This window comes from Curcuma longa, chromosome 13, assembly GCF_044706935.1.
Source record: "Curcuma longa cultivar G26 ecotype Majalengka, Jawa Barat chromosome 13, ITB_CL_G26_1.1, whole genome shotgun sequence".
In the NCBI taxonomy this organism is placed as follows: Eukaryota; Viridiplantae; Streptophyta; class Magnoliopsida; order Zingiberales; family Zingiberaceae; genus Curcuma; species Curcuma longa.
Genome location: NC_133873.1, coordinates 3,569,564 through 3,639,962, shown reverse-complemented (window position 1 = coordinate 3,639,962; position 70,399 = coordinate 3,569,564). Strand labels below are relative to the sequence as shown.

Genomic DNA, 70,399 nt, shown 5'->3' with positions numbered 1-70,399 from the left:
TATTTCCTCCTACGGTTGAGCATAACTCCCAATCACCTCAAGGACAAGCACCACTAAGAATATCCATTAAAGAACAAAGATCTACGATGTCACATGACTATGTTTATCTCCAAAAGCATGAGTTTGACAGTAGGTGGAAGATGATCCCTCATCTTTGAAGAAGTCAAATAATGCTCTCATCTGAAAAAATTGATCGAAGCCATGAGAGAAGATATGAAGTCTATGACAGATAATGATGTTTGCGAACTTATCGAATTGCCTAAGTGGTAAAACCTATTGGTTGTAAATAGATATTTAAAATCAAATGTGATTCACATGACAATGTCGAACAGTACGTACAAGACTCATCTTGTCGCCAAGGGATTCACTCAGAAGGAGAATATTGATTGCAGGGAGACTTTTTAGTTGATTTTGATGAAAGATTTCCATAAGGTAATCATGACATTTGTAGTTCATTATGACTTAAGCTTCATTAAATGGGTATTAAGACTACATTTCTCAATGAAAATATTGAGAAAATTATATTCATGGTGCAGCCGGAGAACTTTGAACCATAAGATTTAAAGCATCTATTATGTAGATTAAGAAAGTTCATTTATGGGTTAAAGCAGTCATCTCATCGGTGGTACCAGAAGTTTAATTAAGTGGTTTCTTTATACTGTTTCAAAGAAAATCCAATTGATAAATGCTTGTATATCAAGTTCAGTGGGAGCAAGTTTATTATACTTGTTCTGTATATGGACGATATATAATTGAAAGCAATAATAAGGGTCTGCTACTATAAATAAGTCATTTCTATCATGTGAATTTAAAATAAAGGATCTTGGTGATGCATCCTTTGTCTTAAGCATACAAATTGTTCATGATCGTTCAAAGTGCACACTTAGACTTTCATAAAAGGCTTATATAAAAAAGGTACTCATTCAGTATGACATGAAGAATTGTGCTCCTAGAGACACCACTATGTTAAAGGGTGACAGATTTAGCTTGCAACAATGTTCACACCATAAACTTAAGATTAAGGAAATGCAATAATTCTCCTATGCATCAGCAGTACGACGTTTAATATATGCTCAGGTATGTATGCATCCATATCTTGCGTACATTGTGGGGATATTAAGCAGATATTTCAATAACCCTAGACAAGAGCATTGGAAAGTTGTAAAGAGAGTTATGCAGTATTTGCAAAGAACGAATAATTACATACTCATATATCAAAGATCAGATCATTTGGAGATTATTGGATATTCATACTCTGATTTTGTTGAATGCTTAGATAGAGGAGGTTTACCTTAGGTTATGTCTTCATGTTGGCGGAAGGGGATATATCATGAAAAAGAGTCGAATAGATGCTAATAGACACTTCCACTATGGAGGAAGAATTTATAGTTTGCTATACAGCTTCCAACTATGAGATATGAATGTAGAATCTTATCACAGAGTTACAGATCATTACAGGGATTAACAGACCATTGAGGATCAACTGTGATAATAAAGTTACAAAATTATATTCCAAGAATAACTGCAGTTCGTCAAAATCTAAACACATCGACATATAGTTTCTGGTGGTTAAAGAAATAATTCAAAGTGGTCCAATTATGACAGAGCATATAAGGACAGATTCTATATTAGCAGATCCGCTCATCAACAGCTTGTCACCTAAGGTGTTTCATTGGCATGTGTTGAATATGAGGGCCCTTTATTTTGACAAAGTACCCATTTGGTAGAAATTTGTATTTGGTGTGATGTCGTATATTAATGAACATATGTATTTTTAGTTTATTATGCGTACTAAAGTTTTTTACATGTGTATATAGTTTTGACTCTCTTAAATAATGACATCATGATTTACTATTGTGGTTTTGCATATAATTTTGTAAATATAATGTGGGACTCTTTTGAGTCATAAGGTTGAATCATAGTTTACTACTACGATTTTGCATAAGGTTTAAGTAAACATAATTCTGGCCTAATTTGGATCATAAGGAAGACTCTTGAAAATGGGCACGTATAGATTATATTTTATGTCATTTTCATACTACACATTCACATTTGATTTATGTCATTAATTAAATTAGAACTGTGATTACTGTTGGGTCTTGTTACAATTATGATAACTTTAATTTCTTTAGTCATGTACTAATTAAATTAATGGATCAGATTATTTAAGATGTTGTGTGGTGTTGTGTGGTGTATACGGTATAAGTATAGCCCAAGTGGGTGATTGAAAGGATTAAGTTTTCATTAGATGGACTTATACTTGAATTAAGTACACCAACAACAATTGTTATTAAGAAATTAAATATCAATTAAGTGATCTAATACTTGTAGCATTAAGGGGGGTTTAGATATTGGATATGGATTCAATGTGTAAATCTGTCAACCTTGGTTCGTTAACATTAATGAACTGTTAATGGGTATGAACTTTATGTGGATGGTCCCTACATGATGAGCTTTAAGTATATAAAGAAGAAGCTCAATTTGGGCATGATGTGGTGATCTTGTGATCTTGATCAAGAGCTTCTTCTTCCTTCTCTCTTCCCCATTGAGAAGGACTTTGGTTGTCACCCACTTCTATAAAAGACTTCTGCTGCATTGTAAGAATCTTCGACAACAAATAAGGATACAATGGCTATTGCTTTGGACTCAGGTCAACATTCGATTTATTGTTGTATCAATTCAATTTTTGTATTGCTTTATAAATAGATGATAACTAGATTCTTGTATTGATGTATTATTGATTAAGTTTGATGTATCCTTAAGTGCTTTCAAGTAGAGTCATCAATTTAGGTTGGGCCCGTCGGGTTGGTCCGCTCTGCCCCGCCAAACAATTTAGGCAGATTAAGTTGAAATTTTATCAATCCATTTTAAGGTGGGTTCAGGTGGGCTCAACCTGCCTAGGCCTGTGACCTGCATGGATTGGCCTGTGGCAGTCTTGGATTGACCTGGAGATTGAGAAAACTTTTTTTTTCTATAAAATTTAAGATTAAAGTAGAAAATTCAATGGACTAATGGGCGTTACCCATCTAAACCTCAATCCAAGTTTAAAAATTTCAACTTGACTCATTTAAATTGTTAATTCAAATTTAAATTTTTTAATATTTTTAATATTTTTTATTTTTTGATAGGCCCGTAGGTTGTTCCGCCTAACCTATAACTTTTATTAGGTTGGAGATTTTTCAATCTGCAAATTGATGGGTTGGCTCATTCCATCTTGCTTTACCATATGATGGATTTTTGATGAGTTAATCTATTCCATCATAATTTGATCAATTTGACAGCTCTACTTAAAAGATGGGTCATGCATGAAATGATTGATTAAAATATGTATATTGACTTTGTAGGATTGCTATTATTATTCATGGCGGAAATTTAGTTCTTCTCTCAAAAAATTGTCTTCTATAATAATCTTAAAATATAATTATTTTTTTAAAAAAATTGATACTGAGATTCTTTTAGAAAATATCCTTAAAATTTTACAAATTTAATAATCATCATATCGAACTAGCATAAATAATACGTATATATTGTTATTTATTATATGGTAATTTATAAACACCATAAACAATATTTATCAAAATTAAGTTTACAGAATTAATATGATATTTTTATAAAACTATCATATTAGAATGTTTAAAAATTAAAACAGATATCGTTTAGATTAAAATCCGGTTCTCAAAATATTGATTAATTTATCTTTCATTTCAAAGGCAAAAAAAAAAAAAAGGTTTCTTCTTTCTCTGTTAATTTGATAGTGCAGACGGCAAAAGTGTATTAAAATAACTGATGGATCCACTTTTCCTGCGGGAAGAGCGTGGGTGTCGAGAATCTATCGAGGAAGAAGAAGAACTAGTTGACTTCTGATCGCCTATAAATCTGGATTACGAAGCAGACTTCGCTCGCCGAGCGGATAATTAATGTCGATCTCTCCTCGCATGCTTTTTCTTGATTCTTACAGCATTCACATGCAGATCAACAGAAACGAAAGCCTATCAGATCAATGCTGCTGGTTGTGTGTGTTTAATTAGTTCATAAACTACTCGCATGTCTTAATTAGCCAAAAAGTAATTAATGATAAACTAAAGTGAAGTTTCTCTTTATCAAATTTGATAGTCAAACTAGAGCTTGGTGTCTGTTCATTCTAACTATCCCAAAAGCAGTGATAATTAAGCACTTAGAGTTGAGCCTTTCTTTCTAAAGTTTGAAAGTTAGACTAGTGCTTGGCGTGCAGATCCCAACTAGCTTAAAGGTCATGATAATTACGTTAGGTTGGACTCTTTTTCTCCTAAAGTTTGAAATTCAGACTAGAGTTTGGTGTTTGCATTTAACGAGCTATAAAGTTGTAATGAGTTAGAGTAGAGCTAGGGCTAGCCTTTCTTTTTCAAGTTTAAATGTCAAACTGGAGTTTGGTGTGCCTTCTAACTAGTCAAAAAGAAATGACGAGTAGAGTAGAGCTTTTTCTTTCTCAAGTTTGAATGTCAAACTAAAACTTGGGTTGGGATTTGATGCAGCGAAAACGATTGATTTCGTTGATTCAAATACTAATGTTGAAAATAATCTCCTAAAAACATATTGATTCTGAAGAATACCAAGAACTAGACATCCAAAACTCATAATTTTGAGAAAGGAATATCGGCCAAAATATTATTGATTAAAAACTAATCCTAAATCAACTAAATAAATATTTTAAATATTTTTAAAATCCTAACTGTGTAGAAGATGAAATTAACTTCAATTATAAAGTACGAGCATCTGAAAAAATTTTAAATGATATTTTTTTAATATAAAATTTTGTCATTACAGGTTACACTCGGTAATATAGATCTCTAAACGAGTTTCAATTGGATATTGTTAAATATTGATGACCCGAATACCGTACGATTTGATCTATGGTGAAAATCAAATTATGACAGATCTAAGGCCGATATGGATCAAATCAAATTATGACAGATCTACGACTGATATGGATTGTTCCTTATTATAAAAGCTTATTATTGTTAGGGTTTCCAAAGAGAGAATTGTAAAACACAAATATTGTGTGCCGTCATTGTATTCCACCTTTTGATAGTGAATTTTCTCTCCTCTGCCCATGGTTTTTTACCCGTCAAGGGTTTTCCACATAAATATGTGTGTGCTCTTTATTTTCTTGTTGTCTATTTTGTCGTAATCTCATAACAAGTGGTATCAGAGCGAAGTTCGTTTTGATTTTGTGTTTTTCAATCGGGATTAATGGCAACGGCAACCATGAAGTATGATATTCCGCTTTTGGATCGCAACACCAGTTTTACGCTGTGGCAGGTTAAGATGCGAGCGGTGCTGGCGCATCTGGACTTGGATGATGCGCTGTTAGGATTTGACAAGATGCCTTCGACATGGACAAAGGAGGAAAAGGAACGTAAGGATCGAAAAGCCCTATCTCAGATTTACCTTCATCTATCGAATGAGATTTTGCAGGATGTTTTGAAGGAGAAATCCGCTGCTACGTTGTGGTTGAAACTGGAGCAGTTGTGCATGACAAAAAGTCTTACGAGCAAACTGGGTCTGAAACAACGTTTGTATTCTCATCGCATGGCAGAAGGTACGTCGTTAAGAGATCACTTGATTGTGTTTAAAGAAATCGTCTCTGATGTTATAATCGGTAAAAAAAAATAATAATAATAAATAAATAAAAAAAATAAATAAAAATAAAAGGGGGCGCGAGACACGATCTCGCGACTTCCTTGGAGAGAAAATCGCGACGGCGCGATTTAAAGGTTGAGCGAAGCCCAAACCCTAGCCACTTCTCCCACAACGACGCCGCCTCCTCTCCTTCCTTTCTTCTTCTCCTCCCTGTTTCCCACGCCGCGTGCCGCCTTCGCCTCGGCTGCTAACTGTGCCGCCGTTGTCGACGCCGCGACGCCGCTGCCCACACTCGGACGCTGCCGCCCCTGCGTCGCGACGCCATTGCCGGCGCCACCTTCCTTGGACGATCGGAGCTCGCCGTGAGCTGCTGATCGCGTGTGGCGATTCCTTCGTCGAGGCTGTGCGATTGAGAGTCCGGGTTATTAGCAGCACCGACTTTCTTCTTCCCTGTTTTTCTCCTTCCAACAGTGGTAAACTCAAAACCCTTTCCTTGCCTTGTCTTCTTTCCTGGTTGTCGCAGCTAGATATAGTTCAACAGGAAATTATCGTGGATTCCCTTGTTCGTCGTTCCAATTGGAGGAAGTTGTAAATCATTTCTTTTCTCATTAGAACCAAGATGTCCGAACCAAGTTGTTCCTCAAGGGACCTTTTAGATACTGGACGAATTGGTTGTCACACTTGTTGATTAACATTTGCAATTAAATTGTTAAGCCTTGGGTTTCGTGACAATATATTTGGTTGTGACCAAGTCGGTCATACTCTGGTCCTAGGAAGTTTATTGGTCTTGGGAATATAGGGTCTTCAATTGTTCTCTTAACATAAGAAATTTTATATACATGCATCAGTGCATAATTTATAACTTTAGAAGGACCAATACATTCGGTGTTAGGGATTTTAGAGATTAAGATGGCATGAGTATGGAATTTTAATTCCGATGGTTCCCTTAATAAGATATGTTTAGAATTTGGAGTATTATTGCTATTATTATTTTTAGAATAATATTCTGAGTATTAAATTTATTTTAATAATATGTGTAGATACTGGTTCGAGTGGAGCACGTTGATTCGCTAACACTCGGAGTTTGGCAGATACGCAAGTGGGTACCTTCTGTCCTTTGACTCTATATACCTTTGTGCATGAATAAATAGAATAAAATGGATTATGCATAACTGTACACCTATTTTCAAAAAGGGAAATAAAGTGATAATTAAAATACTGAAACAGGGTTAAATAAATTAAATCATAAAAGGGTAAAAATAATGGATTTACTTTCTGTTCACACATGGGTTTCATCCGGGGGGGGTAATTAAAATGGGAAAGGGTGTTTTCAAATTTTAATAGATACTCTGACTTACTCTGTCTGTTGATAACTATCATTTACATTGCTTGATCTATTTTAGTTCTTGCCGTTAATACCTTATTTCTGTTGATACTTAGCTTTTATCTGTTGATGTTCACCTTTACCTGTAAACATGATTGTGATACCTAACGGAACGAACAACAGATAATTTGATTTGAGTGGTCGTTTAGACCAAATGATGAATACACCTACTGAGAATATAATACTGATGATAATCGATGAAAAAGAGATATAACAAGAAATGAGATAAGAGAAAATAATAAAGATTAAAAGGTGTTAATTAAGAGCCTAGCTTATACCAGAGTTTTACCAGAGTACTGGACCGTACACCTGAGGAGTGGTGGCGTGATGTAGCCCTCGGTCCAGAGCACTGACCGATCACATATTATTGTGGTAGAGCAGAGGCCACGGTCAGTGTTTACTTTGTCTTCCACCGGTGAGGGCTAGAGAGAAAGCCCGTACGTTTGATAACGTATGCGACAGTATATTCTGAGGAGGCTATTAGCCTACACATATTTGAGTTACTGCTATACTCTGATGTTATCGGCTCGTGCTATGCACTTTTAATTAAATATAACTGTTTATACTGTCCATGATAATTGAGCATATTGATATTAATGGTGATGATAAATAATAATAATATTACCTGACTTTTATATGATAATAAATGAAGAGAATGATGAATAGAGGTATATATATATATATATGTATACAGATATTATATTATGCACCAATGGAGAAATGTACAAGAACTGAATGTGACAAAATGAATTCATGATCCACTCTAATTCCTTTGCTTCTTAATTAAGATTATATTCATGCACATCTATTCTAATTACCCACTTAGCCTTTGGCTAACTTCTACATTATTTGGCTTCCAGATTCGCAGGCACAGATTTAATACTACCTGGGTCCAGTTTGTGTTAGAGTTGCTCAGAGACTTTGACGTACTACGTTTGGTTTGTTTTATTTTAGTTGATGGTTTATGTCAGTTTCCTTCATTTATGAGTACAGATAGTTGTCCCTAGTTTTAAATAAATGGTTGTATGAACTCGGTCTCATTTCAGTTTATCTAATAACATTATGGATGGTTCTTTCTTTCTATTACATATCTTGGTTATGGTAATGGTTCATTTATTATCTCGTCACCGAGTGAGGTACCTCCCGAAGGCGGGAACGACACCTCCGGGTCGTGACATCTGATCTAGAGGCTTTGGAGGTAAAATATGACAATGAAGATTTAGCATTAATCTTGTTGTGTTCGTTACCCTCGTCATATACAACTTTCAGAGATACAATTTTATATAGTCGTGATACTCTTACTTTGGATGAAGTTTATGATTCATTATTTTCTAAAGAGAAGATGAAACAGCTTGTTGGAGGATCTGAGGCTCAGGGTGAGTGTCTTATTATTCGAAGTAGGACCCAAGAGAGAAGTTCTGGTGGTAATATGAGGAGTAGATCAAAATCCAGAAATAGAGATAAAATTTGTAATTACTGCAAGAAGAAGGGTCACATCAAATCAGAATGTTACAAGCTGCAGAATAAAAATAAAAGAGCTGATGAAAATCCGAAGGGAAAACAACTAGAGAAGTCTGGTGAAGCTGATGTTGCTGAAAATTACAGTGATGGTGAACTCCTTGTTGCATCTGATGTTGATTCAAAGCAAAGTGAAGAGTGGATTCTTGATTCTGGTTGCACGTTTCATATGTGTCCCAATCGGGACTGGTTTTCATCATATGAAACGGTTTCGAGAGGTTCTGTGTTGATGGGCAATAATGCATCTTGTAGAATTGCTGGTATTGGTATGGTCTGAATTAAGATGTTTGATGGCGTTATTCGGACACTTGGTGATGTGAGGCACGTCCCTGACATGAAGAGAAATCTGATCTCTTTGAGTACTCTTGATTCTAAAGGGTACAAGTACACTGGTGAAGGTGGAGTTGTGAAGGTCAGTAAAGGGTCTCTCGTTGTGATGAAGGGGCTAAGGAAAACCGCCAGTTTATATGTTTTGCAGGGATCCACAGTTATTGGTGATGTTGCCGTCGCTAGTTCGTCTATGTCTGATTCTGATGTTACTAGACTTTGGCATATGCGTTTGGGTCATATGAGTGAGAATGGCATGGTCGAATTGAGCAAGAGAGGACTTCTTGATGGTCAAAGTATTACGAAGCTGAAGTTCTGCGAGCACTGTGTTTTTGGCAAGCAAAAAAGAGTTAAGTTCTCAACTGACATTCATAACACAAAGGGTACGCTAGACTACATTCACTCTGATTTGTGGGGGCCTTCTAGAGTACCATCTAAAGGTGGTGCGCTTTACATGTTGACTATTATTGATGATTTCTCCAGGAAGGTTTGGACATTTTTTTTGAAACAAAAGAGTGATGTTTTTTCTACCTTCAAGGAGTGGAAGGTCATGATTGAGAAGCAGACAGGGAGACAAGTGAAGCATCTCCGAACTGATAATGGTTTGGAGTTTTGTTCTGATGAGTTTAATGTCTTATGCAGATCTGAAGGTATTGTGAGGCATCATACAGTTCGGCATAATCCTCAACAAAATGGTGTAGCAGAAAGGATGAATAGGACTTTGATGGAGAAGGTGCGTTGTATGCTCCTTAATGCTGAGTTACCAAAGTCTTTTTGGGCCGAAGCCGCTGCATATGCCTGTTATCTTGTCAATCGCTCTCCATCGACTGCTATTGAAAAGAAAACTCCACAAGAAATATGGTCTGGTACTCCTTCTAGTTATTCTGATTTGAGAATTTTTGGATGTCCTGCGTATGCTCATGTTGATAATGGGAAGTTGGAGCCTCGTTCGGTGAAGTGCATATTTATAGGCTTTAGACAAGGAGTGAAGGGATACAAACTTTGGTGTCCAGAGACTGGAAAAGTCGTCATCAGTAGAGATGTTATTTTTGATGAAACTAGTATGCTTCAGGGGTCTCCATCTAAAACTCCTTCTGAGGGAGATAAGCAGAAGACAAGCACACAGGTGGAGATTGAGATTGAGCCGAGATCTATAGAGACTACTCCGGAGCCTATTTCAGATTCTGTGGATGGTGCTGACTCATCACAAGCACCTTTACAATATTCCATTGCAAAAGATAGGCCTCGAAGAGAGATTAGACGCCCTCAGAGATATGCAGAGGCTGATTTGGTCGCTTATGCCTTAAACGTGGCTGAGGAGATTGATTCCGGTGAAGAACCTGAGACATATTCAGAGGCAATTAGCTGCGATAATTCTGGTAAGTGGATGATTGCTATGCAAGAGGAGATGGAGTCACTTGGTAAGAACAACACATGGGACTTGGTGAAATTACCTAAGGGTAAGAAAGTTGTTCGCTGCAAGTGGGTATTTAAAAGAAAAGAAGGAATACCGGGAGTTGAAGAAGCCAGATACAAGGCAAGACTAGTTGCTAAAGGCTTTAGTCAGGTTCCAGGAGTAGACTTCACAGATGTGTTTTCCCCAGTTGTAAAGCATAGTTCGATTCGAGCCTTGCTTGGTATTGTGGCGATGCATGACTTTGAGTTGGAGCAGTTGGATGTGAAGACAACATTCCTACATGGGGAACTTGAGGAAGATATCTATATGCAACAACCAGAAGGTTTTGCAGTCTCAGGAAAAGAGGACTATGTATGCTTGCTGAAAAAGTCCCTTTATGGTCTGAAGCAGTCACCTAGACAATGGTACAAAAGGTTTGATTCATTTATGACCACTCATGATTTCAGAAGAAGCAGCTATGACAGTTGTGTCTACATTAAGAAGACTGATGATGGGTCGTTGGTTTATCTGCTCTTATATGTTGATGATATGTTAATTGCGGCCAATAATAAGGGAGAGATAAGAAAGGTCAAAGCCCAACTAAGTAAAGATTTCGAGATGAAAGATTTGGGAGCTGCAAAGAAGATACTTGGGATGGAGATTCTGAGAGACAGAAAGGCAGGTAAATTATATCTAAGTCAAAAAGGGTATATTGAGAAAGTGCTTAATCGGTTTAACATGCATACTGCCAAGCCTGTTAGTACTCCGTTAGCTGCTCATTTTAAACTTTTAGTTGATTTATGTCCGCAGTCAGATGATGAGGTTGATTATATGTCACGAGTTCCATATTCTAGTGCAGTGGGATCTCTCATGTATGCTATGGTTTGCTCACACCGAGATTTATCACATGCAGTGACTGCAGTTAGTAGATACATGGCAAATCCTGGTAAAGAGCATTGGAGGCAGTTTAGTGGATTTTCAGATATTTACGAGGAACTTCTGATGTTTGTTTGCATTTTGGGAGAAATAGAGATGGAGTTATTTGATATGTTGATTCTGACTTTGCAGGTGACCTTGATAAAAGAAGATCACTTACGGGGTACGTGTTCACTGTTGATGGTTGTGCTATTAGTTGGAAAGCTACTTTACATAATACAGTTGCGTTGTCCACTACAGAGGCTGAATATATGGCTATTACAGAAGCTTGTAAGGAAGTTATTTGGTTGAAGGGGCTGTTCAGTGAGCTTAGTGAAGATTTACAGATTACTACAGTTTTTTGTGATAGTCAGAGTGCTATTTTTCTCACGAAGGATCAGATGTTTCATGAAAGGACAAAGCACATCGATGTGAGGTATTACTTTGTACGTGATGTTATTGCTCGTGGTGATATTGTTGTGAGCAAAATTATCACTCATGATAATCCTGCCGATATGATGACTAAGTTACTCCCTATAGCCAAGTTTAAGCATTGCTTGGACTTGGTTGGTGTTCGTTGCTGAGCTTTGCCCGTGAGGACTTTTGTGGAATGGAGAAGTTGCTACATCATCTGGTAATATAAGTATTGATAATGAAACTGCAAACGATTGTGATTTTGAAGACGATGATTTTGAAGACATGTTTACTGATTTAAGAAATGCACAAAATATCAACATCAGCGGACCTCAATTCGATGATATCCCTGCAAATATGAATCCAAATGATATGAGAGGAAGTTATACTTCAATGTTTGAAGCAGCAAAAAAAGAGTTGTACCACAATTGCACAAATTTTTCTATATTCAATTTTTTGGTGAAGTTAATGCATGTGAAGGTGTTAAATGGCTGGAGCAACAAATCTTTTGATATGCTACTTCAGTTATTGCAAGAGGCATTTCCCAAACCAAATGCAATTCCAAACTCTCATTATGAAGCAAAAAAATTGTTAAAAGAGTTGGGATTGACTTATGAGAAGATACATGTATGTAAGAATGATTGTATATTATTTTGGGGTGAGCACGAGAATAAGGATATCTGTCCAGTATGCAAGGAGTCTAGATACAAGTATGATGGGATGAATAAGAAAAAGAATGCTCAAAAAATTCTCCGATATTTTCCTATAAAGCCCAGATTGAAACGGTTGTTTATTTCAGAACATACAGCAAAAGATATGAGATGGCATAAAGAAAAGCGGGTTGAAACAGATGGTGTATTACGACATCCAGCTGATAGTGAATCATGGAAAGAATTTGACATGTCGCATGAAATATTTGCAAGTGATCCACGAAATATTCGGTTAGGGTTGGCTACTGATGGTTTTAATCCATTTGGAAACATGTCAAATGCTTATAGTATGTGGCCGGTTATACTTGTGAATTATAATTTACCACCATGGAAAATGATGAAGCCATCATACTTTATCATGTCTCTTTTAATTCCTGGACCTAAATCACCTGGAAAAGAGATAGATGTATACTTGCGACCTTTGATCAATGACCTGAAAGAGCTATGGGATGATGGGGTGGAAGCATATGATGCATCGACTGAACAAGTATTTCAATTACATGCTGCTGTGATGTGGACTATTCATGACTTTCCAGCATATGGAACAATATCCGGATGGAGCACAAAGGGTTATAAAGCATGTCCAGTATGTCTGCATGAAACTAAATCTCAAAGATTACGGAGTAAAATATGCTACACATGTCACCGTCGATTCTTGAATGTGCATCATCCATGGCGTAAAAATAAGTATTTCAATGGAAAGGTTGAACAAGAAAGACCACCACAACAATTTAGTGGTTATGATATTTTAGCACAATTGGATGCATTACCTCAGGTGACATTCAGTAAGCATCCTACATTAAGTAAAAAAAGGCAGAGATCTTCTGATGATACAAATTGGGTAAAGAAGTCTATATTTTTTGAGTTAGAGTATTGGCCAGATTTAAAGTTGAGACACAATCTAGATGTGATGCATATTGAAAAAAACATCTGTGATGCTTTGATTGGTACATTATTAAATATAGATGGAAAGTCGAAAGACACATTGAAAGCAAGATTAGACTTGCAGGATATGGGGATTAGAAGTGAATTGCATTTGAAGAAAGTAGGAGACAAGTTTAGTAAACCATATGCAAGTTACACATTGACATTGGAAGAAAGACGTGAATTTTGTCAATTTTTAAAGTCTGTGAAGTTTCCTGATGGATATGCTGCTAATATATCTAAAAATGTGAATGCAAATGATGGAAAGTTATATGGACTCAAATCCCATGACTGTCATGTCTTGTTGCAAAGAATACTTCCAGTGGCTATACGTAAATTCTTCCCAAAAGACATATGCGGCACACTGATTGAGTTATGTGAGTTTTTCAAAAAGATAACAGCAAGATCTTTACACATAGCGGACTTAAGTAAAATGGAGGAGGAAATAGTTCTCATATTATGTAAGATGGAACGAATATTTCCCCCAGCTTTTTTTGACATTATGGTTCATTTGGCAGTTCATTTACCTCGTGAAGCTATGTTAGCTGGACCTGTTTCCTCACGATGGATGTATCCCTTTGAACGATATTTGGGCAGACTTAAAAAATATGTTCGTAATAAAGCAAGACCTGAAGGATCTATTGCAGAGGGGTATATTGTAAATGAGGCATTGACTTTTAGTTCTTTATATATGAGTCAAATTGAGACAAGATTTACCAGACCAGAACGAAATAAAGATGTTCAACCAGTAATATGCAATTTAAGTGTTTTCTCACAACAAGCAAGAGTCTTTGGCAACCAGCATAATCAAAAATTGCCTGCAACTTTGCATAAGAAAGCACATTGGTATATTCTCAACAATTGTAAAGAAGTTGATCGATATCGGAAGTAAGTTTTTACATTCTATTATTATTTTTTTTCTAAATCGTCACTAAATTGTAATTTAACCATTTATGCAGCGAGCATCTTCAACTTCTATCACATAAAGTTCCTTCAAATCAACTTCTACAATACCATGAGAGAGATTTTCCACAGTGGTTTAGAGATAGAATGATAACTTTAAAGAATTCAACAAATTCAGAGATCACACATGAGTTGTACTATTTAGCTTTGGGACCTGATGTTGAAGTTCAACTATATGATGCTTGCATTGTAAATGGTATTCGATACCATACAAGGTCACGTGATTCTCGCAGAACTACTCAGAATAGTGGGGTTAGCGTACCATCATCTGATGATGGTGACAATTTGGATTTTTTTGGAGTGTTGAAGGATGTTGTTCAACTATTTTACTCTTTCAAGTATAAAGTACAATTATTCTGGTGTGACTGGTTCCAATGTAATCCTAAAAAAAAATCAATGGTTGAAGAGTTTGGCTTCTTATGTATTGACACTTCTAAAACATGGTACACTGATGACCCATTTATTTTAGCCAACCAAGCAAGACAAGTTTATTATTTAAATGATATAAAGCGTGGAGGCCATTGGAAGGTAGTGCAAAAGGTTCAACATCGAGAAATATACGAGGTAACTGAAGTTGATGAAGCATTTGAAGAAATTGAAAATAATTTAGATACTGATGTTAACCAAGATATTTCATCTAATGAGGCAAGTTCAAGTTCAATTGTTGGTGAAGACTTAGAGATATCCCATCTTTGTAGATTAGATGTTGAGCATCAACATTTAGATATGTCAAATGCACAAGTGGAATTATGTATGGATGCTCAAAGTATTCTTAACGATGAGGATATTGATACTGAAGTTGATAGTGATGCAGATGATCATTTATCTTCTACAGATGATGATAGTGATTAATATTTATTTACATGGTATATATATATATTTGATCTTTTTTTATTTCATTTCCATAAGATATTGTTTCATTACTTGTTCATTTATATATGATGCATATGTTACAGTCATGCCACCTAAGAGGATTGAGCATCTACCGGTCGTGCCTACACCAGATGATGATAGTTCTCCTTCTGGTTAGTTTTTGTTGTATTTAAATTACAAAAGGTTTATTTACTTTGTTATTTGTTAAAGTAATTCATTTGTTAATTCTTAATTCTTTTGCACCTACAGGCCGACCGTTACGTAGGGAGACACGTGGTACACATTCTGATCGGCTGCGACGCCAGATCGAGGAGCGGGGTAGATTACCCATTACTTTCCGTAAGAGCGATGGCCATCCGATTGGCCCCAATGCAGCTGCATTTATGACTGAGTTGGGTGTTTCAATAAAGAAGTTTGCTCCGTTACAAATTAAGAGTTGGAAGCATATCCCCGCTGATAGGAAGAATATGATATATGATCGATTATCAGTAAGTACTAATAATTTATAATTACATTTTTATTATTAATCACATGCCAAATTTATATTATTTATTTTTTCAGGCTGCTTTTGATATTAGTTTTGAGGAGGGTCCATCGTCTGTTAGAAAGGAGACGGACAGATTAATGAGCGCAAGATATAGAGATAATCGAAGTAAAATGCATACCCATTATAAAAAGCTATTGCACCTTCCTCCTATCGAGCGGCGGCAACATATGCCAACTGAGTTTTGTGAGATAGAAGCTGATTGGCACTATATGTGTGATTTGTTTGAGTCAGAGGCATTTCAGGTAACTTATTCTAATGTACCTGTTTTGTTGTCTTTGCATTATATTATTCATATGAATTTTTGTATGATAGGCACGATCTGCAAAAAATGTTGAAAATCGGGCAAAACTTCCATTTAATCATCGGGGAGGCTCTAAATCATTTATTCAATACAGTTATGACGGTGTAAGTATAAATTGTATAACTATCGTATATATAATGTATGAATTACAATATTAACACATTAATTTTTTCAGATCGATCAGTCACAGCGAAAAGATCGGATTACCGTCTTTAATGAAACTCATTACAGCACGTCAAAAGGGTGGGTTGGGGAGAGGGCCGCAACTGCATACGTAAGTTATTTATAATTTACTAAATTTGTTATTAATCATGTAGAATTAATTTTATATATATTTTAACATATTTGTTATTCTTAGGATGATATGGTCAGACTGCGTGATGAATATGTTCAGACACAAGAATCTTCAGGAAATGACATCGATGCAGTACAAATTGCGGATACAGTTTGTGATCGAGTCCTCGGTACACGCTCGGGCTATATTAGAGGACTTGGAAGTGGGCCAAAGCCAGTTAGGTCCACTTCTTCAGATGCCACCTCCTCATCTAGAACCACTAATACAGCACTGCGTGAAAGGCTCGAAGGCACTGAAGCAGAGTTAGCGACCACCCGACTTCAATTAGCAACCACTCAGGATCAGTTAGCAAGCACCCAAGATCAGTTGCAAGCAATGAGATCCAGACAAGATATATTTGAACAAATTCTTAATCGGTTGGCACCTGGAGCGCTACAATCTTTAATCCATGATTCTTCTTCAGCTCCACCTCCCCCTGCACCTTAGGTTGTGATGGTAAGTTAAATCTTAACCATCTCTGCTTTTGTTTTAATTAAAGGGCACAGTTATTGTTTTTGAACCACAGTTTTTATTCGCTCTAAGTTGTAATGTTCTTTAGTGAGAATTCCAAATATTTTATGAAGATTTTGTTAAAAGTATTAGAGGATAATTAATGCAAATCCAAATGAGCCTAATTGATTCATTATGGTACAATGTAACGGTGATATTTCCAAGTTCAATTCAATGCAAAATATAGATAAAGTTGCTTATGCAACAATTTACCAAATTTCCACCGTGCTTGAGCGAGTGCAATATCAGGATTGTGCATGAGGAAAGGAACAGATCTTAATAGGAAATCAGTTGGGGGCTCATGACCTTTTCTATGCCACTTTCCACATTCTTCTTGCACTAATTCCTGAATATACATTGAATTGTTCATCTTAGTATGATTTCAGCTGTGCCGTGAAAGAGTAACTGAATTGCATGTTCCTAGTTCCATAGAAGCACTCAATTACTAAAACCAATTAATGAATTTTATTATTGGTTGAAAGGGTCACTTCACCAAACAGCAGGAACCCACATGCTGCTACTCATGTTTTCAAGTGGAACTTAACATATGATCCTTAATTTGCAATTATATATAGTTTAGCACTGTCATACAAGTAAAAAATAAAATCTTAGCATGCAACTTTTAGACAGAAGTGATTCTTATTTGCAAATATCTTTGTAAGCTGTACAAGTAATACAAAAAAATCTTCAAAGGCAACTCCTAGGAGTAAGTCAATGATAAGAGGAAAACTTACCCTAATTGTCATGTCTGTCGAATCATCAAGCACTTGTATTATGCATCCTTACACGTGTACATTTAAATCTTTTAACAGAAAAGAATTTAGAAGATAATTTATAAGACTTAGTTTCAGTTTATGTTAGCATTTAGTGTATCCACAATATAATGCATCCTTACACGTGTACATTTAAATCTTTTAACAGAAAAGAATTTAGAAGATAATTTATAAGACTTAGTTTCAGTTTATGTTAATTAAAGATCTACTTCTCTGTATCATATTTCTGCCATTTGCCATTTCAGAGTTTCACTGCAGAGACATGTATGCTATGTGTGGGAAGCAAGTCTTGGATACAAAGCTCAATGTTTATGATGACTAGACTGCATTGTAATTGATGAGATGTAATATCTAACAACTTCTGACTTATGTTTTGACTTTTATATATTCTGTATCAAACTTCTGTAGTTTCATATATTCTGGATGTTGGATGTGAATGTTATTGGATTTGTGAATGTGAATGTGAAATCTGTGTCTGTTTGTGAATGTGAATTTTGTGTTGTTCTGTTGTTTTGTGTTGGTCTGTTGTGCAGGTTATTTGTGTTGTTGTTGTTGTTCTGTTGTACAGCTTAATCGTTGTCCAGGTTATTGGAGGGGTGGGAAAGGGGGGGATTCACGTAGGTTAGCGACGAAATCATGAAAAATTCGTCGCTAACCTATAGGTTAGCGACGAATTTCCATAAATTCGTCGCTAACCGTTGGGTTTTTTCACCAACCAGCATTAGCGACGAATTTATAAAAACTCATCGCGAAGTCTTAGCGACGAAAATACAAAACTCGTCGCTAATATTAGCGACGAATTTAACTTAAATTCGTCGCTAAGTTTCGATATGTTTAGGGATTTTAGTCTAAATTTTAGCGACGATAATTTAAAACCTCGTTGCTAATCATATAAATTTTAGCGACGAAACATAGATAATTCGTCGCTAAATTTAGCGACGATTATATGAGAGTTAGCGACGATTATTATTTCGTTGCTAATGTTAGCGACGAAATTTTGAAAATTCGTCGCTAACATTAATTTGCGACAAGCTTATAGCGACGAATTTAGCGACGAAATATTTTCGTCGCTAAGATGTTTTAGCGACGAAATTAAAAGGTTAGCGACGAAAATATATCGTCGCTAAATACCTGAATTCTTGTAGTGAAAGTTTTTAAAATTTTAAAAGTGGAGAGCACATTTTGGTATGATCACCCTACCATAGTTGAATAGTTGGCAGTGCCTATTTTGTTTTTCTGTCTTATTACACAATAAAAAAATTATCCACAACCAACAGCTTGTCCGATTCCCCCGGCGCTGTCTGCAAAATTATGATTATTAATCATAATTACCGCTATTAAACATCTTGTTAATAATATTTAATAGAATAGCAGTTTGAAGTTTCTTCTATTCAACTGCCATTTTTTTCAACGAATGCGAGCTCGAGAAGAAGGTTGGCCAGGTTGACCATTCTTCTTCCTCCTCCTTCCCTTTCTGCAACTGCAAACTACTCCATGAAAACATTGATCGATTGAATCCAAGGTCAAAGAGGCTCAGGCGAAGGATCGTTGCCTTAGGATCTCATGAATAGCTCTTGGAGCAGGTGGAATGGCAAGCCTTCTACTTCCGGTGCTAAGCCTTCCGGCAAGCGGATGAGACCGAGAAATGGGTTGCTCCGCCCGGCCATTGGCTTTGCCCTGTGCATTCTGGTCATGTGTTTGACTGTCAAGGCTCTCAAGCTCCAGCCGGAGCAGGAGCACTCGAGGCTGAGCTTCGTGGAGAGGAGCGGCACCCGGTTCATGGTGGACGGAAGGGTCGTCTACGTCAACGGGTGGAACTCCTTCTGGCTGATGGATCAGGCAGTGGAGGAGGGCAGCAGAGGCAGAGTCACGGAGATCTTCCGAGCCGCTGCAGGCCTGGGGCTCACCGTGTGCAGAACCTACGCCTTCAATGACGGCGATCGCCATGCCCTCCAAGTCTCCCTCGGCATCTTCGACGAGAAAGTCTTCGAGGTATCAGATCTCTCTCATTCCCTCTCTCAACGACATGGAAAACAGCGAAATGTAAGCGATCGTTGCAGGCGTTGGATTGGGTGATCGTGGAAGCGCAGAGACATGGGATCAGGCTGCTGCTCAGCCTGGTCAACAACTGGCAGCGCCACGGCGGGAAGACGCAGTACGTGAAGTGGGCGTGGGAGGAGGGGTTCGGATTGAGCGCCTCGAATGATTCGTTCTTCTTCGATCCCTCCATCCGAAGCTACTTCAAGATCTACCTCAAGGTACGCAGAGCTCTTGCAGTTGAATCTTGAAGCAAGCTTACGATCGAACTCGCCGCCTCCTTGACAGACAATATTAACGAGGAAGAATCACCTGAGCGGAATCGAGTACAGAGAGGACCCAACGATCTTTGCGTGGGAGTTGATGAACGAGCCTCGGTGTGCCTCGGATGTTTCCGGCGACACACTTCAAGTATGTTCTCGCAGTTTGCATCAATTTGGATCGATTAGTCTGTTCGAGTTGATGTTTTTGGATTGGAAGAAGCGCAGGAATGGATTGAGGAGATGGCAGAGCATGTGAAAGCGATCGACAAGAAGCATCTGCTGACGGTAGGGCTGGAGGGGTTTTATGGGCCGACGAGCTCGCCGGAGAAGAAAGGCGTGAACCCGGAGAAATGGTACGCCGACGTGGGGTCGGATTTCCTGCGCAATTCCAAGACTCCGGCCATCGATTTCGCCTCCGTGCATATCTATCCTGATAAATGGTAATCATCCGTCGACTAATTGCGTATGAATCTCTGTTGCCAATTTGAGATGAACATTTTTAGCCCGAAAGATCTTTGCGATCTATCTTTTGCAGGTTGCCGCACGCAAATCTTAGTGAGAAAACAAGCTACGCCTTCAAATGGATAGTATCCCACATCGAAGATGGCGAGAAAGAGCTGGCCAAACCCATCTTGTTCTCCGAATTCGGCCTATCCGACAAGAACAAGGATTCTTACAAGTCCATTCTCGACACCATCTACTACTCCGCAGCCATGGACGGTGCCGCCGCCGGCGCACTCATCTGGCAGTTGCTGCCCGGCGAAATGGAGAACTACAACGACGACTTCAGTATTGTTCCTGGGGAATCGCAGGCAATCGACAGGCTTTTGAAGGAGCAGTCGTGCCGGCTGATGGCGCTAAGGCATGGCAAGAACTTGGCACGAGCAGCATCTGCAATTTGCTGAACGAGTTGCTGGTTTGAACAAATTCATCAGCTTGGACTTTTGTCTCAATTCTCTCTGAATTTTGGTTCATTTTTCAATTTCAAAAGAAAAAGAACATCTATGAGAAGGCTAAAAGTAAATTCTTTGCCAAAAAAAATTGACAAATTAAGATCATTTGAGGTTCTGAAAACTAAGTTTCTGATAACCAACTAAAGAAGCAAGGTTTTCTAGACTGAGCTCGCTTGTGCAAATTTGAAACTGATAAGAAACTGGTAGGTTTCTTATGAGTTTGTGAAATCAATCAATATTGCTTTCGAAACTAGTGAGTTTTCAGAAATCATTATCATAAAAACTAAAAGCATTAGTAAAACAACTGTTGAATTCACTGATATCTGAAACCCATTTTAACAGAACTGTAACCAGAACTGACTTGTTTTAACAGAACTGTAACCGATCTTACAAACTGAAATCAATCATTTGCAACTATATCAGAAAGTTGTTCAGCAGATGATCTTTCAGCAAACAGCAAGAATGATGCAAAACATCATCTCAAATTCGTATTCAAGCTCACTAAGTCACATATAAAAAACCTTGTAAAGCTCTTGGCTATGTATGAAAGCTCAAACAGCCAGAGTTCATCATGAAGTTTGAGCTCTCAGTTCAAGATCAAAGTTGGCAAACTTTCACTTTCTGACCTAATATATAGAAATTGTCCGTAAGATCAAAAACTATAACTAAACGATGTAAAATCCATCAAAAAAACATAAACACAATGCTTGAACAAATTACCCAAACATCACAGATAGTATAAACTAGCAAAATCGATGTGTTAATACATAAATCAAAATCACCAAATCATAATAATGCAGCGAAAATCGAAGAGTCAAACCACCCAAGAACTAATAACCTCATCTAAAGGAAAAACTATTGAAAATTATATTAATTCAAAAATAATTAAATGCAAACTCTATACTTCATTTATAGAATGGACTCGACAATAAATATAAAAATAAATATTCTAAATAAAGAAATAAGTTAATCTTAGTAGGATTTATAGTTATTCTCTATTTATTATGAAAATAAAAAAATACTAATTATCAAGTGATAAAAATTAAATCTCTAATTTATCACAAATGTACTAATCTTGAACATTTTCTAATTTCTTTCCTTTTATTGCTATTGCTGATACGTCAACCAAAAATTTATCTCCAACTTATTTTCTTCAAAATTATTTTGTTGTCTTGATTATTCATTTCATTGTCTGCACAACTCCTAACAAGTTGTTGGCTTCTCTTCTTAGGTCATCATTTGCAAGCATGAGGAACAATTGCTTATCGTTACTATGTCTTTTTTAGTTTCACTCTTCCTGTATTAATGTGCGTATTTATCATAGTCTCACATCGAATTCTAACCGTTGATTTGTAAAATTTTAGAGATATCTTTGTAACACCCCCCCTCTTTCTTATACTAATAGGGAGACATTACGTACTTAAACTTTCCTTAACTTTTACTTATTAAATAAAATAACTCAAATAAACTTTTCTTTTTCTGTTTAACATGCGGAAGCAAAAGAAATAAATATAAATTCTTGGACATAAAATAAACATTTATATAATTCTTGATCTTATTCCGCGGTTCCGTCAACACCACACATCAAACACTTTTCCAGCTGCCTCCTCTTTCCTAAAACTTTTCCTTTTATTTATCTGCAGTATAAGGAAATGCAAACTATAAGCAATGCTTAGTAAGTACATCATCTAACTCACAAAACCATAGAAAACTTCGTAATGCAAACATGAATGTTCGTATCTAAACATGTGAGGGGGTTTTCCAAACATACTATTTCATATAAGTGAAAATACTAAACATCCATCCTTTGGGCCCAGACAAGGTACCAATGCGCGCATCCCTAACCGGTTCGGCGTACCTTGTGCCTTGAATTCATTTTCTTATGGGCGAACCTTGTGCCCACCGAAGCCGATTATGGGCGAACCTTGTGCCCTCGCGGCCTTGTGGGCGAACCTTGGAGCCCATCCCTTGTCTTGCACCTCACGGTCCGGTACTTGTCAACATCAAAATAAAAGTAAAATACTTTTCTTATACTTCTTATATCATGCAATTTTGAAAGAAACAATTTACACATGCTTTAACTTAAAATGATGTCATGGCAGGAATACTTTATGCATGCTCTATCAAATCACATCATGGAAACAATAACGAAAGTAACGGAACAACTCATACTGCAGGTGAGAGATGTACTTACCTTGTCCGCTCACTAGGGTTTTAACGCTAAGGTTTGTGAAATCGGAGCTCTTCCTCCGAGGTGCTCTTAGTGCTTTTTCCTCGTGACCTAGCAACAATCATAACTATAACTTAACCATAATGATACAATTATCCTAGCCTCATCACTCAACCGGGTGAAGAGTTAATCCTATCTCAATCTAACTAATCATTTTCAATTTATCTAATTAACTGATGAAGCCTCAATATTAACTTGATTAACCCTAATTAACTAACTACTATCCATTATCTAACTTACCATATACTTGCTATTTAAACCAATTAATTAAGAAATTCATAAAACTACTTATTTCTAATTAATTACTAATCAACCTATTAATTACTACTTAATATGTAATTAAACAGATCAATCATCATTAAACTGAGTTATCAACTATCCATTATAAAATCAAACCGTAATTGATAAGCTAATCAATTGATCATCTAATAATCTTAATTAATCAAACTTATCCAATTAACTCAATTAATCATCTGATTAACATCAATTAATTAATTAATTAAACTAATTAATTCTCTAATTACTAATTGCTTGCTAAACTTACTAAGATAATTAGTTACTAACTATTAATTATTTAACTAATTATTAACCTAAAGAACATAGATTAATAATCTAATTAACCTAGATTAATCAAGCTCTTAATTAATTAAATCTTACATTAATTAACTAATCTAATTAATTGATTAATCTAATTAATTGATTAATCGAACCTCTGCTACTCGTCTTCTCCGTCTTCTCCACGCGAACAGGGCAGCAGCGGGGGCGTCTTCACGCGGCGGACGGCAACAGGTGTCGGCCGGAGGGAATATCACCGGCGGCCGAGGAGGGAGAGTGCAGGTAGCGGCGGCTTCGTGCGGCAGAGAACGGCTGGTGGCGGTGCTGAGCAGGGCGCGACGACTTCGAGCAGAGCAGCTGCGGCGGCAGTGAGGCGGCGAGGAGAAACAGGGAAGGGCGGCGCCTCCGCTTCTCCCCGCAGCGCCGGTGATGACGCTGGTCCTCTCCACACGAGCAGGCGACGGCGGTACCCGACGAGCTCGGTGGCGGCGGCGTAGACGCGGAAGGGAGGAGAAGTGGAAGAAAAGAGGCGGCTAGGGTTTCCTTCGGCCTCTTCCGCCGAACTCGCCGGACGCGGTCGCGGGCGCGGCGGATGCAGTCCGCGCGGGCGGACGCGGCTGCAGGGAGGAGGCGGCGAGCGATTTAAAAAGGAGTGCACAGTACTCCTAACTTCGATTAATTATCTAAACTACCGGCTAAATCCCATTATAACTTAAACCGAACCCGGTTAAATTTTTGGTTCGTTTGGTTCGACTAACCAAACGACCTCCGATTTGATCCAAACAAGTTTTGTTGGATTCGTCTTGCAAAGACGAATCTTTTCATCTATTTTATTTTATCAAACTCCCTTCTATCATTTAACTAAAGATCCTTTATTGGAATTTTAAATCTAATTAAAAATCCTAAAAATAGAGGAAAATAATCCGGGTGTTACATATAAAGAACTGCGTCCTGTTTGTATTCTATGTAAAACATCCTTCATCCTTTTAAAAAACAATCACAGATACTTAAAGCCCTCAGTTATAAGTAATTTCTCATCTCTTAGGCTACGTTTGGTACGACGTAATGTAATCACGCTTGTAATGTAATCAAGTTTGTAATGTAATGTAATGTAATCTTGATTACATTACTATGTTTGGTTGAAGGAATGCATGTAATCTTTGATTACAAGAAGGATACATGTGTTTGGTGTACATTATTTTCAGTAAGGAATCTAATTTTTATTATTATAAAATACCAATAATACCCTCCTAATTTTTAAAATAAAATAAAAATAAATGTAATAATAAAGATTATTTTTATTATCTTTAAAATAAATTATTTTATTAATAATTATTAATTTTTATTATTAATAAAATTAATAAGTTTTATTAATACAATTAATAATTATTTAATAATTTTATTGATTATAAAAAATAAAAATTATTAAAATATTTATTAATTACTAAGTAAAATTAATTAATAATTTTTAATAATTAATAATTTATTATTAACTATTAATTTTTAAAATTAATTATTAATAATTAATTAATTATTTTTATTTTTAAAATAATTAATTAGTTTAAATAATAATTAATTAAAATTATAAAATAAAAATTATTAAAATAATTAATAAATATTTTATTAATTAATAATAATAATAAATAATTTTTATTTAAATTAATAATAATTATTATTACTAATTTTATTATTTTAATTATTTTATTAATTATAATTATTAATACTTATTTTAATAATTAATAATTATTATTTTATTATTAATAATAATTATTAATAATTAATTATTATTATTTTATTAATACTTTTATTAATTATTTTAATTAAGTTTATTAATAATTAATTATTAATTATAATTAGTAAATTATTGATTTTATAAAATTATTAATTTTATTAATAAAGTGGAAGGGTATATTTGGTACGATAAAAATAGAATCTGTAATGTAATCGGATTACATACTATTTCCTTTGTAATCCAGATTACATATCTTGGCTCCTCTTTTGTAATCCAATTACATTACATTACAAGCCTGATTACGTTACCAAACAAAGTAAATCATCTTGTAATGTAATCCTGATTACATTACAAGCCTGATTACCCCTTACCAAACATGCCTGATTACGTTTAACAATTATCTTACTACATTTACTGCTACTAAACTTAAATTTCATATATTCTTTATTTATTTTCTAAGTCTAAAACTTTTTATTTCAAACATTTCCCACTAAAATTCAAGTTTGGCATTTACTTCTTCATGTATCTCATCGACTAAAGAAATGTCATTTGCAAACAATGTTTTCCAATAAGTAAATAAACATGTGAATTTGTTGTGCAACAAGAATGATATTCATGTCTTTATTGAAATTATATGGCATGAAGGCTATAATGATGAGTATGATTCTACAAAACCTATAACAAAATCAATATAGGAAGATGAATGCTTGAACTTCTCCTAAGCACTAAACAGTTCCGAATCTGGTTCTCAAGCACTAAATTCTAAGGCTGAGTACTATAAGACTTCAAACCCGATTCTCGAGCACTAAATTCTAATGTTGAGCATTATACGGCTCCGAATCCGATTCCCAATCACCTCTATTCCTGAACCTATTTAGCAAACATATTGTGTTATCTAAGCTCAACTTCTCCCGAGGTCCAAGTACTGAGCCCAATCTCTTTCCTTATAAGCCTGACCTAGCCAAACCACCTCATGTAATCTCAGATTATTATGGAGTATCACAAATTAATATATCCTCCAATTTAAAATTTGAGATTGTATTTAAATAAGTTTAAAAAGTTAAATAAACAGTATCACAAATTAATATATCCTCCAATTATTATGGAGTATAACAAATTAATCTTCTAAACTACTTACCTCGAGGTTCTTGCAAATATAGTATGAGTTTACCATGGATATCCATTTTTGAGTGTTTGAGAAGGCATTTAACACATACCATAGCGTATCCTGATTTGAAACAGTTTCTTTTGAGATTATGGTGATTTGTTAAGATCTCCTTGAGCCTACCATGTAGTTGTGCCACCTTTTCTCCCTTTTCCAATCGAATATTGCTGAGTTGATTTCTTAGTAGATCCCGTCTGACTAGTTTTACCTTCGAGGTGCCTTCATGGAGCTCTAGAAATTTTTCCCAGAGTTCTTTGGTAGAATTATAGGTGCTGATTTAGTTCAGTTCCTGCACTGATAAGACACTTAGTAGGTGGAACTTTGCTTTACCGTTGGTCATGAACTCGTCTCATTGCTTTTTAATCTATTTGTGTTCTTCGAGTTCATCTCCGTCTTAATTCCTGAGTGCTTCAAAACCGTACTTAATACATAACATAATTTCAAAATCGGCTTTAAAGTATACCTCTATTTTCTTTTTCCACATGGTGAAGTCACCTTCAAACTTTGGTGGATTAATACTTGATCCGACCATTCCTCGCGATCTACTTGATGAGTTGGCAGTTAGTCCTTCTGAGCGGTCTCACTTTGATATGAATTTTTGTTGCAACGGAAGCGGTTCGTGGATCACTAGAGGGGAGGGGTGAACAGCGACCTGCAAAAACAATCTTATTTCTCTTGCTAATATTTTAGTAAGGTCACAGTAATTAAAACGACAAGTATAACATAACAAATAATATGAGGCATCAATTACTTGGTTACAACCCTAGAAGTTTTTAGTTCAAGAACTATAAAAGCTCCTCGTCGAAAATGATTCAGAGGCAGAGAAACCTTGTATAACGGTTGAGCATAAAACACTAAAAACAGACTTGAACAAAAATGTAAATTGAGTGTATATCTTCTTCTTTGAATTCCAGTCTATTTATAGCTTTTTCTTCGATCTGACTATTGTGTTGATGTGGCATCTCCAGGCACCTGGACTAGTCGAAACTCCATCCACTTGACAATGGTCTGTATAACAACTCTCAGGCTTTCCGAGAGCCTAGAACTTATCGACGTGGACATCATCCTGATCCATTCGACAACAACTCATGTTGACCTGGAATGGTCATCCGATCACTCGGAATGGATCCGAGCACCTGTAGTCTGGGCGCCTGGAGCAGCTCCAAGCGCCTGGAATGGTCAACTTTCAATTGACCATTTTCCTCCTCCATTCATCCTTGGTTGCCTTGCACAGTCTTCCTTCCAGCTTCTCGTCCCTCGGATACACCGAGCGCTTTTGACTCGCTCATGTGCATCCTTCTCGCTCCGCCAGAGTACTCTTCTGCAGCTCTTCGTACCTCGAATGCACCAAGTCCATCGCCTCCTTTCTCGTATCATCCTTCTTGTTTGCTTGCATCTTCTGCCAAGGTTTGCCAGCTGGAATATGTGTGTTATCCTAAGTCCCTATATACTTAGACACACGCATCAATTAATCAGACTTATTTGATCACACATCAAAACTCCACTAGGGTACTAACATTCTAACACATTCCAACTGCTGTAGGTTTCTAAAGTGCCCGAGAGTCCAATTGCACCATTAAATAATTTTTCAAGGCATTCCAAGCTATGATGCTAGTCAAAATTATCGACAATATCTATAATCCTTAAAGGTAGCTTATATGTACTAAAAGTAAACAAAATAGAAAAATAATACAAAATATAAAATTTAACAAATAATAAAATACCTATATCTGAATCCACGTTGAGGTGATATGTTCTCAGCAGGTTTTTCAATCTAAATCGATTTAGTATTTTTACTTGCAAAAAAATATTTTAAATAATTCACCAGGATTAACATTAGAATCCATCCGGACATGTATGCCTTTATTTAGGATTCCAAGTAATAATGCTACATCTTCATTGTGAAGGACACAACCACGTTAGAGAATTTAAATATCTTTGCTTTCGAATCTCAATTATCAAATATATTGACTAGTAATCCCCTAAGCTGTGGAATTTATGATATGTTAAAAAATGACACAATAGGGCTACTACTTATAACTCTAATGTATTTTTAATGGAGATGTATTGTTGAATGACCCTTTGTCTTTGTAGAAGTTTCAGAAAAAATTCTATAAAATATCTTAACTTACTCATTCAGTGTAATTTTTTCTCCAAAGTTAATGATTGCATCTTTCTTTCAAAAGTTAATGCAATTTTTTTGAATTTCTTACAGTATACTAAAACAACAATCAAGCTTTATAAAATTCAATCAAATAATTTTTGTAAAACTAAGTTAAATTAAGTTTAGTCACAATGCTAGTACAATGAGGGAATTACAATGAAAAAATAAATAGCATATAACCAAAAAAATATTACCTTTGGAGATGATCATGAAAGCTTCGATATTATCCGATTTTATAGTTGGATGAAAAGTCAAAAAGCAGATTAAAATTCTACTAGAGGGAGTTTGGCTGAAGAGAGATTACAACGTAGAGGTCCGGACAAAGAGCTTTGGCCGAAGAAGGGAAGAGGGTTACGGTTTCTCACCAGAGCATGGAATTGCATCGGAATAAAATCGGACCTCAAAGCCATCGAGGAATAGAGAAGGTGGTGACGGTGGTAAAGCCAGTGATGCAGAAGCTTTGGTCGGCCGACAATGTTATGAATAAGCGTTGAAGCAAACAACGATGACTGAAACTCGTCGGGACTCAAGAGATTAGGCTTTTTAGGAATAAATGTTTACACAAGAGTCATGCTTATGCGGGAAAGGACTCCCGTGGCGTCGAGGAGTGTGGTTTTTAAAGGAAATTGTAAAAATGGTTCGGGTTAGGATTTTGGTTCGGACGAGCACACGATGGGGACGAGGGATAAAAGGGAAAATGAGAATGTGATTTCATCATTTCCAAACTTAGGTATGTGATTTGGATATTCCAAAACTTCGCAACGTGATTCAGTACATTGCCTAATAGCTCATGCTTTGAAGGGGTACAAGACAAACTCTGGCCAAGTTTGTGACCGCAAGAGAAACTCCAATTAATCTTCAAGCTCTTCAAGAGAAACTCCAAGTTTCAGACGCACACAAGCCACAGTAAGTTTTAGGAGGTACAATGGCAGTACTGATCGTTGATTCTTTTGTCGTTCCTGAAGAAATAAGGTAGATTTAGTGGACTGCATTGGGCCACATGCATCGCTCTGTGTCGTAACACTGAAAGCTTGGAAGTTTCATAATGTCTACAATGGAGCAGTGAGCTCTCTCGATTACAGACCTTTATTTCTTGGTCCCCCGTAGTGGTCAAATCGCCATCAAATAAGATGGCCAATGACTCCAATGAGATGGATATATTGCTAGCACAACTCTCAAGGGACCACTGAAGAAGATGAGGCTCAATTGGCAATGTTTTAATCCGTTGAGTGTTTACAAAAGTCATGAGAAAGATACAACTATATCTATCGAGGTAGGTCTTCTTGTGCCTTGTCTAAACTAGGTACGAACAGAGATTAATGGCCCAGTTTAGTAGATGAAATTAACAAGCATAATGAGGATCCATAATTGGTGGGGGCAGATGCATGACTCCTGAGAAAGAGGGAATTGAGTGAGAGGAAGAACATCGAGAAAAAACAAATATTAATGAGCAGAGGCTTTTAAGTAAAGGGCCATTGTCGATTTAGATATCATATCACTTTCTCTATTATTAATATCCTTCCCTTCTTCGGTTCACATCTTCATCCTCCCTCGCTCGTTCTCTGTTTGTGCCAGCTCAAGCTTCTTGTTTTCGCTGTCACTCTATCCGTCACGCAAGATTCAATTTTTGTCGAATTCTCGGTGAATAACAAGTGTATTGGTCCTTCCCTGAAAGTTCTGAGGTCTCCATTGCCGTTGTCTGTTTGCGCTAAGTTTACTTGTTTCAGGTAAATTGGGCCTGATGGACCCTCTCTGGTGTTAGATTTTTCCGTGCGACCACCGTCTACAAACTACCGCAGGGCGAGTGCGATAGGAAAAGGAAGGGGAGAGATAGCATTTTGCCATTAATGGCGGATCCACCAAGCTCTTCTGAGCCGGAGTGCAGCGCCAATTCCATGACTTCCTTCTCTTCAGCGTCGTGCTCTTCGCATCCGCCTCCGCCTCCTCCTTCCGGCGACCGGAGCGCGACGGCGTCACGGAAGGAGGCTGGCGGCGTGTCCGCTAAGCGCCGGGTGTGCGGCCGGAGCAGGCATCCGCTGTACCGCGGCGTGCGGATGCGGAGTTGGGGGAAGTGGGTGTCGGAGATCCGGGAGCCGCGCAAGCAGTCGCGCATCTGGCTGGGGACGTTCCCGACGGCGGAGATGGCGGCGCGCGCCCACGACGTGGCGGCGCTCAGCATCAAGGGCTCCGCCGCCGTGCTCAACTTCCCGGAGCTCGCCGGCTCGCTGCCCCGTCCGGTTACCCTATCTCCGCGCGACGTCCAGGCCGCGGCTGCCAAGGCAGCCGCGGCTGACCTGGGAGACCGCGCGGCGCCCCCGGCGGTGGACGGGGCGGAGCCCGACGAGCTTGGGGAGATCGTGGAGCTGCCGCGTCTCGACGGGTGCCGCTTCCTCGACTCGGCCGATTCCGGCGGCGAGTTTCTGTACGACGACAGGATCGACTCGTGGGTGGATGCGGATCCGCCGCTGCTGCCGTGGGTCGACTCGCCGGACGCCTTTTTTCCCGCCAGCTTCTAAGTATTACTTAGCGCTAATTAAGCCTGCCTTTATTTTTTTTTCCTTCATAATTAGGGTCCTTAATTAAGGGCCTTTTGAATTCCATTCCTCCCTAGCTCTATTTCCCGTGTTAATTCTCCATGCTTAACGAAATGTTCTCTCGAGGACGAAGACCTTTGTAAAAAACCTTCTAAATTTCATGTGATATCCGATAATGAAAACAACAGTGACCTTTTTAAAAGGCTTTAAAAACACACGGATAAGTTCGCAGCAGGAGCAGGAGCAGCGACGACCATTCACGTCAACTTTTCCCTGCTCTCTTCGCAGGCGCTGAAAATTTGCCTGATTGAAGAAGATTATTCTATTCCGAATATATATATTTTTATAGAATAAATATATATTATTATGCTGCGCGATAAATCTGTGCGTGACTCCCTGACCCACTGCCACTGCTGCCGCCGTCGTCGCGCCGTCCGACGCTGTCCGACCACCGCACCGTCCGACTGCCGCCTCAACCGCGATCGACGCACCACTCACTGGCGCTTCGGCCGGCACTGGATTCCGACCGAATAGTGGCCGGAATCCGACGAATTTGATCGGAAAAGCCTCCCCCCACTGTGTGGCCATTGTCGACGACGATCGGGTTTGATTCAGACCGAATCGCGGTCGAAGACCGGCCGAGGTCCTTCCTCGACCGGTCTCTGACTGTGATTTGGCTAGAATCCGACTGCGATTTGGCCGGAAACGGCGCGGCCACTGTCAACCCTTTTCTGGTCAAATTCCGTCGAATTCCGACCACTATCCGGTCGGACAGAGCACCGGCGAGCGCACGTCGATCGCGCCCGAGATGGCAACCGACGGTGGCCAGACGATGCAGCAAGGACGACGATAGCAGCGATGGATCGCGGGTGTCGTGCACAGATCACGAATTTCTCGTCGCGCAACGTAACATTTCTCTATATATACAAACGATTTTGCAACAAACAAATTTATGGCAATATGCATTATCTGTGAAAGTGGTAACCAATCAAATAGGATGTTAAGGCGATCGAGCATGGTGGATTACCACAAGAAGGTACCACGTTCCATTTTCGATGGTGGGGCATTTGGAGTGGAAGGATAGGCAATAGCACGAACAGAAGGTGGTTGGGGGAGGCAATTACACCACAATTCAATGGCCACAATCAAGCGGCGATCATGATGAGCCACAATGATGTTGTGTTCCATCTATAAAGGTTGTCGTAGACTCCATGCATCTTTATGTCATAGACTCAGTAAAGTAGAAAACAAATAAAAAGAATGAATATTTTAGAGATCGATGGGCACTTCAGCTTCTTGTTGTGTTTATCCCTCATAATGAAGAACTGAGAATGCTTATATGTGGTTTCTGGTAGACAAGAACTGTGAAACCATGTAAATCATGCGTGAATGTGGAAGAATATCAATCTTTTGATGAACACCGAGCATTATGAGAAAAATATCATCAAAAGAAAATGGAGGAGGCATGAGGCATCGTACCTGCAGGATCAAAATTTTGCTGAACTTTGCAGAGAGATCTTACAGCCAGTGTATTTCGCAGACAGGATCAATGTTCTCCTGCGCGGAGGACGACATCCAACCCCTCAGCGATTTGTCCAACCCTACGTACCTCAGCGACGGACTCGCCCTCACCGTCTGCACCACGTCTTCCATAGACACGCTGTAGCAAGAAGCCAGGAGAAGGTTCTTCATCGAAGCATGGTTCGAGAAGGCAAGAACTCCCGCACCGGTAATCAACTCGCAACCCGTCGCGTTGATCTCCTCCAACTTCTTGCATTTCCGAGATAGCTCAAGGAGCGTGGCATCCGACAGGTTGATCAGCCAGGACAAGTCGAGACTCCGCAGGCTGCCGATTGATGCAATGGCGGAGCCTCCGACGTCTGTAACCTTCGGGCCGCAGTCTGCGAGGCTCAGTTTTTCCAGACAAGGCAGCATCTTTAACTGGCAAACACCTGCGTCTGTAATCCGATCGCATTCGGAGAGATCCAACACTGTCAGGGTCCTCGATGACGGCCGATTGGCCAGATGAGTCAATCCGATGTCGGTGACCAAGAAGCAGCCGCGGAGGCAGAGGACGGACAACGAGGTCAAGTTTCCGATTTCGGCCACCGCTCTGTCCGAGACCTTGCTGCACCAAGCCAGATCGATGTCGGATAAATCGCTGGCGTGCTTCGTCAGCTCGACGACTCCGGAGTCTCCGACTCCGCGCCGATTCCTCAAAGCGATGTGTTGCAGCTTCTGGCAGCCTAGGGCTAGGGCGCCCAGGCCGGCGTCAGTGAGGTCGTCCGATTGGGGTTTCTCTAGGAGGTCGGTCAGGCTACGGCGGACGTTGAAGATTAGGGATCGGAGATCGGGGCAGAAGCGTGCGATGAGGTGGAGATGGGCATCGGAGATGGGGGTGTCGGTCCGGAGGGCGGTGAGGTTAGGGAAGCGGGGGAGGAATTGCGGGAGGGAGAAGGGGTCGATGACGCGGAGGGAAGTACGAGTGAGGGCTTCGATCCGACGCCATTGCCGGCAGACTCTGGTACAGGACTTACGGTCGCGCCAGTGGTCGAGGCTCCGCAGCACCAGCGCCAACTCGTCGTCGCCGAGCCGCTCCATGGCCGGCTAGCTTTCCGCTCAATCAGAGGAGGAGGACATCGAGGGTTGGCCATTGAGCAACTGCTGGGCTGCTGGGCCAGCCCATCTTTGAGGCCCAACAGTAAGCCTCTCAAGGCTTACTCAGATGACAACAATTGCAGTATGCTTCCATTCAACTCTAAGAACACTTAGCCAGAGGCTGAGTATGATTAACTTATAATTTAGATCTTGTTCCCTGAGATGACAACTTATGATTAACTTATATATATATATATATATATATAATATGTTCCGGGCACAACATATGGTATCATTTTATATTTATTTTATATTTTCTATTTTTTTTGTTTATTTAAATATTTTTTAAATTTAAGAGTTAAATTATATTATTAAATATAAAAAAATAAAATAAAAAATTTAGTTGTTTATTAATATCTAATCTAAGCTCTAAATCATAGACAAAATCTTAAATGACTTAATCGTAAATAAAAAATTAAAAAATACACTGTTACTATTCCGGACGTCTGAAATAGTTTCAAACACTTGAAATCTTTTGTCGCGTCATGTAAAATAAGATGCACAGTATATCAATTCCGTGTGTATATATATATATAGTTTTGACTTTTTGCACACCTTATAACATGGAGCACGTCTACGATAAAAGATTCAAGGCGTCTGAAAGTGTTTCGAGCGTCCAAAATAGTAAATAGTATGATTTTTATTATTTATTTATTTTTTTACTTACAGTACATGTCATTTAATAATTTTCTTTTAGGATTTAGAAGTTGAATTATAATATTAAGTATAAAAGAATTTTTAAAATAAAAAAATAATTACTTATGGGATGTACCGAATTGTTATCCCATATTTCTTATCTGACATATTTTTTTTTTGATGTTAATATAAATTTTCAAGTTGCTATGGATTGTGTTTTTATATTTTTGCATATTTTCAATTTACTTTAAGTGTTATATGTACTTAAATAGTATTAAATTACTAAAAACAAATTATAAGTGATTTACTTGTGAGCCAAAATTAAAAAAAAAACGGTCCTTTCTATTGGGATTGTTAAAGGGTATTTTTTTCATTTATTAGCAAAAACAAACAATGCCTCGTCCAACTTCAACCTATTTTTATTTTCAAAAATGGTTTTTTTTCAACGATATTGTAGATAATGTAATTGTAGCAGTCATAACAGTGTTCTTGCAACTACAGTGATAATAGTTTGGATCTTATAATTTGTTAGTATCAGCCGTTAGTATCAATTCGGATTCAGTGAGATTCGAGTTGGACTTAAGTTAAATCGAATCCACCAAGAGGGTTACATGATCATCATGCATGAGATTAATAGGGTATTAATTCTCTCTCATCATTAAAAGGTTGTATGATCATCATGCATGAGATTAATAGAGTATTAATTCTCTCCCTCATCATTAATTGCATGAGTATCATTAGAAGGGTTGCATGATCATCATGCATGACATGCATGGGATTATTAAATGTATTAATTCCATAAAATCTCAAAAGCCAAAAACCCTTCATATTCCATGGTTGGATATAAAAAAGAGATGAAAGACTCTTGAGAGAAGGATCTTCTTGATCTTCTTCTTCTTTCTTCTCTTCTACCTCCTTGGCCGAACCTGATTTGTGGCTAGCACCACAGTTTGGTTCTTCTCCATCTTAGTGTTCGTGTGGATACCGTGGAGGTGCGAACACACTGATCGTGCTGAGATCCGTGAACCTTTGAAGACAAGAGTTACTGTCGGGATTATATTGCGAAAGGCTCGCATCAAAGGTAACTCGATCATGTAGATAATCGATAAAAACGAGTATGTTTTTCCTATGGATCTTCTAGAGGGATCCTATTTCCCGCCGCGTTATATGCGATTTAATCAGTTTTTCGCGCATATAGATCCCTACATAACTAGCATATAATATAATAATATTAATCAATATTGATTAAAAAAACATTTATATTATAATCATTAAGATTTATAAATATTATAATATAATATTAATTAGTATTGATAAAAATAAATTATTTATATTATAATAATTATAAATCATAATTGATCTGATATATATTATATTGATCAATATTAATTGTAAATGAAGTATCCATATTATAATAATTATTATTCCGATTGGATGTCGCAGATGGTCAAGTCATCAGTTAAGAATATGTCACATCACCCATTGGGGTTTCGCCAATAAGAAGAACCTTAAGAAGAAGGAAACTGAACGGGCGGATTAGCAGGGCGCCTGAGATTCACTGTGGGGTCACTCCGACGCTCAAGTCAGTTCAAATAACAGAAGAAATAATGCTTGAAGAATATGGATTCCAGAGGAAGTTTCCATACCTGTGTTGGAGTTTATATAGTCACTGAGGGAGATATCTGTGCGGAGGCGCAAGATGGTTGCGGGGACAGATTCTATACATCCCTGACAAGTGAGCAGACAGGATAGTATCTAGGGGACAAGGTCTGTAAACCTAACAACTATCCTATGACTTGGGCGTGCGAATCATTTTTGTCTTTTAGCTGAGAATGGAAACCCGAAAGGATGCCTGACAACCTGGTAACCGTTCCTCTCTTGTGGCAGAGCCCGCACGCTTGAGCGTCTTGTTGTTAGGTATCGCTAGGCTGCCTTTAGATAGGGTGGTACCAGGGAAGGACGGCGTCAGAGTGGCGTAGAGTGATCAAGTTTGTCGAGGCAGAGTCGATCGAGGTCGGAAAAGAGATTGAACAGTTGAGCCACTTAGGGTCGAGAGCAATGGCGAGTGGTCGAGGTCGAGGTCGAGACTGAGCGTACGAATGAGTGAATAAAGTAATCGGGCTTGTATTCGAGCGATCGAGTAGCCGAATTCATAGCCAAGTAGCCGAGTGGCAGGTAGCTGAGACAGCTAAGTGTCGAGTGGCTTGGTGGCCGAGATAGCCGAGTGGTCGGGTGGCAGAGATAGTCGAGTGCCAAGTGGCTTGGTGGCCAAGACAGCTGAGTGGCGGGGTGGCCGAAACAGCTGAGTGTCGAGTGGTGGGATGAAAGCACAATTGAATCAGTCATATGAGGTTTGACCGTTGACCCATTGACCTGCTAGGTTGTACTAATTATTGACTTTTGTCTTACCACGTTAGGCCTCTAAAGACCTGTCGTATCAATTATGAATTACAATTGTTATAAAATAATATTATTAGTATAGATCAAAGTTAAAATGTCATATGTCCATGTTAAGCAATTATGATCATGTAGTTACTGCAACATTATCAAAAATATTTTTAAAAATAAAAATATACCGAGATGGGATAGAGCTATGTTTTGATAATAAATAAAAAAGAAATGCCCTTTGAAAGAGAGTTGCTCTTTTAATTTTTATTCTTTATTTTTCCTAATAAACTCCTCTTAGAACAAACAAAATATTAGAAAAATCATTGTTAAAATAAATACAGTTTATTTGATTTCCACAAGGAAAAGTCTCAATCAAAGAACTAAACTCCACAAAATTGTATCATGATCCGTCCAAGAAGCACGCACTAGTTTTCATCACTCACAATGATAAGTTCTTGTAACAGTCCTCGAATCATGCCATTTTATTTATTTATTTAGGTCATTATCACTTATAATTTTTAAACAATTTTCAATTTGTTCACAATATATGTACCAAAGCTTAGAAAATAATTATAATATCCTCTAAAGTTCAATATTTTTTAAAGAAAACATCTTTTATTATCACCTATTAATTGAGAATATCTATTTTAACAATATGATATAAATGATGAAAATATATTATGACATTAATAAAATTTTAATACTATGGGTGCGTTTTGTAAATTATTCAAACCCTCTGTTATTTACTGCGAACTGACACAAAGATGGGGCTCGTATCGTATTAGAAAGCACGATACGGGTGTACGCTATATGGCTGCAGTTCCACGTGTTACGGACTTTACAAGCGTGACGGGTGTTATAAACCCTGCTACCGATTTAACGAGACTGTTACGTTTCGCTCTTCTTCGTTATTTATAGGACGATTCGCGACGGTGGCATTGCACGCAGCAGGAGGAGGAAGGAGAGAGAGAGAGAAGAGAGAGAGAGAGAGAGAGAGAGGGATGGAGCAGGGAGCGCCGGTGGAACTGACCTCTGGCGCGAGCGGGAGAATCATCCCGGTCATCCGGAAGATACGGCGGTCGTCGCCGACTCCGGATTCCCTTCTCCGCGCGCTCATCTTCCTCCACTCCCTCGTCCTCTGGTTCCTCCTCCTCATCCGGCGCCGAAGCCCGCACTCCTGGAAGGCGACCGCGACATCTGGCGTTTCCCAGGCTCCCCCGCGACGGAGGAACGGCGGAGGGAGGTGGTCAGCCTCCGTGGAGAACGAGGACGCGAGGCGGCGACGGACGCTAGCAGAGGAGACGAAGATGGGATCCTCGTCGGAGGAAGGGGTCGCGTGCCGATGCGAGACATTTGTGTTCGAGGGTCCGAGGCGGAACTCGCTCTTTTGCCGGTCGTGGCTACCTTCTTCTGAGGATTTGAGGTGATACTCCCATTCATTGATTGGTCAGCCGATAGAAATTAAATTCGCGAAATGTATTCTTTTCTGTTCATTTCGTTGCTGCTTTGTTTTTGGAGCATTTGTTGTGTGAATTTTAATTGCATGGAATGTGTAAAACTAAAATCAAAGCATGCATTTCTGTGGCATTTCTTCTTCGAATCGTATCGGATTAAAACATTTCTGTTAATAATAATTGTCCTTTTTGGTAATCTGCAGGTGTATAGTGGTGATACTTCATGGGCTGAATGAACACAGGTAAGCTTGGCATATGCATGAAGGTTTTTCTTGGCATTACCGACCAATGTTTCTTGTTCCTAACATTTCTGTTTTTCTTACAGTGGTAGATACTCGCGCTTTGCTACGCAATTAAATGCATGCAACTTTGGAGTATATGCAATGGACTGGATCGGTATGTGGATTTAGGTGCCTTGTCATTTTGTTTGTCCTTTATGTGCATTCTTGTAGCTCCACTTTGCATTAAGCTAAGTGTGCTGTTCTCCAAGAAAAGTCTTTTACATTGCATGTCCAAAATAAAATTTGAACAGTATCCACTTTCTCTCCATTAAGGTTGCCTAGTCGAAATCAAATGTTCCATAGCACTATATATGTTTAGATGAAATGTTTTATAGAAGAAGAAGTTTAATCAGGGTCTCAAAACTAGTTATTTTTCACTCCTGTCCATTTTTCTCCCCTTCAGCTGTTGAGGAATTTGTAGACAATGCCTGATAGAGTCACCAAATGGTGATTGTAATTAAAAGTTTAGGTGATATCCGTTTTCTAACTTGTTTTCTTTCTTCAGGGCATGGTGGTAGTGATGGATTACATGGATATGTACCTTCTTTAGATTACGTTGTGGAGGACACTGTAAGATATTGTTCTTTCTGTCCTCAAGCCTACATGTATAAACATACTGAGTCCGTTAGTGTTGTTTTTAGTCGATCAGCATATCCATTCTTTTGCTTACAGGTGAAGTTTCTGAAGAAAATCAAACATGAACATGAAGGTGTTCCATGTTTCCTCTTTGGTCACTCCACTGGGGGAGCTATAGTTTTAAAGGTAAAATGCCATTGTGCAAACTCTTGTTTGTTCATATCTTTATTTCGGTTGTGCACCCCTTTAATTCTATCAGGTAATTGCACCACAGGCAACTTCCTTTCCTCATGTTGAAACTATGGTGGAAGGGGTCATAATGACATCTCCCGCATTGCGAGTAACACCATCTCATCCGATAGTAGGGGTAACTCTCTCGTCTTCAGCCCTTTTCATGTCATGATCATGATTTACATCTTTGAATTTAGAATCTAAGCCTACAAATTTAGTTGGAACTTTTGCTATATTGCATAATTGAAATGGACAAATTTGATCTTGTTTCACAACTATCACAACTAGCAAGTACCATTAGAATGTTCAGAGAGGTTATATTTGCTAAAAGATCAAGCTTATATAAAGAGAGAAACCTATGAAGGTTTTGTATTCTATTGTAGGCTGTTGCTCCACTGATTTCTCTTGTGCTACCAAAGTTTCAATTCAAAGGAGCTAGCAAACCAGGCATTGCTGTGTCCAGAGACCCGGCCGCTTTGTCTGCCAAGTACTCAGATCCATTAGTCTATACGGGACCGATAAGAGTTCGAACCGGGCACGAGATCCTGCGTCTCTCTTCCTACCTACTGAAGAAGATGAAGTCCATCACTGTCCCTTTCTTGGTCATGCACGGCACCGCCGACAGGGTCACCGATCCACTGGCCTCCATGGATCTCTACAATGTGGCTGCATCAAAGCACAAGGATATAAGACTCTACCGCGGCTTACTGCATGACCTTCTATTTGAGCCCGAGCGTGATGAAGTCGCATTGGATGTAATTAACTGGATCAAGAGGAGGTTGGAGCAGAAATCTGAAGAAGTGAACGAGAAAGCTAGTAAATAAGGAATCACCAAGCATTTGTTTTGTTTGGCAACGAGAAGCTGCTTTCATTTCCAATCAATGATGTTGTTCATTTAACTTACAAATCAATACTATGTAGATTGGAAAAATACCCAAATAAAATTAACAAAAAAGATATCGATCATTTGCAAATCAATAGTGTAATCAAATTCCCTGTTGGCAGCTAAAGAACAGTGGGATGAATAAAAATTATAGAAGAAAAAGCCAATTTGTAATAAGGTGTTTAATTTATCTGCAGCCTTTTGTGGTATTTTCAAAGCCTTGAAATTTTATTCATTTTAGAAGTCAACTTTCACATAACTTCAGCAATACATATATGAACGTCATTAATATTATTTCCTTGGAGCAAAAATTATAAAAGCTTCCAATTATCAAAAGTATGCTCCTATTTTATTTATTATAAAAAAACGTCCTCATCATTTTTTTTTCTGGGTCCTAAATACTCCTCTAAACCGGTCAGCCAAAAAAGATTACAGCATCTAAACCACGCAAGGAAGGAAGTTTTAGTATTATCTATTTCACTTATCTACTTTCATAATTTTAAAAATATATAGTATATTTCCTTTATACCTTTCTTCTCCTTTCCATGAAATAATTGTGTGAGTTTGGATGTGTATTTTTAAAATTTTATTTTAGCTATTTAAAAATTCATCATTTTCAATTTATATTATAGAATTCAAGTATGAAGGTATGAATATATCAAAGAAATTTATGAAAGTATATTAATTTTGATTTAAAAAATTTATTGATCAATTTTGGATTAAGGAGACGGCTTGCAGGGATATACTGATTTTGATTTATAGTGATTTAAAATTTTCTAGATCGATCAATCAGTTCCGTATTAAAAAGCTTGTAAGAGTATATTGATTTTAATTTGATTATTCAGAATTCTTTAAAAGTATCAATTAGTTTCGGATGAAATTGGCAGATGGACTTATACCATTTGAAATTTAAAAGTTTGATATAATTTTTCAAATCAAAAGAGTCTTAGAAATTCATTAGAAATGTTAATTCGCGAGTATTAGTGTCTTAAATCTTATAATAAATTTGTGATAAATTTTATCAAATTTTTACAAATTTAATAATTTACTATTTTTAATTTATACTATTGAATCTAGATATGAGAGCAAAGCATGCATATATTAAAGAGATTTTTAGAAGTATATTAATTTTAATTTAAAGTGATTTAGAGTTCTTTCAATTTTTTAATCAATTTTATCAAAATTTAATTTGAAATAATTTAGAGTTTTTAAAATTTTTTAATCAATTTTGGATAAAATTGATTGGTGATATGTGCTATTTAAAATTTTAATATTTTTTAAATTAGAACTGTTTTAAAAATTTATTGACGAGATTAGTCGGTGAATATCCTAAATTTTATAATGAGTTTAACCCTCACACTGTAAATTATAAATAAAAAAACAAAAGTTATATAAATTTGAAAGTTTGCTTTGGAATGGAGAGTGGAGGCCCCCTACTTTATGCAGCAAGAAAGAAAGATAAAGTTCCATCAGGCCATGCACTAACCTATAAAGTCCATCCCTTGGCCATTAGTGTTTTTTTATAATTATTACAAACTTTTAATTACTTTTCCAGCTCGTAGACCAACATAATTATGGTGCGTTCCAACTTTTTTCCTTTTAGTAAGAAACTAATTGGCCATGTTTTTTTTTTTACAATTTAGATATTTTGATCACGAGCACAATTAATTCTCGAGTACCTTTCCTTCTTATTTGTCCAAAAACACAAACAGTTCGTTATCCAACTGTTAACATCTTAAAATTTCATCTTCCAAAAGAAAAATATTCATAATTGAGATTTGAATAGTAAATATTTGAGTAGTCTGTTGAATATTTTATCACTACATGATATTCAGAGTCCTAATTGACTATTAGCTACGTTATTTATGTTTTTTAAGAATATAATTAGGATGAGTGATCATTTTTCATGTATAGCATTTGTGCATGACATCTATAGCACATGAGAAAGGAGTTTAAGTCTTCGAAACATATACAATGAGAGTTTGATTCTTACGCAGGACACCATCATATGTCTATGGTGCTTAAATCACTCATATAATTAAACTGTTCTCAGGGATCCATCTTCACTTTTCAAATTTACAAGATGAGCTAATATGTGGGATCGGATCATCCACCATAAGATTAGTCGGACTTAAATTTGGATACCTATGGAGAAAGAGCTTTCCTAGATCTAAACTTTTTATTAATATATAAATATCTTAATGACAAAAGAGAGCTTCATGGAAATCTCCATAGATTTTTTGCGCTTGATATTTTGAAGAGGTCATTCAAGTAATTACACCACCCGCTCTCGCTCTTTATATACCTTCTTCCTTCGTCTTCCCCCTTCTCATTCGGCAGCGGAAGGAGCAGAGCAATCTCTTCTCTTCTCTTCCGGAAACCTTCCTCCTCCCTCCACATTCATTCGTTTCCTGGAAGGATATTAATGGATCCGACGGTGGCGAAGCGGCTTTGCCACATGATACGAGACGCCTACTTCATGATCCGCAAGGGCTTGATCACCAAGCACAAGCTCATGATCCACCTCCACCTCCTCCTCAGGCGCGGCAAGCTCGCCGGGAAAGCACTTACCAACTCACTCCTGTTGGCTCAGAATCCGTGAGTAGCAGCAGGATGCAACGAACAAATTAAATAAATCAAAGAAGGAAGAAGTTGCCTCACTTCTGTTATCAAAAGAAGTAAACGTGCAACACTCAAAAATGCACAGTAGCAAAAGGACAACGCAAGAGGAATACACGCAAAGCAGGAGAAGGAAAAAAAACTGCAAGAGAAACACTTTACTACGATTGAATTGCTTTTACACAGCCTTCGAACCCCTTTAAATACAACTCAAGTGATAAAATTCGACGTCACTTAAACCATTAAGCTAATGCCACATAAGCCATAAAAATAGAAAAAGCTAAACCAAAGACTAAGTCATATAAACTATCAAGAAAATAAACGTTAACTCAACCTTATCAGGATTATTTACTCACATTACTCCCCCTAATCCTGACATGGTTGTAAATCACGAACGCCGAGTAGTTGTCACATGGCAGCTAACTTCACTCCTGGCAGTGCATTCGTATCTATCAGCAGAAATTGTCAACCATTCTCAGTTAACTTGGGGACTTTATTTTCCCTGGAGCTTAGAAGCCCTCGCTGGAAAACCTTTATCATGGAAGAACTGAAACTTGTCAATTTTTCTGCTTGAGAAGAATTTATAAGCTGCAACAAGAAGCGCTCCCATTGTTCTGAGGCATATGTCTCAAGATCCTCTAAGGTTAGTAATCTTACGGTTGTACTCAATGGCATTGGTTCTCTAGGTAAAGTCCCACCATTCACAAGGTGCTTTTGAATATTGATCTGGAATTTTGGGTTTATCTTATAGCTTGTCTCCTTCTTTCTGTCATTAACTTCAAGGAAAACCCTCAGTTGAGGCAACCTATCAATGGCCACTTTGTGTTTGGAAAACCCATCAGGAAGCAACCACTCTTCCACTGACTTTGTTGTTATTGCAGTATCAATGTACAGCATTTTCAAAATGTACCTCTTAGCCATAGGGGGCAATGATCTGAGAACGGCTTCGCAGATGAAAGCACTGTCGTAGAGCTTGTCCAGCTTCACAGCCGGCAAAGCCGCCACCATATCCATGAAGTTCTTGGCGACGATCCGCACCTGCGGCATCTTCTCCTTCCGTGGGATCACAAATCGAGGAGCAGGGCGGCGTGCTCCTTCCTTCATTGCTTCGTACCAGCAAGTCTCGGTTGCAGCCTCTTGGTAACAGGTCGGCTCTTCAGACATCATCAGCATTATCTCATTCTCTTCTTTATCAATACCAACCACTTCCTCAGTGTTGGCATAGATATCAGCAAAGGACCTAAAACAGACTGGCCCGTCATCAGATTCAGGTGAGGTAGTTGCATGAGTGTTCGATGATGATGTAGATGGACTTGATGATGGTGTAGATGAACTTGACGCTCTCGTCACGGTTGCTGTCGATGGTGTGGCATCTTCCGCCCCTGCCTCAATGTCTGCTGCAACAATCACCTCGTCGGTATTGAACGCATCCACCACCATAAATTCTGGTAGGTCTTCTTTATTATCAGCACCTGCGTTCCATATCCATTCACTATTTTCTTGAAACACTACATCTCTACTTACTTGTAGCTTGCCACGCCTTGGATCAAATAGCCGATGAGCTTTGCAGCCTTCCTCGACACCCAAGTATACCATGGGTGAACTTCTATCGTCGAGCTTCTTAAGGTGAGGGGTTGTGTTTTTCACATATGCAACACAACCGAACACTCTCAAGTGGGCAAGATGTGGCTTCCTCCCCGTCCAAGCTTCAAATGGGGTACGGTCTCCTAGCGCCTTAGTTGGGAGACGGTTTAGTAGATAGACAGCATGCCTAACCGCCTCTCCCCAGAACCTTGCCGGCATATGTGTACCCTTGAGGAGAGATCTTGCCATGGCCATAACGGTACGATTACGGCGCTCCACAACACCATTCTGTTGGGGTGTGTAGGGAGCCGTGAGGTGCCGCTCAATTCCTTCATTTTCACAAAACTGAGTGAACTCCGTGGATAGAAACTCGCCGCCCCGGTCTGTTCGGAGTGTTTTGATCTTGTACCCAGTCTTGTTCTCCGTCAAGACTTTGAACTTCTTGAAAGTTTCGAATGCGTCATTCTTTGCTGCTAATACAAACACCCACATCCACCTTGTGAAATCATCAACAATTAAAAGAAAATACTTGTTACCGGCGAGTGTACATGGTGAGATTGGCCCGCAAATATCAGCATGGAGAAGTTCCAACGGCTTCTTTGCTCTAAAGTTTGCTTGGTACGGGAATGGTGACCTTGCATGCTTGACCATCACACACACCTCGCAAAACTTGTTTGGCTGGGGCAATAGTGGCACACCAACTGCCAATTTCTTCTCCCCCAAAAGCTTCAAGTCCTGGAAATTGACATGTCCGAGCCTTGCATGCCATAACCAGGTTGGGTCTTCTAGGCTTGCTATGAGACAGACTTGCTTGAATATCTTCAAGGTTATCTTGTACAAGCGATTTTGTGTTCGCTTTACCAGCATTAAGAACTTCCCACTCCTATCAATCACCTTCATGGTATCTCCTTCCATGTGCACCTCGTTCCCAGTTTCTGTCAATTGACCAAGACTCATAATATTACTACAAAGTTTCGGAATGTAGTATACCTCGTGGAGAGCCTTCTGATCGCCGTTCTTGCATTCGAACACAACCGTTCCCTTGCCCATTATCTCAATGGTTGATCCATCGCCAAATCTCACCCTCCCGGTGATGGTTTCATCTAATTCTTGAAACTTCTCGCGATGGCCGGTCATGTGGTTGCTGGCACCGTTGTCAAGGTACCAGACGTCTTTATCTTCTCCTTTTTTTTCACTACGATACATATCCGGTAGAAACCTTTCTTCGCTGAGTAGAATGGTATCCTGCCGCTCACGCCTTGTGTGAGACTCCTCGTGGGACACGGTCATCATCAGTGCTGGCTCTTCATCGGTGGCACAAGTGAGGTGAGCTTCATCACGACGTTTGTTGTAGCATTCAGACGCATAATGCCCCATTTTCTCACAATTGAAACATTTTATATGTCTCTTGTCACGAGCGTCATTGCCGCTAGTGCCTCCTGCACTGTCTTGGCGCTGCGTACCATGGCCACGTCCGCGCCCTCGCCAACGCCCACGCCAATTGCCACGACTGGGATTGTTGGATCCACGCCCCTTGCCTCCTGATGAAGTGTCCACGTTGCTCCCCTTCTGTCGCATTTGCCATTCGGCATGAGTAAGTAAGAGCTCACCTTCAGTGTCGTTGGTGTTGCCGCGTAATCGTAGTGTTCGTTCCTCGTACGCCTTCAGTCGCCCTATAGCCTCCTCGAACGGCATAGTCTCAAGGTCGTGGAACTGCTCAATACCGGCAACAATAGGGAAGAATTTATCAGGGACAGAATCGAGCAACTTCTTTACCAGAGAGGAATCTTCAAGCGTGGCACCAAGGGTGGAGAATTTGCTACTCATGGCGCTGAGTTTGCCAGCAAACTCATCAATCGTCTCGGTCTCCTTCATCCGGAGGGCGTCAAACTCGCTCTTCAATGTTTGTACGCGTGCCTTCTTCACTCGATCACTACCAAGATACCTCGTCTTGAGGCTATCCCAGACTTCCTTCGCCGTCTTCTTATTTGCGATCTGGAGAAGAATATCTTCGGAGACACACTGCAAGATATATGCACGTGCCTTTTTGTCCTTCTTTGCATCTACCTGGGCTCCTTCTGCTGGCTCTACCGTCTCCCAGACTCCCTGGGCATCAAGAATTGCCTCTGTCTTGATTGCCCACACAGTGTAATTGTGAGGGCTTAGCATCGGATAGGGAAATGGCACTCCGCCGTTCTCCTTCGCAGCAGCTTGTGGAACACCCGACATTTTGTGGAATCGTAAATTCTTGAATGTCTTATACTATCAAGGCTCTGATACCAAGTGTTGGCTCAGAATCCGTGAGTAGCAGCAGGATGCAACGAACAAATTAAATAAATCAAAGAAGGAAGAAGTTGCCTCACTTCTGTTATCAAAAGAAGTAAACGTGCAACACTCAAAAATGCACAGTAGCAAAAGGACAACGCAAGAGGAATACACGCAAAGCAGGAGAAGGAAAAAAAACTGCAAGAGAAACACTTTACTACGATTGAATTGCTTTTACACAGCCTTCGAACCCCTTTAAATACAACTCAAGTGATAAAATTCGACGTCACTTAAACCATTAAGCTAATGCCACATAAGCCATAAAAATAGAAAAAGCTAAACCAAAGACTAAGTCATATAAACTATCAAGAAAATAAACGTTAACTCAACCTTATCAGGATTATTTACTCACAACTCCTCCTCCACCGCCGCCACCACCATCATCACCCCAGCGCTGACATCACCAGCCTGTCGGCGGACCCCAACTTGATCAGCTCCTTCTACGACCCTGGGGACGTGGAGTTCAGCTGCGCCAACACCCCCTCCCCTGCCTTCTCCTTCCTGTCCGCCGCCAAGCGCCTCAAGACTAGTCGGCGCGGGCGGCAACGAGACTTCGCCCTCGACGTCCACCTTGCCTCCGCCCTGGCGAAGGAGCTCGAGGTGCTGGGATTAGCGTCGCCTGTGCCTGCGGGATGGAACCAGAGGAGCCCGGCGACGCCGCAACTGAGGATAACGGACTCGCCGTTTCCAGAAACGGAGGACGAGGTGGAGGACAGCGGCCGTGTGGATCGGAAGGCGGAGGCGTTCATCCGGCGGTTCTACGAACAGTTGCGCCTGCAGCACTGCGCCTCCCCGGCGACGCCGAATCGAGTTTAACGGCAGCCGCTCATATATAATTAAGAAATATGATTTGTGCAATTTGAGAAATTAGAACGAGCAATTATGATTTTGGAAAATAAATTTTAAACACCATAAATATATTAATAAATTTTGCATAAAATACAAGATTTTAAATAAAATTTCAATTTTATGCCTTATCAATTATTCAAGCATTTCAATATTCAAAGTTATTTTATGTATAGGTGATAATGTGATATGTCTGATTTGACGATCAGAACCACTTTCATTGTAGTTACTATAATTTTTAAAAATTCTTAATTAAATGAATTATGAACTAAATATTAAAAAAATTGTAAATTAAAAAATATCACAAAGTGTTTTTTAAATAACAGAAACAATGTGATAAATAACTTATAAGTTTAGGTGTTAATTATTATTTTCTCAAAAAGATAAAATGTTAATAGTGAAGTGATAATCTTTTATCAATGACTAAAATAAAATTGGTGTATAAATAGAGAAATATTTATTCATTCTTTCAATGCTTCAAAAATGAGAATGTAGTCATTTTAATTAAGACTATAAATTAATATGTTTTTTTACAAAATAATTTGCTCTTAGATATATATAAAATCTTTAATCTCTATTTTAAAATATGTATATGATTTTTATTTATAATTTATCTAATAAAAATTTAAAAAATATGATAAATTTTATACCACTTTGTTTTTTTTAAAAAATATAGTCATTTTTAAAATTGTATAATATATTTTTTAAATTTATAATTCATAGAGCTTTCATGGAGTTTACTTAGGTGTATGAGTTAATTTTTTTTAAAAAAAAAGTATATAACAGTTGATTTAGTATATTTATGATAAAGACATAGAACACTTTAAACTTTAAAGGGTAAAAATAAAAGGAGTGTCTTGTCTTTAATTTTTTTTTTATAAAAAGAGTGCTGTACTCCATCAATCCTTGTAAAATGAATCACCTGCCTTCAATTATTTAATACTATTATCTTTTATCACACATTTTAAATGTTAAATTTATTATTAATTATATGAATATGATAAATCTGTATTATAGTAGCTATATACAAATTTATTTTATTTAATAATATTTATATTATAGTAATTATAAAATTAAAATTGTTATAACTAACATAATAGCTATGAAATTTTAGTTGTCATAATAAAGATTTATTATGTTCGTATAATTGATCGATCAAAATTTAATAGGGTTTGATGAGGTGAAATACTTTTATATATATATAAAAACAGAAAAGAAATACACTCATTAAACGTGTCTTTTTATTTTTGCCCCAAGTTTAATGGATCGTCGTTTTCTTAAAATATCTCCCTTTAATTTTTTTGAGTCTCTAATTTTTATAAGTGCACAATTAACATGTGACACACGAGCTTCATTCTTCCCTTCCTTCGTTGTTAAGGAACTTAGATCTCCATTGTTTGTATCTATTAGTAAAATTACACAAATTTTTCTGTTTCATTAGTTTTATTGTTTGGAAATAAAGATAGCTAATTTGTTTTGTTTATTTAATAATAGATTAGAAAAAGAACAAACTTCTTTGAAATATTATTTATCTTATTTTTAGACATCTTCAAATCAACTCGAAAATAAATATTTTTCTTGGATGGTATTCACATCGGATATACCTATTATTAAAGAATAAACACCTATTTTAACAGATCTAAACTTTAATAAAATTTTAATTTTTGTCATTTTGTAATATTAAAAACACTTGGGATTAAGGATCTTTTAGTATCAAGGATGAATATACTTAAAAAATAATACAGAAAAATTAGTGCGTTAGTGCTAAAGATAGGATCATAAATAATGAATCAAATATTTATGAATAATATTCAATTTAGTAAGAATTTATTTATATTCATTTAATACACAAGATCAATAAATTAAATTTGAATAATTTATTAAACTAAATGAATAAATTTGAATACATATATATATTCAATTTATTCCTGAACAATATTCGAACAATGTTTATGAATCATATTCATCAATAAAATTTTTATCAACATACTAAATAAATAAATTTATATTATCAAACTCAATAATCAATCAAATAAGTTTAAAAATATAAAAATGAATTAATTTTATGTATTAAATTAATGAAATTAGCTAATTAATCTAGCTACTTTCCTTGAATTTACTATATTTTAAATTCTTAATTAAATGAATTATGAATTGAAGATAAAAATTGTAAATTAAAAAAAATCACAAAGTGTTTTTTAAATAACAGAAACAATGTGATAAAAATATTATAAGTTTAGGGGTTAATTATTATTTTCTCAAAAAGATAATTAAAATGTGAATAATAAAGTGCTAATCTTTTATCAATGACTAAAATAAAATTGGTGTATAAATAGATAAATATTTATTCATTATTTTCAATGCTTCAAAAATGACAATGTAGTATTTTTAATTAAAACTATAAATTAATATGTTTTTACATTTTCCTTTTTTACAACATAACTTGCTTTAAATATATAAACTCTTTAATCTCTATTATAAAATATGTATATGATTTTTATTTATAATTTATTTAATAAAATTTTAAAACTATGATAAATTTTATACCACTTTGTTTTTTTAAAAAAATATATATTCTTTTTTTAAAATGTATAATGTATTTTTAAAATTTATAATTCATAGAGCTATCGTGGAGTTTGCTTAGGGCATCTCCAATAGAGAATATTTGATAAGGAATATTTCTTCAAATATCCTCATATATAAAAAATCCCCTATTGTAGGGGATATTTGGGGAGAGATCGGAAATCATCGGGCAGTAAGTTTTGCCCAGTGATTTCTACTTATTTTATTATAAAAAATAATATAATAATTAAAATTAAATAATATAATAATATTATATTATTTTTATTTAATATTAAATTAAAAAATTAGAAATTATAAGTAATTTTATAATTTAAATGTAAATTAATAAAATGACAGTTAGATTTATAAATATTTAGTTGGTGAAATATTTAATTATGATATTTGAAAGTGAAATATTTGATAGATGGGATCCATAAATATTTAATTTGTGGTATATTTCATTGTGAAAGTTGAGATATTTGAGAAAAGAGATATTTGATTGATGACGTAGATGTGGGGATCATAAATATTTGAAAAAAATATTAGGTAGTATTGTGGATGCCCTTGTGTGTACGAGTTATAAAAATATATAGAAGAACAAATAGATAATAGAAATTTTAAAAAATATTCTTGTCTATTCAATCTAGTATAATTTTTTTTACTATATCTGATTAAAAAGGAATTAAAAAGTAATAAATATTTGATATTTATTATAATAAATTAAATTAAAAAAACTACAATTAGTAATATTTTTCGAATAGCATATTCTAATATATTTTAAAATATTTTTGATTTTTAAATATGTTTTTAAAATTACATATTTCAACCATATGCTCTTAAGCTTGCTCCTCAAGCTGTTAAATTGGTACTGTTTATTTATGCCGAGACAATTGAGAAAGGAACTAGGACAAGAAAGAACACGAGGAACAACTTAAGAAACATGAGAAGCAGGGAATAAGAGGCATCGAACGACAAGCAAGCACAACACCCACTATTAAAAGCTGAACCTATGCACATTCAACAAGCAAATGTGAAATACAACTAACTGAGCATACACTAATAGTTCTGGTATAAGCCTAGAAACTACTAGCAACAGAACCTAGATAGATGGATAACTAAGCTTATGTCTAACCAAATAAACGACATATCATGTTATCTTATGTGCAACATGTTAAGGACTTTTGGATTAATGATGCAAAGGATATAAACAGAACAACACTTTAGAGTCCTAAAAATGCCTCATAGACAAAATGAGTAACAAATAATTCAGTCAATTGTAACAAATAATTGGGAATGATAAAGAATTCAAAAACCTATCAACTATCAAACTATAACATAAACTTAGTTCAACATATCAACTATCAAACTACAACATGAACTTATCTAAAGCTTATCATATATCAATGCACTAAATTCTCAAGAAGAGTGCAGCAGATTATTTGAAGAACTAAACAAAACGAGAAACAAATTTGTTACTTAGGCCTTTTGCTTCTTCTTGATGAAAGACAAGAAGTTCTTATGCTTCATCTTAAGGGCAGTAAAACCAAATTTGTTACCTAGGCCTTATGCTTCATCTTGATGGTCAGCATTGAGCATACTAACATACTAATAGGCAGTCAAACCAACACTCAACAGGATAAGAACAACGACATAGCAAAGAGGAACGGATTTAGGGTTTACTGTTGAAGTATGCCGCCTATAGGAGAGAAGGCCGGAGAGATAGCTAGCTGAGAGGAAGTCGCGAGGAACTCGCCACCGGTAGGAGAGAAGGCCGGAGAGAGGAGAAAGCAGCTCGCCGGGAAGCGGAGAGAGTAGAAATCAGCTCGCCGGGAAGCGGAGAGAGGAGAAAGCAGCTCGCCGGAGGAAATCGACAGCAACAGTCTCACCGCCGGGAGGAGACACGCCAGGACAAGAGAAGGATATCGCCGGGAGGAAGAGATCGCCGAGAGAAGAAAACGCGCGCGCGGAGAAAAAGAGAGGACAGGGAACCCTAAATCGCGACTTTAGCGACGGAATTAATTTTTCGTCGCTAATTAGCGACGGAATTAATTTTTCGTCGCTAATTAGCGACGGAATTAATTTTCCGTCGCTAATTAGCGACAGAATTAATTTTTCATCGCTAATTAACGACGGAATTAATTTTCCGTCGCTAATTAGCGACGGAATTAATTTTTCATCGCTAATTAGCGACGGAAAGTTAATATTCCGTCGCTAATTAGCGACAAAAAATTAATTCCGTCGCTAGTTTTTAATTTTCGATGGCTTTATTTTATCCTAAATCGCGCCTTTTAGCGACGACATTAATATTCCGTCGCTAATCTGTCTCTAAATAGCGACGGATCTTTAATTCCGTCTCTATTCCGTCTCTAAATAGCGACGGAACGTTAATTCCGTCGCTATAGACATGGAATTAGCGACGGAATCAACGTTCAGTCGCTAAACTCACGATTAGCGACGGATAAATTAAATCCGTCGCTAAATTTAGCGACGGAATATATTCCGTCGCTAATTCCGTCGCTATTCCGTGGTATTTTTGTGGTGGATAAAAAATCTAAGAAGCATTTTTTTTTCATCACGGTGCCCGTCCATGTTTCATTTTTATCAAAAGGCCCTTCACCCATTAGTCCCTTAAATCCATTGTTTAATTCGTGGGGCCGGACCGGTATAGATACTCGATGGGACTAACTGGGATTTATCATTTATTCTTAAATACATTGTTTAATATTATATCTTCTGTGGAACGTATTAAATCATGAAATAATCGATTAATTGTATGGATATAACAAGTCTACATTACAATATTGTAGCAGTTATATATAGATTTGTCTTGTTCAACAATATTCACATTGTAATAGTTATAAAATTATAACTGTTATAAATACGGTAGTAGTTAAGAAATCGTAACTGCTACAATGAAAATTTATCATGTTTATACAATTGGTTCAAGTTTTAATATGTACGATAAAACATAATAATATTGAACAATATACTAAATCATTCTTAGCGAATTAATCTATAAGAAGCGATCTGATTATTTTCATTAGGTACAGGTGAAGACCAAAGATTGCGACCAATCCAACAGAACAATTCAAAAGATAAAGAAGTATAATTAATTTCTTCATGCTCGTTCCAAGTTTGAAATACCATTTGTACAAATAAGAATCTCTTCTTTACATGATTTCTTCTTCATATAGATAGATATAGGATTTACGGAACAATTACTTAGAAGTACATTTTGTACAATAACCCTTCCTATCTAATAGAAAAGGATCTCATGATCCTGAATCGATATTACTTGAGATCGCAAATCCCAAGTTGGTCTATGAAGAGCTGATTTAATGATAATTATATCATTTTAAAAAGAAATGGTGGAGTGGACATTCTTTCGATAAAAAAATGAAAGAGAAACAATCACATGCTCATGTGATGATTTAGGAAAAAAAAAAAGGCGCCGCTTCTTATTTTTGGTCAACTTTAAATGGAATTGCTTCTTTAATTTTTATAAGTGCCCAATTAACATGTGACGCACGAGTATTAACACGTGACGCATGAGTTTCATTCTCCCTTCCCTTCGTTGTTAAGGAACTTAAATCTCCATTGTTTGTATCTATTAGTAAAATCATACAAATTTTTCTTTTTCAATATTTTTATCCTTCATACTCTCTCTTTCTTAAAAAGATGGATTGTGAGGAAATAAAGATAGTTTGCTTTGTTTATTTAATAAAAGATTATTAGAAAAACAACAAATTTACTATTCTTCTATGGATTATTTGAAAAAAATTTCTTGGATGGTGTTCACATCGGATATATACCTATTATTAAAGAATATACTCCTGTTTTAACAGATCTAAACTTTAATAAAATTTTAATTTTTGTCATTTTGTAATATTAAAAAAACTTGAGATTAAGGATCTTTTAGCATCAAAGGATGAATATACTTGAAAAATAATACATAAAAATTAGCGCGTTTAGTGTTAAAGGATGGGTATTAAGATAAACAAAATATTTCTATCTAAATTAAAAGAAAATTTATAGAGGTAATAGATGTGATATAAAAATTTGATATTACTTTATTCCTTTAATTTCATCCAAATAACTAAAATAAATAAAGTAGGATAAAAAAAAAGGAATTAAGCGCATGTATCATCTTAACTTATTATTATTTTTTATGTGATTGATAAACTTAAAGAAGAGTTTAGCTTTAAGCAATGTATCAACTCTCGTCTAACCCCTTCTTATACATTTTTTAGGATTTTTAATGACTTTTTAGTATAAATAATGGAAATTTAATGCATACTCATGGGATATTAGCAAAAAAATTGACCTTTACTAGAAAAAAATAATAAATCCCAGTCAGTCTCGTTGATTATCCCGTATGAGGGTGACTCACCCGGCCCGACAAAAGTTTCTCACTAGCCATCAAGGTAAATCAGGAAGTGCATACGACGGCCAATCCAGATGCCCAGACACCCAGCATTTTTTGAATTTAGAAAAAAAATTCTTGTAAATACACCATAGTTGGGGATCGAACCGTATCATCTTAAGTGACAACCTAAAAGGTCCTTTTTTACACCATGTTGGGGCAACAAAACTATTTATTATTTTTATGTGAAATTAACTATCTAATGATCCTTTGATTGGATAAAAGCTAAAAATTGTAACCTTATTCAACAGGTGCTTCAGATAACAAATATAACACAAAAGAACAATAAACTGCAACAAGAATCAGACAACTTATGATCTGTTGCAGGCATTAGAACGAGAAGAAAGATCTCAAGGAGCATGAGGGAGATCTGCCGCCAGCTCCCATGTTTGTTTTCCTCAAATTGCATGAATCGGGCTCTTGTTATTTTTGTTTAGATCGGGCACGGCAATGGACGTGTTGGTCTGGAAGGCCGACTGTCTCGGACTGGAGGATCCCATCAGCTCGAGGGAGAGATCAGTGGTCTCCATGCGACCACCGTCTGCGATGCTGAGCTTGGACATGCTGATCTTCCGCGGCAGCTCCTTTGGTTCAGCCATTGCGTCGGCGCCGATGGAAGAGGAGGCGGCCGAATTTGGAGGCCAGGGCCAGGAAGACATGGCCGCAATCACGAAAGTTGGATTAATTGTCGGCACCATTGCTGTAATTGGATCCTTGAATCGAACGCTTTCTGTTCTTGATGATTCAGCTGGCTCAGGTTCCTGTTGACCACCGTGCGAAGTTGGCAAATGGTGGTTGACCTCCAGTTCATCGGGAGACTGAGGTAACAACTGCTCGTCAGGAGCTGGAACCTGGTGATCAATTGGAGCAAGAAAGATCCAAAATGAGGAAAAGGGAGTGGTACCATGTCAAACAGGCTGGAGCGCCTCTTCCTTAGCGATATGTTACTTTGTCGGATGAAAAATTTCTGCGCATGGCTTGCTACTTGTGTTGGGGTCCTAGAGAGGACAAAGTTTCGGGCAATTCCGCGCCAGTCGCCTTTCCCCAATTTCTGAAGACCTATCAAGAACATTCGGTGTTCATCTTCAGTCCAGGGGATCCCTGCATCCGGAGAATTTTAGCATACAGAAATCTGAACTGGGAACAAGGAAGTGAAGTTAATCATTACAGAAAAGAAAAGGAGATGTTAGTCGATCGATCGAAGATGAAGATGCTCGAGTAGAGAACTATTCTCATTGCTCTCGACAACAGGAGAACACAAATTATTACTTCGAATTATGCATGACACCGTCAACCTTTGACTCTAAGATCAGATGTCCTTCAAAAGAACCACAGATGAAGAGAATTTGCCAGCTTATGACAAATCAAATGATGTGCTTGTGCTGTTCATCGAATGATATCCAAGAGTAGATCTCCGCAGAACATCAACATTACGAAGACGAAACATGCGAATCAAAGAACCAGAATCGAGATCTGATTCTATTTTCTAAAACATGAAAGAATAAGAAGTTTACAAAGCTTAATCGATCGAATGGAGGACAAATGCGACGAAGCAACGACTAGCAAGGAAAACAGCATCTCCGTACCAAGAACCGATGTCATCCTGAAAGAGCAGAAGGCTGACCTTTCTTTCGCTCGCCTCGGCAATTAGAAGAAGACCCACGGGCGGGATCATCGGAGGCGTAACCGGAGGCGGCGGCGGCCGCGAGGGTGCGGGGGCGGGCATCAACGAGGGGGTCGCTTGAGGGCGAGGCAGGAGCGGCAGAAGCGGAGGTCGAATTCGATGGTGACATGGAGGAGGCGGAGGAGGAGGGGAGGCACCCCATACTAGCGCTCTTCTTCATCGCCCCCACCCCTTCCGTCAGCCGCACGCCGAAGAGCCGCACGCTCCGTCCCCGCGCCGGGCACGTCCGCGAGTTGTGCCCGTTGTTGCTGCAGTGCGAGCATCGTCTCGTCATCTCACTCGCCGCCGGAGCTTCCCCTCTCTTCGTCGGATGGCGCTTCTCCCTCACCTTGCTCTTAATCACAGGACTGACGGGAACTCTCCCTATGCAAACACAGTGGGAAAACGGCCACCGTCCGTTTCCCAGGTTATCTCCACCGTTCATCCAACCGCCTGACTGATGGCGGTCGCAGCACCCGCCACGCAACACACAGTTCGGCCATCGTCCTTCCGCCAAGTGGAACCTTCACGCGGAGCACTCACTCACTTCCCTAACTTTCTCTTCCCGCGACAAAGGGCGCGGGCCCCACGCGATCCATCGGCTCCAGGAGGTGGAGGAGTCCGGATCGGACGGTGCATTGTGGCCTCCTCCGGCGTTATCAGAAAAATAACGGAAACGCCATTCCCTCCTCTCGGAATCTTCCGTACGGATATCGCTTTTCCGTCAACGGGTTCTAGTTACCTTTACCCAACAAATAATAATCATAATTAGGAGATAACGTGGGATGGTCACCTTATTTTGTTATTGATAGACTAAGCATTTTCGGTAAAAAACACTATTGGATATGATTGAATTAGTTACGATGTGTTAATAGAATTATAAAAAAAGATAAAAATTTGAATCTACATAAAGTTGAGATAATACTTTCCTTTGTCGTGATCAATTGTAATTTTTCGATTTACCTCCTCACAAATAGTCGTGGGATCGACAATGTGAGGTCGCAGGATGGTGGATTCCATCTTTTTTACAAATGATAGATCGTTCTTTTAAACCCTAACAAATTATTAAGCAAATGTGAATTATGATTGTGTGCCGGTCATACACGTATTGAATTTTTGTCAGAATGAACAATGAACTGACCATAAACGTGATGATTTTATTGAATTGTTTCTTTTTCTTGGATGACAACGACTTTAAGTTGATAGAAGGTTTTATGATGCAAAAGGGTTTGGATGCCTCCTCGATTAACTCGAAATCTAATGGGTAGTCTCTTTGTCTCCTCCTTTCTTTCCTCTCGCTGATGCCAAGCTTTTTTAAAGAAAAGGTGTGCTATCAAACTCTTCAAGGGGGAAAAGAATACATTATGTTTGAATATGAATGAGATTCTTCGTGGAAGTTGGACAAAAGAATATAATTGAATATGTATGAGTGTAGATCCAGCCCCGAGCTAGGTCTGAACTAAACTCGACTTAGGCCTGTAATCGGATCAACGAGATAGTTACACGAGCTTCAATCGGAACCAACCTAGCCTCTACAGCGGGCAAAGGCCCCGTGCGGTCGCCTGTTGCGAGCGATGACCTCGTGTGGGCAACGGCCGCTTAATTCCGGCGATGGCCCGGAGCGGTCGCTTGTTGCGGGCGGTGACCTTGTGCGACCATAGGTGGCGGCCCCATGAGCGAAGTCTTTGGCTACAATTGCACAGATTTTTTGGATTTCATCGATCGGTCCTCAAATATTTGATGAATTTTGCACATTTGATCAAGGATTTATCCTTCTACCCAATGCTCAACATTGTGAATGGCCACCATAGCTATCTTTTTCCCTCTTGTCAACCTCAATGCACATTTGGTCATGCACTTGCCCATTAATTCGATATGCATTTCTCGTTGTCGCCTTGTCCATGGATCCAATACTCAACCTCATGATTTGTTGACCTTGATGCAAGTTTAATAGTGGACTTGTGAATTGCCAAAACATCAACTAAAGTTTGACATTGGCAAAAGTGAAGTCAAGCTAACAATAGTATATTCTAGTATACATCATCTAAATTTATCGCTTGAAATTGACTCTACAATAAAATTTATTTTGTCAAACTTTCACTGTCCTTTACAATATCTATAGAACTCTAAATCAAATCTCCAACATTCAAGATGCATGTGACAATATATCTTTTGCAATTGTTTTAAAAATAAAGTCAATTTGATCATGTATCAAAGCCTCTAATATTTCATCATAATGGTAGTTTAGGAGTTAGTTCTTTAGTGATTTCGCCACTCTAATGTTTCATCTCTCTTTATGGAATCTACAAAAATCCAAATCAAACCTCCATCATTCAAAATAAATATTGATGCTGTCCTTTTTGCTTGCTTGGACTCCTTCCCAAAAAGCTAAGTTCGCCTTTGGTAGATCTCAAGATTCGACAGTTTGAGAATGTATACAGAGTTAGTGTCATATGGCTCTACCAGCGTGACCACTCCAATGCTCAAGTTTCACAAAAAGGGAGAATAGAGATCTTGCAAAAGTGTCGTATGACTCTACCAGCGTGACCACTTCAACGCTCAAGTTCCTCAAAAAGGGAGAGTAGAGATCTTGCAAAGATACGAGATCAAAAGAAGAAGAAGAACAGTAGAAAAGCTTAATAGAAAAGAGTTGTCTTCGCTTGCGAGAAGAAAATCTTATCTTTGACTAGGGGTGTAAACGAGCAAAGCTGCTCGCGAACTATTCAAGTCTCAGTTCGAAAAAAAGTTCGTTTGAGTTCGTTCGATTAAGTTAACGAGCCAAGCTCGAGTCTGATTTTAAGTTCGAAAATATTATCGAGCCGAGCTCGAGCTTAACAATATATATATTACATGAATTATAAATATTATATACTAACGAATCAAGCTCAAATTAAGCTCATTTAATTTTTAAACGAGCTATTTTTGAACCGAGCTCGAACTAAACTCGTTTAACTTTAAAACGAGCCATTTTCGAACCAAACTCGAGCCGTTCGCAAACTATTTAATTTCATTACGAGCCGAACTCGAGTTTAAAAATTAAAGCTCGAATCGAACTCGAGTTGAACTTGAGCTTAGGGGAAACGAATCGAGCTCGAGCTCGAGCCTCTTATTGTTCGACTCAACTCAGTTCGATTACATCCCTATCTTTGACCTACTTTCGCCGATGCTTATATAGCTATCCAAAGGTATCTCCACATTAGCTACCACGTGTTCTTCTTTTTCCCTCATCAAAATTGGTGGAGAGGCTTAATTTGACAACCGTTAGTTGTCCTTCCATTTATCTAATGCCACATACTCCTAGGAAGGCGCTCAGGGGATTAGATCCGACATCTACTATCTAACTTCTCCATTCAAATAATGCCACGTATTTATAAGAAGACTCTCATGGGATTGGAGTTGACATCCATTACTAACTTCTCCATTTTGTAGATGCCACATACTCATTTGTGTTTGATATCTGGACATTTAGGTAGGATGCTTGGTGGCTTCACTACCTGAGCATTAAGGTCAGATGTTTGGTGGAAATTGGAATCCTAGCATCAAGGTCGAGTGCCCCGTAGTACCTGGATTTTGAGCATTAAGGCTGGGTGTTCAGTAAGTTCATCTCCAAGCATAGATCATCGGTACTTAGGAAACAAGATGCTTGAAAGATCTACGCCTGAACATTGAGCTCGGATACTCAAGAAGGAAATATTTGGGCACTCACTACTTGTGCTCAAGAAACATGGTGCTCGGAGCCTTGATACCTGAACACTGAATACTGAAACTGAGAGTTTAGAAAGCTAACATCTGAGCACTTACCACTTGTACTTGGCAAATATGATGCTTGGAAGTTGAGCCCGATGCTCGTATGTCGAACTTGGTGTTCAAAGGTTAACTTGGTGTTTGGACATCGAGTCTGGTGTTTGGGGGTCGATCGGATGTTGAGCTTGTTGTTCGAGCAATGAATCTAGTGCTCAGGCTTCCCATCTGGTTAGTCGAATGTCGAGCCTAGTGCTCGAGCATTGAGCCTGCCCGATTGACGAACAAGATTGACCTATTAAGAAATAACTCGGGTATCATCATAATCTTATATTTGAAAGGTGTCCTAAGGCAATCGCCTTATGGTTATACTATTTATTGGATAAATAGAAATTTACTATTTGAGTGCACATTTTCTATGTGTTTGATTGGATCTTAAACTCATTTACTGAATGTCTGCAATACGATTCATAGCATGAGAGAATTTATGATTGGATCACAATTAGTGAGCATCTCTACATGTACAATTATGAATGTATTAAAATTATCCTTAGTTGATAAATTGATAAGCACGAACTGTTGTGTTGCAAAGGTGCAAACATAGTCCAACATCTAAAACACATGGAAAAGATCATGGGTTTAAAAGGATGGAAGATACCTCCATTGGTATGAGGCCTTTTGGGGAAAGCCCAAGAGCAAAGCCATGAGGGCTTAGGCCCAAAGTGAACAATATCATGCCATTGTGGAGATACAGACATCCTTGGGGACCCTACAATTGGTATCAGAGCGAGGCCGCTCTTCACCGGACTAACCGCCGGATGAGCCATGATCCGGATCTAACCATATGGGTTGAACCTTAAAACAAAGGAAGTGGGGGCTCCCGTGTTTGAATCAAGAAGGACCAGACACCGGGCAGGAAGTCCTAGTAGGTCGGGTAGACCGAGGGGCATGAAGTCCTGGTTGCGGCTGGGCAGGAAGTCCTAGTAGGTCGGGTAGACCGAGGGACATGAAGTCCTGGTTGCGGCTGGACAGGAAGTCCTAGTAGGTCAGGGTGGACCGAGGGGCAGGAAGTCCTGGTGGGTCGAGGATTCGGACATCAAACGGAGGCTTTCCGTTTGAGGGGGGGGCCTGTGGTCCTTTGTTTGAGGGGGGGATTGTTGAGTTGCAAAGGTGCAAACATAGTCCCACATCTAAAACACATGGAAAAGATCATAGGTTTAAAAGGATGGAAGATACCTCCATTGGTATGATGCCTTTTGGGGAAAGCCCAAGAGCAAAGTCATGAGGGCTTAGGCCCAAAGTGGATAATATCATGCCATTGTGGAGATACAGACATCCTTGGGGACCCTACACGAACATCATCTATTCTGTTGAAACTAGCATGTTTTAAACTCCTTAGTTTACTAAGTAGCTATTCTTGCTGGCTGGAGACATTAGATGTTGAGAGTTAAACATAGATGTTAGTTAAAGGTAACTAGTTTATTGAAGTGACTTGCCATGAGACTTCATATGATTCTATGCATATATAGATATATGTCAATGAAAATCTCAGTGCAGCATAAGTACGAGTTTCCTTTGACTTGAGATATTCAAGTTATCTTGATCATAAAGGCTTATACTTTGACATTTTAAGCAAACATCTCTAAAGAGGTGTGGACTCAAGATGATTGGGCGTAAGTCGAAGTGTTCGAAGGTGTTTGGATAGGCTACAGAGGATTCACCACTCCTTGAAAAGGAAATGTATACTCTGCAGCCACTTGTCAGGATTGTTATTTGAAGTCTTTGGCCAAAGCATTGCATGTCAAGAGTATGATACTCTTGAACACATGTATAAGTAACTTGAATCCATGGGACAAAAAATAAGCTTGAGCTAGGCATGACGTAGTTAGCCTAGTGGGGACTGATACATATAAATCATGTCTTGAACTAAGCGAGTATAAGATGGTGAAAGGAATGAGACACGTTTCATTGTAGCTGCTGAAGGGTTTAGAAATGGTTCTGTAATCAATCATTGAGTTTTTAGTCAATTGAAAGTCATAATATACCACTAGGTGCTACTCATAATCATTCTATAATTAATGATTAATTACGAATGATCAACATAGCCGAAAACCTACTGGGTCACATGCACTACAAGTTTTTTTGGACTTAAAACGAGTTTGAGAATTAGATTCTCATATTGAAAGAAATAAAGTTTGATTAGATTGGACAAAGGGCAAAGATAATAGTCTTATGAAGATGAAATGAATCAAATTGATTTAGTTCTAATGAAAGATATTTTGACAAATCGGAAGTGAAAATGGACGTTGTCTTATGAAGACGAAATAAGCTAAATTGGTTTAGTTCTGATGGAAGAGATTTTGGTAGATCGGAAGTAATGATGGACTTCGTCTTATGAAGACGAGATGAACTAAATTGGTTTGGTTTTCATTGAATGTGTTTTAGTTATTGAACTAAACAATTTGATTTTGAATTAAATCGAACCAACTTGATTTAGTTTCAAACTGAACTTAAGTTAATTGACATATGAATTTTGAGTATTAAGCAATGGATGAGGGTTTGGATTGGCACAAGTATCCCTATTTATGTTTACCCAAAGCATGCTTTATCACTACACTAAATATTAAAATATTCATTGCATATTGTAATTTTAGGGTAAAAATCAAAACGGATGTCTTATTTTTTAATTAGCATCAAGTATTCAATTTATGCCAACTAATCTTAAAGATGAACAATTTGATCCCATGAAAATTTTCGACAGACTAATCAAGAACTTTTTTTTTTATTGAAATGACGAAGAGATATTTTTTTATAATTTATTATCAAAAGGATAACTCATTTCATATCATTATATTTTTATCTTTGAAATTATCTTTATTTTTGATATTATTATAATAGTTATGAATTCATAGTTGCTACAATATTAATAATTCAATTATGATCAATACAAATAAACTATGTTGTAGCAATTATAGTTATAGTTATAATAATATAGATATTTTAATTTTAATCAGTACTAATAAATTGTACTATAATAATTATAGTTTATAATTGCTATAATATAGATATTTGATCTCCCGTTAATATTGATCAATATTATATTATAGCACTTGGACTTTGATTAATATTAATAATTATACGTTGTAGCAACTATAATTTATAAATCTTATAATATTAATGTTTTATCTTTAGTTAACACTGATAAACATTAGTTAACACAAGTCAAGATCATATCATAGCAACTATGAAGTATAACTAGACTGTTTATTTCTGATTAATATTAATTAGTATTATGCTGTATCAATTATGGTATCACCTTATAATTATATAATTATAGTAGATATAATTAACTGATATAATTAGCAACTACGATCTTATTATAATTATGTTAAAAAATAAAATAATTTTGAAAAAAGTAAAATACACATCGAATGGAATGATCTTTTGATAATAAATAGCATAGAAACATTCGTAATAAAAAGGAATACCATTCTAATTTTTATCCTAATTCTATTATTATCCATTCTTCATGTTTGTTGTATAAAATATTAATGTGTTGGGCTGCGTTACTTAGAAAGCCCATTATAGCTACATTTGTGGTGGTAGGGTCCACTTCGATTTCCATTCACTCGAGGTGCAACCGACCGTTTCGTCTCCGCGACCTCTGCTCTTCCCCTGCAGGCAAGGTAGCACAATGGCGGATTCAAAAGCAGTCACCATCAGGACAAGGAGGTTCGTGAACGATCGCCTTCTATCGAGGAAGCAATTTGTTCCTGTCGTGGGAACTTCACGCTCTTTTATGGTTTGATGCGACCGTGGATTTTAGGTCATTGACGTGCTTCACCCGGGAAGAGCCAATGTCTCCGAGGTTAGTTTTAATGATTGGGATTTTGTAGTTTATTGGTGTTTTCTTGATTTCGGCTGCGGTTGTTAATTGGTTTTGGTTGTCGCAATGGCCGAATTGAACACGATTTTTGTGTGATTTCGATACGGTGGGAAATGCAAAGAAGTATCAACCCAAGTATCGACTCATCAGGGTATGCGTTCATTATCCCAATTATCAATCAATGTTAAGGCAATCTTTATCAGCTGTTTGTGTTTCATTGGGATAGGCTTTATCATGATTGTAGCCTATAGTTGATTGGAACTTGTGTGGGCTTTGTATTTCGCATCGATCAACATAGCATCTATTGGTCACCTGATTTCCTGGTCATTTTCCTCCGTTTGTGTTTCTATTTCCACCCGTCATGCAAAAAAATGTCCATTTTATTTCTCAAACATTGAGTACGCACTTTGTATCTTCCCATTTGTATGGTGTAATTTGTTCCTGTGTATGGTGTCATTTTATGCTCAGGGAGTCCATTTCTACTTTTTACCATTCACTTTGTCCTTTGAGAAGGTTGGTTATTAATGGCCGTTCACCTTGATGCTCAGTTTCAATTCCTCCTGTTCGCAGGCCCTCTATGGGGAATTGGTTTTCAAATTATACAATGAACTAAATGCTACCTTTGTTTTTGTAGGTATTAGTGCAGGCGAATTATGTAGTGATCAATTTAGCTTCAAAAGAAAAAATAAGTTTGTCTTGTTGACTTTACATCTAATTTCTAAAGCTAAGGTTCATGAGGGTGTCTCATATATCTGTGAATCTAGATCTAGAGTTCATGATGGCATCTGATATATTTCATGTTTTGGCAGAGTGGACTTTTGCCACAAAGGTTGAAAAATCAAGGAAGCAAGATGAAGGAAAGGAAGAACAGTGGCAAAGAAAATTTGCGGGGTCAAGAAGGTGAGTGGAACTAGTTAACCTAGAAAAAATGGGTTTGAATTTAGGATCTAATAAGGAAACAAAATAGCTACATTTCTTGATTAGTTTTTGATTAATTAGAAAAGTGCTTTACCTTCAACTTTTTTTTATCATGTTCAGACAAAACAAGCTATTGTGGAACATGTAAGTGCTTAAAGATTTTTATCGAAGGATAGTATTGTCTTTGTATGCAAAGAATTCGAAATGTGAGTTCCATATTTACTTCGATCCATACACACACACACACACACACACTAATGTAGTAATATTATTTTTAGAAGATCAATGAGGATGAGACAATTCTTCTTTCTCCATAACTTTGTAATTTTCTAGATGCATCACACTTTCTTCATAATGGTTTTACAACTCATTTCTTTGCTCGTCTCTTACTCTTCAGGAAGCTCATGGACGTTCTCCTATTAGGTGTGGAATTTGTGATTGAAACTTGAAAGTTCCCTGTCTATTTGCGATGGACATCCAAGTACGATTTGTCATCCAAGTGAATCTTCATTTAAGTAAACTGATTGATAATTGTCATTTAGATGATAACAAATATATCTATCTTTTTTCTTCAGGTGCTTAAAAACTAATGAGCCCTTTTTTTTATCAGGTACGATTTGTTCCCTCATATCTTCCCAGTATAAAGTCCACCAGTTACCTTCTTCTACAAGTGTATATAAAAGTATCAGCTTCATCTTGATCATTCTCATCCACATTTTTACAGTGATCTGTAATCATCATTATTTGTCTCATTGAATCGCCAATTATCACTGACCTCCGGCGAAGGACATCTGGAGGAGTTTTCATAAAATTTAAATTTGTATGATCGCACTGTCAAGAAAGATTTTGTCTCACGTTTACACTGTTTATTTCTTGGTTCAGGGAAAAGAAAGTGAAGGGATTTGAACGAAGGAAACACGAGCGATGGAGAAATTATATTCCTTTTGTTTACGCTATGGGTGAAGGAAAGAAGTATGGAATCTGAGTTAAAGCCAACCGCGAAACAATTGCCTTGAATCTTGGGGTTTTGATGCGCAGCCCGAGAAAGAAAGAAAAAAACATTGCGAAACAATTTCCTTCATAAATGAGTTTTGACCGCCGGAAATTTTTAACTAAACAATTGGCGAAGAATCCGGAGAAATTGATCCGCTTCCTTCGCAGCGAGAATTGATCACATCACAAAACCGCAATCAAAGCTGCGATTGTTCCTCGATTCTTCGCCAACAGAGCGGAGACGACGGCGTCGCAGCGAGAAAAGAGGTACTTTTTTTTTCTCCCTTTGTTTTCCTTTTGTCTTGATAGGAATCAATCAAGCCTCAGAGCAGAGTAGAGCAGAGCAGAGAAGACTTCGCTTTTGTCTTCAATTCTTCCACTTTCCCTGCTCTTCATTTAGGTGCTCCGTGCAGTCACAGAGCAGCTCCCTGAGTGAGCCAAAGGCGAGGGCTTGCGGGGCGCCAGCCACAGCACATGCCATGCAAATTACCGAGAGCAATCTGAATGTGTAGTAAATGTGGCGAGGGGAAATCACGAGACTGCCAGCGTGCGCCCAATCTTTCAAAGGGAGATTTCTAGTTATAAAATTGAAAGGAAGACGCGACGCGAGCGAGATTTGAACTCGCGAGGTCGGTCCTTTTCCTCGGTCCCTGTGTCACCAAATGCGCTGCCTCTTCGGGCATGTCTTACTAGCTAGCGTGGTGGGTGCAGAAAAATCCATGGCCTCTCCATGTTGAAGGTAACTTGCCTTGTCTCAATCCCTCTCTTCTTTCTTTGATCTCGCCTCACATGGAGCCTATAGAAGCATAGGAATGCGAGCATTTAGTTTTCAGCTGCTCCTTCTCCATATCTCTGTCGTCGTTTGAAATGCTGCGAATTTACTCTCTGTCTTCAAACTTCGCAGTTCTCTTGCTTTTGATCTTTGCATTACTTTTATCTTCTCTCTTCTGAGTTTTGCCATTTGAAAGAGAGGGTTTTGATTTCGGTAAGTTTTTGCCATTATTTAGATTTATGTGTTCTTGATCGTGATCATCTCGTGGACGAATGAAAAGATGGATAATTTTCCTTTTTGTAGGATCTCGATACGCTAAGAGCTGGTTTCGCGTGGACGTGGATTGATTTCCAGCGGCTGGGAGATGGGCCGGGCGGCGAGGTGGTTCCGCAACCTCTGGAGTGGGAGCAAGGAGAACAAGCAGACTAAGGACTCCTCCAGCTACGGCGGCGGCAGTGAGGCGAGGGCGGAGAAGAAACGATGGAGCTTTCGTAAGTCGCAGGACTCCGGCGACGTGACGTTGGGCCAGAACGCCGCTTCGGCAGCGGCCATCGAGGCGGCGTGGTTCAAGTGCTTCTACGACGAAAGCAAGATGATGAGGAAGAGCAAGAAGGTGATCGCTGCGTCCACCGCCGTCGCAGATGCGGCAGCCGCCGTGGTGCATCTCGCCGGAAATGGAGCGAGCGCCGCGGTTGTCGCCTCCCACGAGTCGGCGGCGGCTGTGCGGATTCAAACAGCGTTCAGGGGCTACTTGGTAGTGAAATTTCTCTATCTGCAACGTTTTCAAATTAATATGCGATTTGTTTTCTATTTTTGTCTCCTACTACTTGTTCTTTGCGCGAAGAACGCATAGCTTTTAATTTCACTTTATCAAAGTGAATCTATCTTCTGAATCGAATTCATTGCTGCTTCTTCATCATTCAATTATATTACCTGCTATATTTCTTAATTCTCAATTCTTTAATTCACATTAATCTTTGAATTAAGGCAAGGAAAGCCCACAGAGCTCTCAAGGCATTGGTCAAACTGCAAGCTTTGGTCAGAGGGTATCTTGTTCGCAAGGAAGCCGCCGCCGCTCTCCACAGCATGCAAGCGCTCATCCGAGCTCAGGCCACAGTTCGAGCTCAAAGATCTCGGAATCTGATCTCCGACTACAGAATCTTTCTACCGGAGATCCGCCATCGGAGATCCTTAGTACGTCGTTATATATCCTAATTCTGCTTAATAATCACGAACTACTTAAAACGATCGGCCGTCTTCAATTCATTACAGGAAAGGCTCGAGATCGACGTCCGAGACCGGCGGCTCTCGACAGGCATTGACGGGGCCGTGCTCTCCAGAAGCCCGAGCATCGTTGAGCTCGACACGTGGCGTGCAAAGTTGAGACCTTGCTGCCGGAGCAGTACTCTGATATCTGCGTCTGCAGAGAGCGACGACGTTTCTATCCTCCATTCGTTCACTTCTCCACTTCCATCCCAAGTCCCGGCCGGGATCTCGATCCCCAGCCGCCTCCACTTCCCAGAGAACGAGTGGTGGACCACCGGCAAGAAGTGCCGGCTGCCGGCCACGGCGCATAGCACGCCACGGTATAGCAGCGGCTCGGTTACTCCGGGGAAGTTCTGTTCGAGCTCGTCGAGCTCCCCTAACTACATGACGAACACGCAGTCGTCGACGGCGAAGCTGAGGAAGCGGCAGCCGTTGAGCGAGGTGCACCTGAACTGCGGGACGCCGAAGCCATGCATTCATCAACCGCAAGAGCCATTTGCATGGCTTCCTCGGCGAGGAAGCAAAGAGTGAAATTTACTTGCAAAGAACGTACGTAGAAAACCTTGTTTTCTTTTCTGCAATGATGAACAATTCAGTTGAAGTTTGGAGGATGACATATGTGTGTACTTCTTGAATGCAACTCGAAGATCTGAACAAAATACTGAATGATCATCCAACTGTAGTATTATCTAGGACTATAATCAAACTATGCATGTGCATAATAATGCAGTGCTGGGTTGGTTTGAAAAATACGACATCAGACGTCAGTCAAATAGTGTAAAGGGGGTTAACTCGACATGCCATGTGAAGGCTGATCAGAGACAAGATCGCAGTTTAGTGTGATGTCGATGCATGAAGGAGGTGAGTCAGCTCTCTTTTTGAGCTCCTTTTTCAGGAATCATTCGTCTTTTATCTACATAATTATCAGTGCCATAACGCACTCAGTACTGCTCAAGGTACGTATATTCCTCCTCGATCATCCTTTGCTACACTGTTACTGTCTGCCCTCTTCTTCGTGATCCTCCTTCATCCCCCACGAAACATGGTTTTTGGATGATGACGATACATCACCACCCTCCTCCCTCGCGTGGCGTGCTCCCCACGTGTCTTGATGCTCTTGTTCAATCGGCCTGCTAGTTTAATAGACAAGATTATCAGGTGTAATTCAATTAAGTTCATGTGTCGATCGTGAGCAGCAGCAGCAGTTAGTAAGTAAGTGTGGGCTCGTGGAACGAGGTTGCATTATTGATCGTTTCTGCTAGCTCCATCTGCTCTGCATTTCAAATGTTATCTCAGTAAACTACTATGTCATCAGAAATCAGCAAGATCCCAGGATAATATAAAGAAAGATTGCGTATGATACATAGATCTCATGCATGTTCTTTCCAATTAATGGTGGTTGCCTAGTAAATAGAGAGCATTCTATAAGAATTCTTTGGAGAGAAAGAAAGGAAGAGGAAATGTCGAGTTCCTTGTCGCTTCGCATGGAGCTATAGATATATTCTTGGGTTTAATTTCTCCTTTGCTTAAGAGAAGGTTATTTTATTTATTTTCCTTCTCTTCTTGAAAAATAAATTTCTTTTGAGTTATTTAATTAAGAGTGAACATGTACTTTTTGTCGATTATCTCATAGTTATTTGAGCGAACTTAATCCTACACCACTTAACCACATACACTGCTCAACAACTCTACATCAAAAGTCGTGAGATCGCCGGCCATGAAGAAAGGTATATTTTGAATGGCAAAATCATGTTCAAGTAACTAATGAATCACCTAATCCATTATGTTTATCTTACCCCCTTCATATATCATCTAAATAATTCTTTTTTTTTTGACAATCCAAATATACAACTCTTATAATCTGATTAATCCTAGAGGTGATCGGTTTAGTTCCATAGAAATTTCTCACTCGCCATCAAAGTAAATCGGAAAGCACAAATGAATCTTGACGGATGATCGAACATCACAAGTTTTTTAAACTTTCCAAGTGTAATGTGTCCTAAGTGAGATTTGAATGCTCATTATCTAAGGAATCCGTCCCATTTCTTATCATCTCACTATAGCTCTGGGGCATTTAAATAATTCTAATATACTCTAGATGGCCCATCAAATCAATGGCATCAATTTTAATGTATAATGTAGAGTTTTAATTTAGATTCACATGATAAATTATGATTTAATAAAATAATTTTATTTAAGTATTATCAAATTGTGTTTAAGTATTTTGGTCTCGGATGCGGATGTAATAGGTGACATGGCCTCTTCCCGGACAAAAGTCAAGAGTCAAGGTTTGGACTGACCTGACAGTGCGAGTCAACATGACCCCCGAAAGAAATAACTCCACTCAAGTGAAACTTAGTCTCAACCATATGCCATCTCGGCCTTCGGTGCCGTCTCGGTCTCGGACCTCATCTTGATCTTCAATGTCATCTTGGTCTCAAACCTCATCTCAACCTTCAATACCGTCTCGATCGCGAACCTCATCTCCGCCTTCAGTGTCGTCTCGGTCTCAAAACTCATCTTGGCCTTCAGTACCATCTCGGTCTTGGACCT

The 70,399-nt window shown here is 38.1% G+C and overlaps 8 protein-coding genes and 1 long non-coding RNA gene across 9 annotated transcripts; 6 read left to right on the top strand and 3 right to left on the bottom strand.

The window, feature by feature from the left end:
• Positions 1-12,045: 12,045 nt before the first annotated feature.
• On the top strand, positions 12,046-15,022 carry LOC141843896 (uncharacterized). The gene is made up of 2 exons (XM_074731920.1): positions 12,046-14,053; positions 14,167-15,022. The coding sequence occupies exons 1-2, from the start codon at positions 12,087-12,089 to the stop codon at positions 15,020-15,022; spliced, it is 2,823 nt and encodes a 940-aa protein (XP_074588021.1). The 5' UTR covers positions 12,046-12,086.
• Positions 15,023-15,126: 104 nt separating this feature from the next.
• On the top strand, positions 15,127-16,672 carry LOC141843895 (uncharacterized). The gene is made up of 6 exons (XM_074731918.1): positions 15,127-15,195; positions 15,293-15,531; positions 15,605-15,832; positions 15,903-15,995; positions 16,067-16,165; positions 16,250-16,672. Exons 1-6 carry the CDS (start codon positions 15,129-15,131, stop codon positions 16,670-16,672), a joined length of 1,149 nt encoding a protein of 382 aa, XP_074588019.1. The 5' UTR covers positions 15,127-15,128.
• Positions 16,673-18,910: 2,238 nt separating this feature from the next.
• LOC141844156 (mannan endo-1,4-beta-mannosidase 2-like) lies at positions 18,911-20,843 on the top strand. Its single transcript, XM_074732176.1, has 5 exons — positions 18,911-19,500; positions 19,569-19,766; positions 19,834-19,956; positions 20,034-20,248; positions 20,344-20,843. The coding sequence occupies exons 1-5, from the start codon at positions 19,072-19,074 to the stop codon at positions 20,711-20,713; spliced, it is 1,335 nt and encodes a 444-aa protein (XP_074588277.1). The 5' UTR covers positions 18,911-19,071; the 3' UTR covers positions 20,714-20,843.
• On the bottom strand, positions 20,654-23,913 carry LOC141844158 (uncharacterized). The gene is made up of 3 exons (XR_012603109.1): positions 23,702-23,913; positions 22,956-23,042; positions 20,654-20,721 (listed from the first exon to the last, which is right to left on the bottom strand). It is a non-coding gene; the product is annotated as an uncharacterized LOC141844158 (long non-coding RNA).
• A 6,279-nt stretch (positions 23,914-30,192) lies between these two features.
• Positions 30,193-31,356, top strand: LOC141844157 (dehydration-responsive element-binding protein 3-like). Its single transcript, XM_074732177.1, has one exon. It carries the CDS (start codon positions 30,455-30,457, stop codon positions 31,121-31,123), a length of 669 nt encoding a protein of 222 aa, XP_074588278.1. The 5' UTR covers positions 30,193-30,454; the 3' UTR covers positions 31,124-31,356.
• Positions 31,357-32,256: 900 nt separating this feature from the next.
• Positions 32,257-33,747, bottom strand: LOC141844546 (F-box/LRR-repeat protein 4-like). Its single transcript, XM_074732582.1, has one exon. It carries the CDS (start codon positions 33,740-33,742, stop codon positions 32,660-32,662), a length of 1,083 nt encoding a protein of 360 aa, XP_074588683.1. The 5' UTR covers positions 33,743-33,747; the 3' UTR covers positions 32,257-32,659.
• A 4,077-nt stretch (positions 33,748-37,824) lies between these two features.
• On the top strand, positions 37,825-40,189 carry LOC141843894 (uncharacterized). Its single transcript, XM_074731917.1, has 7 exons — positions 37,825-38,246; positions 38,481-38,519; positions 38,603-38,673; positions 39,064-39,128; positions 39,231-39,320; positions 39,409-39,501; positions 39,749-40,189. The coding sequence occupies exons 1-7, from the start codon at positions 37,825-37,827 to the stop codon at positions 40,187-40,189; spliced, it is 1,221 nt and encodes a 406-aa protein (XP_074588018.1).
• A 14,658-nt stretch (positions 40,190-54,847) lies between these two features.
• On the bottom strand, positions 54,848-56,608 carry LOC141844166 (transcription factor MYBS3-like). Its single transcript, XM_074732191.1, has 3 exons — positions 56,232-56,608; positions 55,512-55,708; positions 54,848-55,458 (listed from the first exon to the last, which is right to left on the bottom strand). The coding sequence occupies exons 1-3, from the start codon at positions 56,563-56,565 to the stop codon at positions 55,006-55,008; spliced, it is 984 nt and encodes a 327-aa protein (XP_074588292.1). The 5' UTR covers positions 56,566-56,608; the 3' UTR covers positions 54,848-55,005.
• A 10,082-nt stretch (positions 56,609-66,690) lies between these two features.
• On the top strand, positions 66,691-68,523 carry LOC141844426 (uncharacterized). Its single transcript, XM_074732485.1, has 4 exons — positions 66,691-66,793; positions 66,884-67,334; positions 67,568-67,774; positions 67,853-68,523. Exons 2-4 carry the CDS (start codon positions 66,945-66,947, stop codon positions 68,375-68,377), a joined length of 1,122 nt encoding a protein of 373 aa, XP_074588586.1. The 5' UTR covers positions 66,691-66,793; positions 66,884-66,944; the 3' UTR covers positions 68,378-68,523.
• The last annotated feature ends 1,876 nt before the right edge of the window (positions 68,524-70,399 follow it).

What these genes read in the sequence shown, in the direction of transcription:
- LOC141843894 (XM_074731917.1), top strand. Translation starts at nt 37,825, where the DNA reads ATGGAGCAGGGAGCGCCGGTGGAACTGACCTCTGGCGCGAGCGGGAGA. An exon ending in ATATGCAATGGACTGGATCG is followed by an intron (nt 38,674 to 39,063) that starts GTATGTGGATTT and finishes TTCTTTCTTCAG; the next exon opens with GGCATGGTGGTAGTGATGGA. An exon ending in CATCTCATCCGATAGTAGGG is followed by an intron (nt 39,502 to 39,748) that starts GTAACTCTCTCG and finishes ATTCTATTGTAG; the next exon opens with GCTGTTGCTCCACTGATTTC.
- LOC141844156 (XM_074732176.1), top strand. Translation starts at nt 19,072, where the DNA reads ATGAATAGCTCTTGGAGCAGGTGGAATGGCAAGCCTTCTACTTCCGGT. An exon ending in ACTTCAAGATCTACCTCAAG is followed by an intron (nt 19,767 to 19,833) that starts GTACGCAGAGCT and finishes CCTCCTTGACAG; the next exon opens with ACAATATTAACGAGGAAGAA. An exon ending in CATATCTATCCTGATAAATG is followed by an intron (nt 20,249 to 20,343) that starts GTAATCATCCGT and finishes TATCTTTTGCAG; the next exon opens with GTTGCCGCACGCAAATCTTA.
- LOC141844426 (XM_074732485.1), top strand. Translation starts at nt 66,945, where the DNA reads ATGGGCCGGGCGGCGAGGTGGTTCCGCAACCTCTGGAGTGGGAGCAAG. An exon ending in CAGCGTTCAGGGGCTACTTG is followed by an intron (nt 67,335 to 67,567) that starts GTAGTGAAATTT and finishes CTTTGAATTAAG; the next exon opens with GCAAGGAAAGCCCACAGAGC. An exon ending in TCCGCCATCGGAGATCCTTA is followed by an intron (nt 67,775 to 67,852) that starts GTACGTCGTTAT and finishes AATTCATTACAG; the next exon opens with GAAAGGCTCGAGATCGACGT.
- LOC141844166 (XM_074732191.1), bottom strand. Translation starts at nt 56,565, where the DNA reads ATGACGAGACGATGCTCGCACTGCAGCAACAACGGGCACAACTCGCGG. An exon ending in CCGAGGCGAGCGAAAGAAAG is followed by an intron (nt 55,709 to 56,231) that starts GTCAGCCTTCTG and finishes CTCCGGATGCAG; the next exon opens with GGATCCCCTGGACTGAAGAT. An exon ending in GCTCCAGCCTGTTTGACATG is followed by an intron (nt 55,459 to 55,511) that starts GTACCACTCCCT and finishes ATTGATCACCAG; the next exon opens with GTTCCAGCTCCTGACGAGCA.
- LOC141844546 (XM_074732582.1), bottom strand. Translation starts at nt 33,742, where the DNA reads ATGGAGCGGCTCGGCGACGACGAGTTGGCGCTGGTGCTGCGGAGCCTC.
- LOC141844157 (XM_074732177.1), top strand. Translation starts at nt 30,455, where the DNA reads ATGGCGGATCCACCAAGCTCTTCTGAGCCGGAGTGCAGCGCCAATTCC.
- LOC141843896 (XM_074731920.1), top strand. Translation starts at nt 12,087, where the DNA reads ATGCTACTTCAGTTATTGCAAGAGGCATTTCCCAAACCAAATGCAATT. An exon ending in TTGCATAAGAAAGCACATTG is followed by an intron (nt 14,054 to 14,166) that starts GTATATTCTCAA and finishes CCATTTATGCAG; the next exon opens with CGAGCATCTTCAACTTCTAT.
- LOC141843895 (XM_074731918.1), top strand. Translation starts at nt 15,129, where the DNA reads ATGCCACCTAAGAGGATTGAGCATCTACCGGTCGTGCCTACACCAGAT. An exon ending in TGATATATGATCGATTATCA is followed by an intron (nt 15,532 to 15,604) that starts GTAAGTACTAAT and finishes TTATTTTTTCAG; the next exon opens with GCTGCTTTTGATATTAGTTT. An exon ending in TTGAGTCAGAGGCATTTCAG is followed by an intron (nt 15,833 to 15,902) that starts GTAACTTATTCT and finishes TTTGTATGATAG; the next exon opens with GCACGATCTGCAAAAAATGT.